At 44.4% G+C, this 62,896-nt stretch overlaps 1 protein-coding gene and 1 long non-coding RNA gene across 2 annotated transcripts; one reads left to right on the forward strand and one right to left on the reverse strand.

Moving 5' to 3' along the window:
* Positions 1 to 2,022: 2,022 nt before the first annotated feature.
* LOC120298118 (cartilage oligomeric matrix protein) lies at positions 2,023 to 42,570 on the reverse strand. The gene is made up of 19 exons (XM_039321531.1): positions 42,441 to 42,570; positions 36,199 to 36,284; positions 30,691 to 30,742; positions 29,717 to 29,889; positions 28,599 to 28,736; positions 26,343 to 26,420; positions 23,320 to 23,478; positions 22,250 to 22,354; positions 18,741 to 18,848; positions 18,075 to 18,234; positions 16,389 to 16,507; positions 13,507 to 13,559; positions 11,986 to 12,179; positions 8,906 to 9,084; positions 7,590 to 7,638; positions 5,431 to 5,627; positions 5,058 to 5,230; positions 3,673 to 3,812; positions 2,023 to 3,376 (listed from the first exon to the last, which is right to left on the reverse strand). The coding sequence occupies exons 1-19, from the start codon at positions 42,517 to 42,519 to the stop codon at positions 3,327 to 3,329; spliced, it is 2,292 nt and encodes a 763-aa protein (XP_039177465.1). The 5' UTR covers positions 42,520 to 42,570; the 3' UTR covers positions 2,023 to 3,326.
* Positions 13,172 to 18,305, forward strand: LOC120298165. Its single transcript, XR_005553992.1, has 2 exons — positions 13,172 to 13,547; positions 18,103 to 18,305. It is a non-coding gene; the product is annotated as an uncharacterized LOC120298165 (long non-coding RNA).
* Positions 42,571 to 62,896: the final 20,326 nt, after the last annotated feature.

Here is a 62,896-nt window from a genome sequence, read left to right on the forward strand (position 1 = left end):
TTTATGAGATTATATTGCCTTTGGTTTCTGAAAGGTCATGTCTAATCAAGGAGAAAAGCAACCTAGAACTAAGGAGAAACTTCCTGACAGTGAGAACAATTAACCAGTGGAACAACTTGCCTCCAGAAGCAGTGAATGCTCCAACACTGGGAGTTTTTAAGAAGAGACGGACAGCCATTTGTCTGAAACGGTATAGGGTTTCCTGCCTGAGCAGGGGGTTGGATTAGATGACCTCCAAGGTCCCTTCCAACTTTATTATTATTATTATTATTATTATTATTATTATTATTATTATTATTAAATTTCTTCAGCTGCTGAGAATTGTAAGCAAAAGAACTTTGCAATTCTGCTCATGTAATTCCTTTTCTTTCTTTTTTGGGAAGTTTTTTTTTTTTTTTTTTTTTTTTTTTGCTGTGAAAAGAAGGTTATTTATTATTCTGTAGGACCTTTGCAGTAAAAGGCTAAACAAAACAAGGGACTTGACTAAGGGGTGTGACTTTCAGAGATATTATCTCTTGGTTATGGTGGAGCTGGGCGTGGAAGAGAGTGAAAATAAGGACATGCAGAGGGGACTGGGCCACTGCAGACCTTCCCAGCACATCCAGGACAAAAAAATTGAGATGTGAAACTGCTTGAAGTGGCCACCCAATCCAAAACAATTTATTTTGAATTGGGGGTGAAGTGAGAAGCCATCACAGTTTAGATCATCAGTATTTATTCTATAGGCTTTGCATTTCTTTCTTGGGGAATGCAATATTTTCCACCTTAAGTAGTTCCTAACTGTGGACATAAGCAGTTGCACATTTAACATTATCTGTGTTTATAGTACAACTTTTAACTGTATTACTGGAAACATCCAGACATTTGACTAAAGTTAGCAAATTAAAGTCTAATTAATTCTAGCTAGTAGCATGGTAGCTATTAAGACATGGCTTTCTTTGGGGGAAGAAATTCACGTCTTTTTAAATTCTTTTTCCAAATTTCTTACGGAGTATCTGAAAGCACGAAAAAAAAAGAAGTTTTATCTGAATAATATAAATTCAGCTGCCCAGAGCAGCTTCTCTTATTGACAAGGCAGCTAAAACAATGTACACACTTCATATTTGGGGGTGAACTGAAGGGGGAAGGGAACAGTCTGTTTTTTGTTTTGTTTTTTGTATTTGAACTGTGTAACATCCTGTTTACAGAGGTTTTATTTTTTATCCATGAGGACTAGCAGAATGACTTTATCGATATATGCAAATCCTACCATTGAACTACAGGTTTTTCTGGGGTGGGGGGTGGGGGGAGGACTTGGGCAGGAGTAAACGAACTCTGGAGCATTGAGGCTTAATTTATTGTGGCTTTTTCTCTCTTGGCAAAAAAAAAAGCCTTGAAGATGGCTTTCTAAGCGTGCGTGTGTGTATGTATGTGTGTGCGTGTGTGTTCTTCCTTTTGCAAACTAAGAACATGACGATGTGAAAAAATAAAGCAAAATCCTGTGCACATTCTTTTAAAACCTCTTTTTTTTGTTCGTTTGTTTCCCTTTTTTTCTGTGAAGGCTTTTTTTTTGTCTTTGTAACTTTGCATTATTTGTAAATGAAATGTAATAAAGTTCAGCTGTTTTTCTCTCTGGCTGTTCAGCTCTGCTTTTCTGAAGAATATTTATAATCGATGTGTTTTGTGTCACCAATTGAGGGTCTTGTCATTTTAAAGTGCATTTCCTCCACTGAATGCCCGGCTAGCTTTTTATTTTTTCCTTTTCCAAACCTCTTCCGGAGCGGCAGATAACAAATACTCCTTAACTTTTGGTAGACAAACAGTTATTTTATTAACCAAACAGTCCGTATTTGTACAAATGGCTCTCCGAGTTTCTCCTAAACTAATGCAGTGTTTCTCAACCTTGGCCACTTGAAGATGGGTGGACTTCATCTCCCAGAATCCCCCAGTCATCTTCAAGCGGCCAAGGTTGAGAAATATTGCTCTAGTCCAGGGGTAGGCAACCTTGGCTCTTTTATGACTCGTGGACTTCAACTCCCAGAATTCCTGAGCCAGCATAGCCAGCTTGGAAACCTCTCCCTTTCCCCTCAGCATGGCTGACTCAGGAATTCTGGGAGTTGAAGTCCACGCGTCATAAAAGAGCCAAGGTTGCCTACCCCTGCTCTAGTGGAACGAGCCAAGCATCCTGGATTATTGGGTAAAGGGTATTACTTTAGGAAACTGTCTTATCCGAGATCACCTCTAGCCCAAAAACCACTGAATGTAAGTAGCACTTGCTCTCCAGGACTTAAGCCAAGAGTGACTTGCTCATCCCTTGCTGTCTGGTCCTCTTAACTGGAGGTGTGACCCAGGGCCTTCTCTGTGCAGAGCTGGCATTCTACTACTAAGCTTTGCTCCCTGCTTGGACGTTTCGAAGGCCGCCTGTGTGGCTTCCAAACCAGACAGATTCCCATCGAAGGCTGGAGTGGTGGTGAAGTGTATTCCCGAATCAAACAGAAGCCTCAGCTTGTACAGGTAGTCCTCGACTTACAACCATTTGTTCAGTGACCGTTCATAGTTGCCACGGCACCGAGAAAAGCGACTTATGACCACTTTTCACACTTAACAACTGTTGCCGCATCCCCACGGGCATGAGATCAGAATTTAGATGCTTTGCAGTCAGTGGGGAAGCCAGATTCACTTCACAGCTGTGATCCTAACTTAACAAGTGCAGTGACTCAGTTAACAACTGTGGCAAGAAATGTCGTAAAATGGGGCAAATGTCACTGAACAAATGTCTCGCTTAGCCACTGAAACTTCTGGTCGTAAATCGAAGACTACCATATATATATAATATGGAAGGCTCCATGGAGTGAGACCCCCAAAGGACACCTTCCCTTCTTTTGCAGAGGGCATGGAGCAAAATCCAGGAGACCATGACAGGTCACTGTCCATGTCCCACCTCAGCGTCAGCAGTGGCTGACCCAAGAAGAGGCAGGAGGCAACCGAGTGGGAGGATGCCCAAGAAAGCCCCGTCTCTGATGGTGACGCTTCAGCCTTCCAGGAGGCTCCCCTGGTTATGTCCAGCCTTGTGGACTTGTTAGCAGCTGCCACAGAGCGTGAGCGGCTCTTCTGCACTGTGTCGAGCAGTGAGGGCTCTCGGGGTGCATGTGGAAGAAGGTCTCGGGTGAGGTGGAGGCTGGTTCCAGGAGAGGGGGGACAGTGGGGATGCCATGGGGGCTGGCGGACACGGTGCTTGCCACATTATTAGGGGACAGTTTGGCATTTGCTATATCTTGAAGGGAGCAGAAGGAGTGTGTGTGTGGCGCGGGCGCAACAAGTCTCTTTTCAGCCAGCAGCGGTAGCATTTAGTAGTCGTGTTGGTTCCGGTAAGCCTCGTAGTCTTCAGGAATCGTGTCTGAGAAGAAGGGGAAGAGAGAGCACATGAACCAGAAGAGAAGATCAGCAGCTGAACACAGGTCCAGATGCTCTGATGGGGGGGGCACTTGATGGGGGCTACCAGGGGGAACCCCTCAGAGGGATGCTAAAGGCCTCCGCAGAGAATCCTGAGCGAGGCCGCTCTGGATCGTGAATGTTCTCCAGATCCCCCAGCTGAGGAACATGCTTGTTCCAGTGATGCTTCAAGACCACCCTCCAGTGACATCGGAGCGGCTTTGTGGACCACAGGACAGGATTGGATCGTGCCTCACTCACCATTGCAACGATACCGCAGGTTGGACCAGATGATGTTTTCCTGGGAGAAGCAGAAGACCCCCAGACGGCCCCCCCTCATGGTTGTGTCGAGGACAACGCCAGTGTCAGCCACCACCTCAGATCCCTCATAGAACCGAGTCCTGAAGTACAAATCCAGAGAAGGATTTAACTTATTTCTGGCAGTCACAATGTTTATCCTGAGTCCCACGGCCCCTTGCCTTGAATGTTGTTACGTTCTAGGGCAGAGGTGGGGAACGATGGCCTCTTTATGACTTGTGGACTTCAATTCCCAGAATTCCTGAGCCAGCCATGCTGGCTCAGGAATTCTGAGAATTGAAGTCCACAAATCATAAAGGGGTCATCGTTCCCCACCCCTGTTCTAAGGCACCCAACGTGGATCTATTTTAAAAAGTCAAGATGATAGATGCGATGTGCAATAAAGCTTCACCTATTTTGTGTGCGTTGTGATGCACATAAAAAATAGGTGGAACTTCAGTTGCGCTATCATTGGCCACCATCCTGTTCTGTTTGACACTTATCCTGTAAGACTCCTGGTGTCCAATCTCTAAAACAACAGCTAAACCTTGGATCAGTTTGTAAGTTTGTGTTGGAACTGAAAAAGGGATAAACTAAGGCTGATTGTCCACTGTTTCTGTAAATAATTCAGACCCTTCTGATACAGATAAATATCTTTCAATGAAGGGGAATGGCCTTCTGTATGTCCTGCTGAAGACTCTCTGTGCACTACTTAAGGCGTTTTCCCCCACCTCACAAATGAATTTATAGGACATTACATTGCTTCAGCTGACAAAATGGAGTTATAAACCCTGGTAGGAAATCTTGACAGATTTCAGGCAGTTTTTGAAGAGTGGTATATATCTGCATCTTTCAAATGCCTCATACAAACTCTTAAATATAAGTGCTCTCTTGAAAGTCAGCTTGGAAATCTTAAAATGATATAACATTCCCTTTAAAAAAGTAATTAAGCATTGACTACAGGTAGTCCTGCAGTTACAACCCACGTTATAACGCTTGTAAAAAGGATCAATACAGACCCAATTTTACGGCTTTTTTTTTTTTTTGCACCAGTTGTTAAACAGTGCAGTCATTAAACAAACCCATTGTTTGCTCTGGTGCAGTTTTGCTGAAAACCGGAAGTGCTGGTTTTCAGCGAAATTGTCATAAAACACAATAGGTGGCCACGGGATGCTGCAAACAGCACTCAATGCAGTCTACTTCCGAATGCCCAAAGTGCAGCGAAGTGCACTGATGATGTTACCTAGTTGGGTCATGAAACGTCTGCAAGAAAACAACCAAGCTCCGAGAGCACCAAGGACCCCACAGTTCAGCCCTGAGCTACAGAGATTTTTTCAGTGTTTCTTTACCGGATGTAGCCCACCTGGGGCCGGTGCTGTAAGAACCAGCGGTAGGAAGTCTTATCTTTCCAGCCGACGTTCCGGGGGTCTTTCCACAACAACTTGACCTGGTCAGCTGTGTCCCCTGTGTGCCACAGTGAGTTACGTAGATATTCTCCAGGCCCGGTCTTGGATTTCACTGCCTGAAAGGGGAAAGCAGGAGGAATAACGACCCTCTTTCCCACTCCTGCTACAGTGTCGGGGTAGAGGAGATGGAACACACTATCGTTGCTCCTTCTGAAATTTTAGATTCAGCGGCGTCCTGACATGCTTTTTCTCCTGTTCCTCTTCCCTGGCTCTGAGCCATGATGAGAAGGGAGCCCGATGGCAGCTCTGCCCTTACCTTGAGTTGGATGCCAGGTTCTGCCACAGCCCGGAAAGGATTGGCCTGCCAGTAGGTTTGTTCCATCTGCTTCCACATCACCACATAGAAGCTGGCGCTATCCTGGTAGCCAAAGATGAACCCTGCATAGTCGTCATCCGTGACCGTGTTCACATGGAAGGTGCCTTCGAAGTCCACCCCATTGAACGCAGTGTACCCTGAGCCCAAGTGAGGAGAAGACAAAGGCCATCGCATAAATACATTGCATTTTTATTTCTTGCTGTTCATGTCAAAAGACTCAGAATAGCAATACGGGAGAATATTTGTACCTCGGGGGTGAAATGTGGGGTCCTTGGTGTTCTCTGAGCTTGGTGGTTTTCCTGCAGACGTTCCATTACCCAACTAGGTAGTATCATCAGTAGGAGTAAGGAGTGAGGTTTGCTTTCTCTCTCTCTCTTTAAACTGAGAGGAAACCCCACTCCTTAACTAGGACTGATGGCGTTACCTAGTGTTGGGTAATGAAACATCTGCAAGAAAATAATCAACCTCAGAGCACACCAAGGACCCCTGACAGAAGGCAGGACAAGAAGCAACGGGTGGAAACTAATCAAGGAGAGAAGCAACCTAGAACTAAGGAGAAACTTCGTGACAGTGAGAACAATTAATCAGTGGAACAACCTGCCTCCAGAAGCAGTAAATGCTCCAACACTGGAAGTTTTTAAGAAGAGACTGGACAGCCATTTGTCCGAAATGGTGTAGGGTTTCCTGCCCGAGCAGGGGGTTGGACTAGATGACCTCCAAGGTCCCTTCCAACTTCACTACTATTACCTAAAAGCCTTGAGGAACAGGAAGAAAGGCCCAAAACCAAGACAAGGGTCAGAGAAGAAAAATCTTAGTCTAAAGCAGAGTTCTCAACCTTTTTAATGCTGCGACCCCCCAACCGGTCATAAGTCGAGGACTACTCAACTGGTGCAGCACCATTTGCAGAATGGGACTTTTGGCGGGCTCAGCAGGGCAGAGACAGCCTGGACAATTCTATTGGCTTTTGAAAGCCAATAGAATTAGACTCTATTCAAGAGAGTCTATTCTATTGGCTTTCAAAAGCCAATAGAATAAAAGGGAGTAGCACAGCTAAGGAAAAGGGGGAGAAAATGGCGGACTGCGTTGTTTGGCGACCCCCATGAAATGGTTGTTCGACCCCAAATGGGGTCCCGACCCACAGGTTGAGAACCACTGATCTAAAGCAAGCATGTCAAACTGCCGGCCCAAAACCGCGCCCACCCCATTGCCGGGAAGGGGGGAAAAGATGCGATACGTCATGCAACATCATGTGACGTCACGAGTTTGACATGCCTGGTCTAAAGCAAGAATATAATTTGGGAAAGTGAGCCTCCCTGATTCTCTTGAAGGCAAAGGCAGGGAAAGGAAAGACACATTCAGAAGCCCACAATTTGTTACTGTAACCTTACAATAAAGTACAGGTAGTCCTCAACTTAACAACAGTTTGTTTAATGACCAAATCAAAATTGGCAGTGGCATTGAAAAATGTGACAATGACCATTTTTCACAGTTAACAACCTTTGCAGCATCCTCACAATTGTGTGATCAAATTTGACAGGCCGCTTCGTATTTATTTGCTTTGTCCCAAGGTCAAGTGATTCAACTTTTGTGACCTCACAAGCAACGTCAGTGGGAAAACCAGATTCACTTAACAACCCGGCTACTAACTTATCAACTGCAGTGATTCACTTAACAACTGTGGCAAGAAAGGTCATCAGATGGGGCAAAACTCACTTAGCAAACGTTTCACTTAACAAGAGAAGTTTTGGGCTCCATTGTGGTCGTAAATCAAGGACTACCTGTACAGGTAGTCTTCAATTTACAACCATTTCTTTAGCAACAATTCAAAGTTAACAGAGACACTAAAAAAGGTGACTCACAACAGGTCCTCACACTTAGAACCACTGAATTGTTAATACCACTTTACAACGCCTTGGTAAGGCCACACTTGGAATACTGCATCTAGTTTTGGTCGCCACAATGTAAAAAAGATGTTGAGAAGCAGTTCCTAATAAGTCAATTGCCGTTGTAAGTTGAGGACGATCTGTATAATTGGAGTGAGTGTGTTGCAAATATTTTTAAAGTGTTTGCTTTCTTTCAGAGCTTAAACTATAACTTACCCACAGCCAAACCTGGGTCACTGTTCATGGTCTGCACAATTTCCATGCCCTGCAAAAAATAAGAAGTTTCTTTTTTAATGCTATGGATCAGGGGATTCCAACCCTCCATCTGAAATTTTGAGGTGGGTATTTTCAGAAAACAACAAAGAGCAAAATGGGATTTTTGCTGTTCGACAAAGCGACTGTTGGAGAGAGGTTACAAAAATATTTTTATTCACCGAATGTTACCTGTAGTTTTTCAACAAGACATCCTCTGTTATCCCACTACTTGTGGCCTTTTTCTAGACCAGTGTTTCTCAACCGTGGCATCTTTAAGATGTGTGGACTTCAACTCCCAGAATTCCCCAGCCAGTTGCTGGGGAATTCTGGGAGTTGAAGTCCACATATCTTAAAGTAGCCATGGTTGAGAAACACTGCTTTAGCTGGATGAGGCTACAAATTTCTTCTGTTACTCCCCAACTTGATTTACTTGGAGAAGAGTAGAGCAGTTGGAAAAGGAGGAAGTTGTCCCAAAATTGTTGGGAACAGAACTGCCCTGGACCAGACCCTGGCTTTGTCCTGGACCATTAACTGGATGAAGAACAGACCAGTGTTCTTGCAGCCAAGACTTCACCCCAGCAGCCTTGAATCATCTTCACCCAGGAAGGTAAGTGATATCCCAGACCAGAGCAGGATATAAAGCTCCTCCAATCAAAGTCTTTTCCATTACAGAAATCTATCCTTTCCCTATCTGAAGCTGCTCCAGACAAATTAGACTTCAGTTCCTGGAATTCCCAGTCATATATATTTATTTATTTATGAGACTTATATACCGCTTTAAGTGCAAGCACTCTCTAAGCTGTGTACACCAGTAAGCAATGTATATATATATTTACATTGCCCCCAACAATCTGGGTTCTCATTTTACCTACCTCGGAAGGATGGAAGGCTGAGTCAACCTTGAGCCAGTGAGATTTGAACCGCTGACCTGCTGAACACAGTCAGCTAAAGTGGCCTGCAGTACTGCACTCTTAACTGCTGCGCCACCTCGGCTGGCAGTACTCCCATCATGCCTTGTCAACCTCTCCATTGGCTGTGCTGGCTGGAAAGTACACCTGTGAATATCTCGGTACCGCTTCTCGTGAGGTCTTCGCTGGAGGGAGATGCCTCCAGTATGTGTAAGACTAGAAGAATTGGACTCGCCTTTGATCCGAACATTTGAGAGCAATGCAATCGTTTTTCAGGACTGGAAGTGTTTTCAATCATGCAAAGCATAAAGGAGGGCAAGAACAAGCATATCAAGAAATCGCTAAGCAACCTCAAAGCTGATAGCTAACCTGGTTGAGGACAATCCAGTTGGGGTCTATCTGGGCATCACCTTCGGGATCCAACACAACGGTCTGAAAGGCCCGGAAGTCAGTCAGCGTCACCTGAGCATTTTCAGGGCAAACGTCAATCTGGTCAATTACCTTGTCCTTATCAAAGTCATCCTGACAAGCATCTCCAACACCATCTCCTACAGAAAAGAGAGTGGGGAATCAGCTTCCTCCAATTGCCCTGGGTTCAAAGGCAGAATTAGGGTCATAAGCATCATACACCAGCCTAACACTGCATTTTTACAGTTCATGCAGCGCATTAAGTCCAGATCAAAGTCTTTTTGGGGGGAGATTTGCTCTCAGCTCTCATTACACAAATCTTAGAAATTTCCCTCCTTACTCAAAATAGAACTGGTGCAAATCATATGCTCCATCTATGTTGCATCTCATTTTTCTGTGTGTGTGTGTGTGTGTGTGTGTGTGAAGATAGAAGAAATGAAAATGGAGAGTTACATATGCTACCTTGGGATGCAACAGGAAATAAAGTCCAGTTTGTGGAAAACAATTGTTCCCCTGTGTTGTGGCTTGGCTGGACCTCATTTGGAGAACAACATCCAGTTCTGGCACCAGAATTAAAAAAGGGCTGACGAATTTTTCAAAGGAGACCTAAGATGCTGAAGGGTCTGGAAATAAAGTCCTATGTAGAAAGGTTAAAGATTAGTATTTGATCTACAGAAAAGTCAATTAGAGGTAGAATAGCAGGCTTCAAATATCTAAAAGGCTGTCGGGAAGAAGAGGGTTAATGCAGCCAACACAGTGCTAGGCTCCATTAACGGATAGAATCAAGATCACGTGAAGTAATGCCTTGGTATGGCCACACTTGGAATACTGCATCCAGTTTTCATCACGATGTAAAAAAGATGTTGAGACTGTATAAACTAGAGTACAGAGAAGAGCAACAAAGATGATTAGGGGACTGGAGGCTAAAACATATAAGGAACAGTTGCTGGAATTGGTATGTCTAGTTTAATGAAGAGAAGGACGAGGGGGGACATAACAGTCTTCCAATATGTCGGGCTGCCCCAAAGAAGAGGGAGTCAAGCTATTCTCCAAAGCACCTGAAGGCAGGACAAGAAGCAATGGATGGAAACTATCAAGGAGAGAAGCAACCAAGAACTAAGGAGAAACTTCCTGACAAAACAATTAATCAGTGGAACAACCTGCCTCCAGAAGCGGTGAATGCTCCAACACTGGAAGTTTTTAAGAAGAGACTGGATAGCCATTTGTCTGAAATGGTATAGGATTTCCTGCCTGAGCAGAGGGTTTGACTAGATGACCTCCAAGGTCCCTTCCAACTTTATTATTATATGGTGTAGACTTAGTCTCTATGGCCCCAGGGGGTGGGGTTAAAAGCAGAAGATGACAAAGAAGTTTGAGTTAGATGTCAGGAGAAACTTCCTGTTTTTGACCTGACGGCCTGCTACATAAACTGGTGGATTCTTCATCTTTGCTTTTCCAACAACTGGTTGACCATCTATCGGAGATGCCCTTGGGAAATGTTTCCCAACTTCAGCATCCTCTATTCCTCTCTGTTTCCCTTCCATATTAGTTTTACCTCTTCCTCTACTTGCTTCTACCTGACAAACATCTTCAGCTATATTTCTTAAGGTAATCTGCCAACACAGGCTGTTTTTTTAGAAAACCTTTCCTTTAGACTAACCCATTGTTTCCAAACTTGGCAACTTTTAAGACGTATGGACTTCCAACTCCCAGAATCCTTAAAGCTACCAGGTTTGAAAAACATGGACTGACCTTACCAGTATGATTAACTTTTCCTGGAAGTGGCTTTAGCTTCTCTCCCTAATGTCCATGTTGCTGATCTACAAGATTTCAATAACAGCCCTTTTGGAAGAAAAGGAAAAGAACCTTTTCCAGTCACATTCAGACATACTTTGTTTCTTTGGTCAAGTTAACTGACTGGGTAATTCTGGGAGTTGAAGTCCACAGAACTTAAAAATTGCTAAGGTTGAGAAACTCAAGTACTTTGGCCACCTAATGAGAAGGAAGGACTCACTGGAGAAGAGCCTAATGCTGGGAAAGATTGAGGGCCATAGAAGAAGGGGACGACAGAGAATGAGGTGGCTGGATGGAGTCACTGAAGCAGGAGGCGTGAGCTTAAAGGGACTCCAGAAGATGGTAGAGGATAGGTAGGCCTAGAGGAATGTTGTCCATGGGGTCATGATGGGTCGGACACGACTTCACAACTAATAATAAGAAGAAGAAGATTGAGAAACATCTTTTTAGTGCAGGGGGTCTCCAAACTTGGCAATTTTAAGACTTGTGGACTTCAACTCCCAGAATATATACTATATGTTTATTTAAGTTTATATTAGCTTTCTGTCCTGTGGTGACTAAAGTCTTAAAGTTAACAAGTATGGAGACCCCTGTTCTAGGGGATCCTGCACTGGACAATGGCCTCTTTCCAAATCCAGTATATGCAGTAGTGGGATTCAAATATGTGAACAACCGGTTCTCTGTGTGGATGCTACTTCCGGAGGTCCATTCTGGGCCCGGGCAACAAAAAATTAGCTACTGATTCTGCCAAAGTGGTGCAAACTGGCTGAATCCCACCACTGAGTATATGTTATTTTATTTTATTATATTATATTATATTGGTTGTTGACACTAAGGGACACCTGTTTCATGTTTGTGCTTTTGCAAAGGCTTCACAAAGGAACAAAGGTGCCTTTTCAAGAGGCAATTGGACTTTCTTGATTTTCTTTGAAGGCATTTTGCTTCTGTCCAAGAAGCTTCTTCAGCTCTGATTGGATGGTGGGAATGGAAGGATTTATATTCGTTGCAGACAGCTGGTCCTTTGCATTCTTTCGGAGAGTCATTGAGGCCACTTGGAGGTTTGCTTGTGTCCAGCTGAAGAAGCTTCTTGGGTGAGAAGTGAAACGTCTTCAAAGACAAACAAAGAAAGTCCAATTGCCTCTTGAAAAAGCACCTTTGACCATGACCTGGATGACTGAGAATCTCCATAGACATTTATCTATCCCTCACAAAGGAAGAGAAAGAGAGAGAATGCATGGTGTCCTCACGATTTGTGTCCTGCTGGCCAGGATTGGGGACCAAACGGCAGTTGTCAGGCCCTGGGGGTTTGTGATCTGGGATGCCATCGTCATCATCATCATCATCACACTCATCGCCAAGCCCATCCTTGTCGGAGTCCAGCTGGGAGCTGTTGGGCACTGAAGGACAATTGTCACGGGAATCCTGGTGTCCATCTCCATCTCTGCCAACGAGAAAAAAAGAAAGAAAAGAAAACTTAAGAGTTGGGTGATGAGTGAAATAAGAGAATGATAGAAAAGGGAGATCTTTATCCAAGCTCACTATCCCCTAAATCAGGGGTGTCAAACTTCCGGCTGGCAGGCCAGATGCATCATAGCAAAACCACGCTCACCCCACTGCCGGCAATGGGGAAAAAATTGTGATACGTTGCGACACGTCACATGACGCGAGTGACACGTCACATGGCATGAGTTTGACATCCCTGCCCTAAATTGCTCCCAACAACTACTGTTGGCGCACCTGTTTGAGTTCTTTTCAGATGCCCAAGACTTAAGCCATTTGCCCATCAAAAAGCTGCCAACTGCACCTCTGTAGGAGTCACTCTTCCCCAATCAGCTTAGCTTACCGCTTTGCTAGATTTTGACATTGGGAGAACACTAAATGGTCTCATTGCCCATGACATAGCAGTGCAATTATTTGCACGGATACTCTATTACTCCACCTCTTTGGAGAAAAAGAAGGTCATTATCCCAAAGGTGCTTTTTCAAAAGGCAACTGGACTTTATTTTTCCTTGAAGATGTTTTGCTTCCCATCCAACAAGATTCTTCGGTTCAGTTCACTGAACCGAAGAAGCTTCTTGGATGGGAAGCAAAATATCTTAAAGCAGTGGTTCTCAACCTATGGGTCGGGACCCCATTTGGGGTCGAACGACCATTTCACGGGGGTCGCCAAACAACGCAGTCCGCCATTTTTTCCCCCTTTTCCTTAGCTGTGCTATTCCCTTTTATTCTATTGGCTTTTGAAAGCCAATAGAATAGACTCTCTTGAATAGAGTCTAATTCTATTGGCTTTCAAAAGCCAATAGGACTTGTCCAGGCTGTCTCTGCCCTGCTGAGCCCGCCAAAAGTCCCATTCTGCAAACGGTGCTGCACCAGTTGAGTAGTCCTCGACTTACGACCGGTTGGGGGTCGTGGCATTAAAAAGGTTGAGAACCACTGTCTTAAAGGAAAAACAGTCCAGTTGCTTTTTGAAATGGCATCTTTGGGACCACCCTGACCTGGATGATTGAGAATTTCCATAGACAAAAGGTCCTTATATCAGCTTTCTGTCCTACGTGGTGACCAAAGCTGTCAAGGCCTTCGCAACACAGTAGAACATGTGTTGCCAAAAGAGTCAAAATAATTGCAGCACCTCTATGTAACTTAACTACTCTTAGGTTTGTCTCCTTCCAGCTAGAAGGGATTCATAGAGCAATTATTCTTGCAAGGACGCAGACGGAAACTCAAACCTTGCTGTATGTGAAATGAAGGCAGATATTCTTCAAACTCACTTGTCCTGGTTGGTGTCACACGGATCCCCAACAAGATCGTGGTCAGTATCTTTCTAAGTAATGAAAAGTAGAAAACAGTTTTACTTGTTTTTCGACTTCACTTCCTTTAGAACAGTGGCTCTCAACCTGTGGGTCGGGACCCCAGTTGGGGTCGAACGACCATTTCACGGGGGTCGCCAAACAACGCAGTCCGCCATTTTTTTCCCCCTTTTCCTTAGCTGTGCTACTCCCTTTTATTCTATTGGCTTTTGAAAGCCAATAGAATAGACTCTCTTGAATGAGTCTAATTCTATTGGCTTTCAAAAGCCAATAGGAATTGTCCAGGCTGTCTCTGCCCTGCTGAGCCCGCCAAAAGTCCCATTCTGCAAACGGTGCTGCACCAGTTGAGTAGTCCTCGACTTACGACCGGTTGAGTAGTCCTCGACTTAACGACCAGTTGGGGGTCACGGCATTAAAAAGGTTGAGAACCACTGCTTTAAAAACCTCCCTAAGATGCTTTTATCAAATGCAGACTTGAAATTCTTGAATGTTTTGTGTAAAACATTTTCCACTTCTATCAACACCTCTACCTCCAAAATTTTTCCCATAAAGTCTCAAATTCATAAACCTACCCTCGCTCTCAACTGACATTTCTATTGAATTGTTTAAGCTATAGTTGTTTACAAAAAGATTTGAAGCAGGTGGCTTCCCACAATCAAAAGTTACAAAGGTTTTATCCTGTACTGGATTTTCCAGGCTTATTTACCCAGGAGAATGAAAAACCCAGGGCACCATCCCAAATTATGACTAATGACATTCCAATTAAAGCAGGGAAAGTTTGATTGGAAGGATTTGCAAGGACAAGACAGGTCTTGGAATCAATCTGTTAGCTGGACATTGTGTAATTCCAGGAACTACTGCAGAATTCACCTTTCTGCAACTTTTCTCAAACTCCAATTTAATTTGGGATGGGCCTCAGCTTAGCCGTAAACCTTTTATCATGCATCAAATCTAGTACCTCTGTTCCAAAACATTCTTAGGAAAAAAAAGCTGGGAAAAAAATTGCTGTCTGTTCAAGATCTTGGACAATGCTTATTGCTCGGTGGTCTTCGACTTATATAACAACCATTTGTTTAGTGACCACTCAATGTTACAACAAATTTAAAATGTGACAGATGTATCCATGCCACGATACATATAATTTGGCAAGTGTGATGTTGGGGTGCCCTCCCAAATTTCCTAGCTTTGTCACAGCAGAGCAGAGACCCCATTTCACCCTCTGGATCAAGTGGTCACTAAACAAATGGTTGTAAGTCAAAAATCATCTGTATTGGGTGTCCCGAGCAACAAGCAACAATAAAAAAAGTGACTTATGACACGTTGCAGCAACCTCATGGTCACATGATCAAAATTCAGACACTCGGCAACTGGCTCATATTTATGACGGTTGCGGCATCCCAGGGTCATGTGATCCCTTTTTGTGACTGACAAGCAAAGTCAATGGGGAAGCCAGATTCACTTAATCACCATGTCACTAATGTAACAGCTGCAGTGATTCACAACAACTGTGGCAAGAATGGTCATAAAATGGGGCAAAACTCACTTAACAACTGTCTCACTTAGTAACAAATTTGGGGCTCAATTATAATCATTAGTTGAGGACTACCTTTAATGAACTAGATCAGGGGTCTTCAAACTTGGTGTTGCTGGCTGAGGAATTCTGGGAGTTGAAGTCCACAAGTCATAAAAGGGCCAAGTTTGAAGACCCGTGAGCTAGATTAACAAATAATCCAGGGCAGAGCTAAAAGAGGTAGTATTCAGAGACCAGGAGAGATCTCTCTAAAGCAGACCTGTCAAACACAAGGCCCGGGGGCTGGATACGGCCGCGAAGTGGTTTCATGTGGCCTGCAAAGCCATCCTGGAAATAGTGAGGAAACGGCCCCCACTGCCTTGGCCCTGGCCCAGGCCCACCAGCCGGGAGCCAATGTACAATTTTGTGGGGGCCATCTATGCTGAAACGCATTCAGTCTCCCTCTGACTTTGCCCTGGTACCCATCATGAACAACATGGCTAAGGAGAGCAGCACAGCAGCAGCAGCCTTGAGGAGGAGGTAAGTGCAGCTGGGCACCCTCTTGGGGAAGTGGGGCTGGGCTTGGTGCCATGGGTGCTTGAGGGCCAGGCTGGGCATTTGACCTCTGCTGCCCAGGGCTCCAGGCAGCCCGCACAACCATCCAGCCCCCCCACACACACACATGGCCTGAGAGGAACAGTGAGGTTCCTCCAGTGGACCATGCCTTGGCACTCGCCCCAGTCCCACCCCTTCTGCCAGAGACCCTCAGATCTGTCCCACTCCTGCCCAGGCCCCCACAGGCACCCTTGACGCGAACAATGTAGAGCTGGCCATGCCCACCCAGTAGGTCACACCCATTCCCTCCATGCCCACCAGTAGGCTGCATCCACCCTGGCCATACCCACCCGACCCCCCAAGGGCAACTGCAATGTTGATGCGGCCCTCAGTGAAATTGAGTTTGACACCCCTGCTCTAAAGAGTGCAATTTAATAGGTCACAGAGTTTTACCCTTTTCTGACACCATTTCCTATGCACAAAAAATGCAAATATTGTAAACCGCCCAGGAACTGCTGCAAAGCACTATGGGGCAGCATGACAGTCTAAATCAGGGGTTTTCAAACTTGGCCCTTTTATGACTTGTAGACTTCAACTCCCAGAATTCCTCAGCCAGGCACGCTAGCTGAGGAATTCTGGGAGTTGAAGTCCACAAATCATAAAAGGGCCCAGTTTGAAGACCCCTGGTCTAAATGTTATTGCTATTATCCTTAGCAATTGCAGTCTTTTGGGCCATTCATACAGTAGCATACTGTATGAATCCAAGCCAACGTCTCACCTGATCTGGATTACTGATGAAGGGGCAGCTGTCACAGACATCTCCAACTCCATCCCCATCGGTGTCCTTTTGGTCTTTGTTAGGGATCCTCACACAGTTGTCCAGGATATTTTTGATTTCTGGAGAAAAGAGTGAAACAGCAACCATAAGAAGCAAAGAATGTGGCAGTTGCTGGGCCCACAGGGCACAAATATAATCTCTGCTCCTAAGCCTCAGTTGTGACAAAGCTGGGAAATTTGGGGGGGGTGTCACCCCAGCATCACACTTGTCAGATTATAGGGATCATGAAATGGTTATATTTGAGAGGTTTCTTTTAATAAAGAGCAAAGTAAAAAATATTATACATACTATTTTTAGTTTGTTGTTGTTAGTTGTGAAGTCGTGTCTGACCCATCACGACCCCATGGACCAGACATGTCAAACACAAGGCCCGGGGGGCCGGATGTGGCCCGCGAAGTGGTTTCATGTGGCCCGTGAAGCCATCCTGGAAACAGTGAGGGAACAGCCGCCCCCTCAGCCTTGGCCCTGGCCCACTCCAGCTAGGAGCCAATGTACAATTTTGTGGTGGCCATCTATGGTGAAATGCATTCAGTCTTAGCTCCATAAGCCCCCCCCCCCCCCCGCATGACCTGAGAGGAATAGTGAGGCTCCTCCAGTGGACCATGCCTTGGCAATTGCCCCAGTCCCACCCCTTCTGCCAGAGATCCTCAGATCTGTCCCACTCCTGCCCAGGACCCCACAGGCCCCCTTGAAGCAAACGATGTAGAGCTGGCCACACCCACCCAGTAGGCCACACCCACTCCATCCATGCCCACCTGGTAGGCCACACCTACCCTGGCCACACCCACCTGACCCCCTGAGGGCAGCTGCAATACTGATGCGGCCCTCAATGAAATTGAGTTTGACACCCCTGCCATGGACAATGTTCCTTCAGGCCTTCCTGTCCCCTACCATCTTCTGGAGTCCATCTAAGCTCACGCCTCCTGCTTCAGTGACTCCATCCAGCCACCTCATTCTCTGTCGTCCCCTTCTATTGCCCTCAATCTTTCCCAGCATGAGGCTCTTCTCCAGTGAATCCTTCCTTCTCATTAGGTGGCCAAAGTACTTGAGTTTCAACTTCAGGATCTGGCCTTCTAAAGAGCAGTCAGGGTTGATCTCCTCTAGGACTGACCGGTTTGATCGCCTTGCAGTCCAGGGGACTCGCAGTTTGCTCTTCATTAAAAGAAACTTCTAGTGGTCATTCAAAGTGCTGATGGACCCCCTCCCCAAAAGTTACTGATGATCTGGTTCTGAAATTCCAATGTTCATTTCCCCCCCCCCTCCCCATAGTCATATTGCTGCATCGGTGTGCTCAGTAACCATTCCGCATTTACCAGTCACAGTGATTTGTGACATTTTTTTTCCTGGAAACCAGAGTTTCAGGGGGGAAATGCTCCATAATAAACAATGGGTTTGCTTAATGACTGTAAGGTTCACAACAACTGCCATAAAAAAGGTCCTAAAATCGGGTCCAGTCATGTGGCGATCCACTTTACGACCATAGTTGCCAGGTTCCATTATGGCCGTACGTTGAGGACTACCTGTATCTTCAACAAAGCGTGAAGAATTGGTGATCTTGCTCTGTGAAACTGGAGAAAATATTTATTTTTTTAAATCACCCACTTTCTGAGCCCAGCCCAAACTCACGGTCCCCATCCATGTCGTTGTCACACAGATCTCCCCATCCGTCGCCATCACTGTCCCATTGGTCGTTGTTCTTGATATTTCGGCAGTTGTCGCAAGCATCCCCGAAGTTGTCTTGGTCTGCGTTTTGCTGGTTCGCATTGGGCACAAACACACAGTTGTCCTGCAGGGGGAAGGATTCGCACGTCAAAGAAAGAAATGAGAAAAACAGCACAGCTTTGCAAAAATAAAAAATAAAAAAAATGGAGCGACTGACAAAAAACCTGCTTGTTGAGATATTGGTTTTTCCCTGCAAATAAACAGGGAGATGTTTCAAGGAAAGCTGGCAAGCAGGATAAGTTGGAGAAATCTCAAGTTGAAGTAGTGGACATCATGTTCCCAAACTGCGGATGTTCTCTTTAGGCATCATACAAGCTACAATGCAGGGGTGTCCAACCGTGGCAACTTTAAGACGTGTGGACTTCCACTCCCAGAATTCCCCAGCCAGCTATGCTGGCTGGGGAATTCTGGGAGTGAAGTCCACACGTCTTAAAGTCACCAAAATTGGACAGCCCTGATATAATGTTTGAATGGGTCTCCTTGAAGTTAGAACAAGGATTCTTTGGTCTTAGGAAATACGGGAGGGAAACAGGCTGAAGACCACTGGTCCCTGTTAGGAGGAGTTCTAACCTCTGAGTTGTTTATCCCATCTCCATCAGCATCATCGTCGCAGGCATCGCCGATCCCGTCCCTGTCAGCATCTTCTTGGCCGGAGTTGGGAACCGTCACACAGTTATCCTGAAGGACCAAAAAAGAGGAAATGTCACTTTAAAAAAAAATTGTATCCCACCTTTATTTTGTTTATAATTAACTCAAGGCTGTGAACAAACTCAATGCTGTTTCTCCTCTTATTTTCCTCACAACAACCCTGTGAGGTGGATTGGACTGAGAGAGAGTCATCCAGCCAGCTTTCATGCCTAAGGCAGGACTAGAACTCACCATCTGGTGATTGGCTGAAGTCACCCAGATAGCTTTCATGATTAGGGATTAGAACTCACCATCTCCTGGTGATTAGCCTCAAGTTACCCAGTCAACTTTCATGATTAGGGAGGGATTAGAACTCACCATCTCCTGGTGATTGGCCTCAAGTCATCGAGCCAGCTTTCATGATTAGGGAGGGACTAGAACTCACCATCTCCTGGTGAGATTAGCCTCAAGTTACCCAGAGAGTTTTCGTAATTAGGGAGGGACTAGAACTCACAATCTCCTGACTTCTGTTGCCTTAACCGCTAGACCAAATTTTTGGGGAGAGATTTCCTCTCAGTCTAAGAGTGCCAGCCGTCATGCAAGATACAATTTTCGTGACGCTGGCTTTGAACTACTTGGCAAAATAGTTTCTCAGTTATTAGATTTGAACTATGTTGGTCTGTGTGTGCCAAGAAAATTAAGTTATTTATTTTTTGAATTAGTATTCATTTGTTCCTGTGACTTCTGCACCACAACAGTCGGATCTCAGAGGTTTACTGTCCAATAATTTCATTTTTTTTAAAAAAAACCCCAATTCCCCCAAATACATCAAAAGAAGTGCAGTTCTAGGAGTATCTTTAAGATGTGGTCAAAAGAGTCAAGATGGTGGGCACAACAGTGTAATCAAATCCCTGTCTTTTGCGGGGGGAGGGGCAGAGGTGGGATTCAAATATGTGAACAACTGGTTCTGCTTCCGGAAGTCCATTCTGGGCCTCAAAAAATTAGCTACTGGTTCTGCTGAAGTGATGCAAACCGGCTGAATCCCACCACTGGGATGGGGGCATCACAGAGCCTCAATCTCACTGACATGGCCTCCATCCTGATTTTGCTGATTGGGAGTTGAAGTCCACACATCTTAAAGTTGCCAAGTTTGAAAAAAACTGATTTATAATGGTGTCTTAGAATTCTTGGAGTATTTGGTTTAGGAGAAATGAAGTTAAGGTAAATTCAGCTCAATCGCTGTTACGGATTAATCTTTCCATCGTATTAATTTTAACAAATGTATAGGATATTGAGTGCATTTAATTGTCAAAGACATCCTGCAAAATTTTCATTTCCAATTACAAGTATGAATTGAGAAAGGTGGATTTAATTTTCCACACTTTCAGTAATCATGAAGTTTATCCCAGCTTCACTTGCTGGCTGAAATAACAATTTCACAACTCAGCTCTGTTTTCAACTCAAGGCTTCTGACCCCACTTAAATGCTAATAAATATTGGGATGCCTTGATTGCATGGAAATTATTGGGTCATAGTTATAACTGTAACCTGTTTATTTGTGAACAGTTATATCCCAAGACAATTTCAGTTTTAAAATGGTGTTTACCTCTGTGGGAAGCAGTAAACAGGGCCTCTTGGAGTTTTATTATTTTGAATTAACTCACTTTCAAAGAAAGGCCTGTGCAGAATTAAAAAAGAGGTTGATTTACCTCAGAATATTTTCTTGGCAGTTTATTGAACATTTGTCATTTGGTCTATTTGCTCCAGATGTTATTGCTGCAGTTAGAGGTGTTGGCGGAATTAATTATAGCCAGAAATTTTTCATATAAAAAGATCAAAGAAGCTGAAGACAAGTCTATGAGTTATTTACATGATCTCCAGAATGGGGATTTGGATATCTTGGTAAAACAGACAGAGTGTTGCTTAAGCCATGTGAAATTAATTTCCGGGGGGGCTTACACAATAAATCATTTTGTTTTATGCACACTGAATTCCTCTGAGAACGTTTAAGAAGGACTGAATAAAATTGCTTTGTTGTTCGAACTGGGTCATTAATGTATACAGGTAGTTCTTGACCTACAACCATTCATTTAGTGACCATCAGAATTACAACAGCACTGAAAAAAGGGACTTACAACCAGTCCTCACACTTACAACCATTTGCAACATTCCCCCAATTCACATGAACAAAATTGACGTGCTCGGCAACCAGCCTGAATTTACAATGATTGCAGCATCCCGAAGAATCATGTGATTGCCATTTGCCAATTCCCAGCTGGCATCTAACAAGCAAAAGTCAATGGGGGAGGATCAGATTTGCGTAATTATTATGTGATTCGCTTAAAAATTGCAGCAATTCACTTAACAACTATGGCAAAAAGAGGGTGTAAAATTGAGCGTGGCTAACATAACAATTGCTTTGGTCGGTAATGGGAAATTCTGATCACAAATGTGGTCGTAAGTCAAAACTACCAGGACAGAAAAATGTTAGGCTGATGCTTCTATGTCTGTGTTTCTCTCCATAATGTCAGTTTTTCTGTGACTTTTCTCCCCTCCACCCCAAAATAGCAGAGATTACACTACTGAAATAGCACACACACTCCCACACTTATTTCCCTGCCTCTTACTCCCCTGCCTTGGATAGAACATAGAATTATAGGACTGGAAGGGATCTTGGAAGTATTCTAGTGACTAGTCCAACCAGTGCTGGGATTCAACTATGTGAACAACCAGTTCTCTGTGTGGATGCCGCTTCCATTCTGGGCCTGGGCAATAAAAAATTAGCTACTGGTTCTGCTGAACTGGTGCAAACCGGCTGAATCCCACTATTGAATCCAACCATCTGTTCAAGTAAGGAGGCTTTATATAACATCCTGGTCAAATTCAAATATTTTTGAAAATCTCCAGTGATGGAGCACCCACAGTTCTGGCGGCAAGGTATTCCACTGATTAATTGCTATCACTGTTGGAAAATTTCTCCTTACTTCTAAGTCTGGTCTCTCTTTAACAAGCTTCCACCCATTTCTTCTTGTCCTGCCCTCTGGCTCTTTGGAGAATAAATCAATCCTCTCTTCTTTGTGATAACCTCTCAAGTATTGGAAGACAGCTATCATGCCCCGCTGATTCTTCTCTTACATAGGTTAGGGCAGTGTTTCTCAACCGTGTCAGCTTGAAGATGGGTAGACTTCAACTCCCAGGATTCCCCCAGCCAGCATCTTCCAAGTTGCCAAGGTTGAGAGACACTTGAGTTAGACGTACTTAGCTCCCTCCACCATTCATGATACGATTTGGCCTCCAGATCCTTTATCTCCATTATTGCGCATCTCTGCACTCTTTCTAGGATCTCGGCATCTTTTTTTTTTTTTGACTCCCACCATAGCAGGAGAAGCAGATGAAACCAGCAGTGGTTCAGCCCATGGGCTGAGGACCCTAACTCAAAGGAGGTCTCTTACCTTCTGACACTTTTCATCATTGCAATGAAGCTTCTCATCTGGAAACCCATCAATGTCTGTATCTCTTCCACAGATGTAGCCATTTCCAGCCCACCCGACGATGCACTAGAAGCAGAAGGAATTGTGAATGCCCATCCTTGCCACCATCTCCCAATAGGAAAAAAAAAAATGGCTCTAAATTGAGACAGGCCCAGATACGGGACATTCCTGACAGGGAAGGGGAGCCAAATTCAAATCCTCATCACTCTCACCATCACCTGGGAACAATAACTCAATCAAGTCCTGAATTATCAATAGAATATTTGTAGTTCAGGGCTGAACTGTAGAGTCCTTGGTGCTCTCTGAGCTTGGTTGTTTTTGTCCAGAAAATATTGGATTTCATTGCTCAATAGGTAATGGGCAGCACTGGTGGGTAATGAAACGTCTGCAAGAAAACAACCAAGCTCAACGAGTGCCAAGGGCTCCAGTGCCCTGGATTGTTGTTAGTTGCGAAGTCATGTCCGACCCATTACAACCCCATGGACAACGTTCCTCCAGGCCTTCCTGTCTTCTACCATCTTCTGGAGTCCATTTAAGCTCAATGCCTACTGCTTCAGTGACTCCATTCAGCCACCTCCTTCTCTGTCGTCCCCTTCTTCTATTGCCCTCAATCTTTCCCAGCATTAGACTCTTCTCCAGTGAGTCCTTCCTTCTCATGTCCTGGATTAGCCTCTACTTCTAACAGAGTCCAGGAATATGTATGTCACCTTACGATCTGCCTTGGTCAACGGTTTTGTCCTTCCTTTGCTAGCAGCTTTAACATTCTTCTTTTCCTAAAATAAATTACTTACGCAGCCCTTTCCCGCTCTACAGATGGAATCTGACTGGAATTTGACAGCTTCTCCACCCAAAGGCACTCTGTACTGGGGAGGCTGAGTGTGCCTCGGTGTTGAGCCTAAAACAGGTTCTGAGCAGTTCAGCAAACACAGGGCCTTTCCACCGTTGGTGAACGAGAAACTTCAAAATCCCTTTCCCAAATCGTGGGACTGTTTGGGAAGCCGGTGAGGAACCAGGGAAAGCCTCCAACTCACCTTGCAGAGGAGAGCCCCATCCCGTTCGACAGTGCACTCTGCTTTCTCGTGACAAGGGCTGGGTTGACCGTTGGGGCAACGGCGCTTGGTCTTGATCCGGCAGCCAGAAATCTGATTGCCTTCAAAGCCACTCTTGCACGCCCCACATTTGTAGGAGCCCTGCAGGAGGAAATGTGGCAGTCAACCCACTGGATTGGCATTTGTCTCCCAACCGATGGGTGAAACCAGCTCAATTACTCTTGTGAGACCTTCTCTCCACTTTCACTTTCTCTCCACCTTTTCTATCCTTTACAGAAAGTCCCTTGCAGAAATAACAGAGCTGGAAGGGACCTTGGAGATCTTCTAGTCCTCTCCCTACTCGAGCAGGAAACCTTATACCGCAGGGATCTTCAGACTTGGCCCTTTTATGACTTGTGGACTTCAACTCCCAGAGTTCCTCAGCCAGGCACGCTGGCTGAGGAATTCTGGGAGTTGAAGTCCACAAGTCATAAAAGGGCCATGTTTGAAGACCCCTGCTATACCACTACAGACAAGTGGTTGTCCAATCTCTTCTTAAAAACCTGCACTGTTGGAGCAGCCACAACTTCTGGAGGCGAGTCATTCCACTGGTTATTTCAGACATGTCAAACACAAGGCCTGGGGGCCAGATGCGGCCTGTGAAGTGGTTTCATGTGGCCCGCAAAGCCATCCTGGAAATAGTGAGGGAATGGCCCCCACAGCCTTGGCCCTGGCCCAGGCCAGCCGGGAGCCAATATACAATTTTGTGGTGGCCATCTTGGCACTTGCCCCAGTGGACCATGCCTTGGCACTCGCCCCGGTCCCACCCCTTTCTGCCAGAGACCCTCAGATCTGTCCCACTCCTGCCCAGACCCCCATAGGCAACCTTGACGCGAACAATGTAGAACTGGCCATGCCCACCAAGTAGGCCACACCCACTCCATCCATGCCCACCCAGTAGGCTGCACCTACTCTGGCCACACCCACCCAGCCCGCCCAGGGCAACTGCAATGCTGATGCGGCCCTCAGTGAAACTGAGTTTGACACCCCTGGATTATTTGTTCTCACGGTCAGGAAATTTCTCCTTAGTTCTAGGTTGCTTCTCCCTCCTTCTCGCATTCTTTCTTATCTTCCCGTCTGGTGCTTTGGAAAATAGGTTGACACCACCACCACTACCCCTTCTTTGTGGCAGTCCCTCAAATATTGGAAGATGGCTATCATGTCACCTCTACTTCTTTTCACTAGACTAGACAAACCCAATTCCTGCAGCCGAGATGGCGCAGCAGTTAGAGTGCAGTACTGCAGGCCACTTTAGCTGACTGTGGTCAGCAGGTCAGCGGTTCAAATCTCACCTGCTCAAGGTTGACTCAGCCTTCCATCCTTCCGGGGTAGGTAAAATGAGGACCCAGATTGTTGGGGGCAATGTAAATATATATATATACATTGCTTACTGGTGTACACTGCTTAGAGAGTGCTTGTACTTAAGCGGTATATAAGTCAAATAAATAAATAAACCGTTCTTTGTATGTTTTAGCTTCCAGTCCCCTAATCATCTTTATTGCTCTTTCCAGAGTTTTAACATCTTTTTTATAATATGGTGACCAAAACTGGCTGCAGTATTCTAAGTGGAGTCTTACACTTAAATCCTGCTGCCTCTGATGATGTAATGCAGGGGGTCTTCAAACTTGGCCCTTTTATGACTTGTGGACTTCAACTCCCAGAATTCCTCAGCCAGGCATGCTGGCTGAGGAATTCTGGGAGTTGAAGTCCACAAGTCATAAAAGGGCCAAGTTTGAAGACCCCTGATGTAGTGACTCCTGTTAAGTCTGAAGCGCACCCATTGCTTTCAATGGGAGATGCTGCTCACCCAATTGAAAACTCTTTGGCCATTCTGACCAATCAGCACACATAAAACAGCCGCCTAGTTAAGCCCCACCCACTGACCATTTAAAAGACATAATAACCAAAAGTCTAGAAAGGGAGGAAACGGCCCAGAGCACATCTTCCCCAGCAGAGATGCAGGAAATGGCACCAGGTGAATAATCAGGCAAAAAATAATGCCTTAATTAAGGAACTAAGGTAGAAGAAAATTGACATGACAAGCTAATGTATAAATAGGCAGCAAAGCCCACTCTCCCTTGCACAGATGTTATCTAGCCTGATAATGAAAAATGCACAAAAAACAACCATGCTTTAGAGAACACCAACAAACCTCAAAATGCTTTTTTTCTGCTTTTCATTTAAACCAGGGGCGACCCACCGTGGCAACTTGTGGACTTCAACTCCCAGAATTCCCCAGCCAGCTTGGCTGGCTGAGGAATTCTGGGAGTTGAAGTCCACAAATCTTAAAGTTGCCACGGTTGGTCGCCCCTGATTTAAAGCCTCCAAATGGGTGGTAATGCTCTGAGATTGACAGAATCCCACTGGCTCCAGAGCAGCACATGCTCAAATGGAACTTCCAAACTTAGATTCTTTCCCCGGTTTTCGGTGAACGCATGTCCAATTCCGGAAGCCATTCACAGCTTACGATGGGACATGCATTCTGATGCTCATCCAAACCCAGACACAACAGGAAGTTTAGGCCAGTATGGCTGTCTGGACACCAGCCCTTCTCTTCTGAAACATCAGTGGCATGGAAGCAATGAGTCAAAAGAATGGCCTGCAGCTGGTGGCTCTTAATGAGATTCACTAATCTTGGAAAAGCTAAGCAACCCATGAAGATCAAATTGCAAAGAGAAGGAAGGAGAGAAGAAGGGAGCACCAAGTTGGAGAAGGTTGGTCCAATTTTTCCCCTCCCACTCTGGAGGTAATAAAGTCCAGTTAATAATAATAATAATAATAATAATAATAATAATAATAATAATAATAATAGTAATAATAATAATAATAATAATAATAATAGTAAAGTTGGAAGGGACCTTGGAGGTCATCTAGTCCAACCCCCTGCTCAGGCAGGAAACCCTACACCATTTCTGACAAATGGTCTTCTGAGAAGGCAATGAGACAAAGTGGTGAAGAACAGTTACCAGGGTGTTAATGCAGACGGACTTTGGCACGCAGAGTCTGGCAGTTCCTTCCTCGCATTCGTTGACATCAGTACAGACCTGTTTAGAATAGAAGAACAGAGTTGGAAGGGACCTTGGAGGTCTTCTAGTCCAACCCCTGCTCAGGCAGGAAACCCTATACCATTTCTGACAAATGGCTGTCCAGTCTCTTCTTAAAAACTTCCAGTGTTGGAGCATTCACTGCTTTTGGAGACAGGTTGTTCCACTGGTTAATTGTTCTAACTGTCAGGAAGTTTCTCCTTAGTTCTAGGTTGCTTCTCTCCTTGGTTAGTTTCCACCCTTCAGGCGCTTTGGAGAAATAGCTTGACTCCCTCTTCTTTGGGGCAGCCCCTGAGATACTGGAAGACTGTTAACCTGTCCCCTCTCGTCCTTCTCTTCATTAAACTAGACACACCCAATTCCAGCAACTGTTTGGTAAACCAAACACACAGAAATCGGGAGGAAGGGTGGGATTCCAATGATGGGAACATTATATGATTTACAAGCATTCATTTAGTGACCGTTCGAAGTTACAACAGCACTGAAATAAGTGACTTATGACCATTTGTCATACTTATGGCTGTTGCAGCATCACCATGGTCATGTGTTCAGAATTGTGACACCTGGCAACTGACTCATATTTATGATAGTTGTAGTGTTATGTGATCCTCTTTTGCGATCTTCTAACACAGCGGTTCTCAACCTGTGGGTCGCGACCCCATTTGGGGTCGAACGACCATTTCACGGAAGTCGCCAAACAACGCGATCCGCCATTTATTTCCTCAGCTGGCGGCACCGCGCATGTGTGCGGTGCCGTGCATGCACGCCGCGCATGAGTGGCACATGGGGGCAGCACTGCACATGCGCGTCGTGCATGGGGTGCCACCGTGCATATGCGCCTGCGTGGGGGTGCCACCGCACATATGCGGTGTGCATGGGGGTGCCGCCGTGCATGCGCGTCACGCATGGGGTGCCACTACGCATGCGGGTGTGCATGGGGGTGCCACCAGGCATGCGGGGCATGCATGGGGGTGCTGCCAGGCATGCGTGCCGCACCGCGCATGCGCAGCGCGTCCTTATGACCAGGGTCGCTGGTATAAAATGTTTGAGAACCACTGTTCTAACAAGCAAAGTCAATGGGGGAGCCAGATTCACTTAATAACCGTGTTACTAATTTAACAACTGCAGTGATTCACTTAACAACTGTGGCAAGAAAGGAGATAACATGGGGCAAAACTCACTTAACAACTGTCTCCCTTAGCAACAAAATGTCTAGCTCAATTGCAGTTGTAACTCAAGGACTATTTCTACAGGTCGCCCTTGATCTATGACTGGGCACTTAGCAATTGTTCAACATTAAAATGGACTCCCCCCCCCCAAAAGTACTTAGGATCCGAATTTTGAAGTTTTGATAGCCAGGCCAACCCCCTCCCCGTGGTCACGTGATCACATTTAGTGCACTTGGCAACCAGCTGGCATTGCCTTCGGCAGCATCCCACGGTGATGTGATTGTGATTCACGACATTTTTTCTGGAAATCGGCATTCCTTCCCAGTTTCTGGCAAGAAACACCCATAGCAAACAAAGAGTACGCTTAACGACTTTATGACTGCCTCATGTGTTTAACGATTGCCAGAAAAGATTATAAAATTATGACCGTTTGTTTAATGACTATTAGGTTATGACAGACCTCCCCAGGGCTCCTCCTGACCCAGATTTGAAGTTTGGGCAGCTGGCCCCCACCCCACCCCAAGGGCACATGATTGCATTTGGGCCACTCGGCCACTGGCCCACATTTGTGGCCGTCTGTAGAATCCCACAGTCATGTGACCACAGTCTATTTTTGGGGGGGCAGAAACCTTGCAATCAATGGATTCATTTAATGACCCCTGCAAAAATGGTAATAAAATCAGCCATGTGCTGACCCGCTTAATGACCGACGTGACTTACGGTCGTAAGTCGAGGATTACCTCTATGCCAGTGGTTCTCAACCTGTGGGTCGGGACCCCATTTGGGGTCGAATGACCATTTCACGGGGGTCGCCAAACCACGCTGTCCACCATTTTTTCCCCTTTTCCCTAGCTGTCCTACTCCCTCTTATTGGTGGCCACACCCACTTGGGGGTCACCACAACATGGGGAACTGTATTATGGGGTCACGGCATTAGAAAGGTTGAGAACCACTGCTCTATGCGCTGCCCATGTTAAAAATTTGCCTCAGTGGAGAAAATCCTCCTTACCTGTTTCTTGGCCCTGGCAGAGGCCAAACCGACTCCTCTGAGGCCTGGCCCTCTGAAGCCAGGAGGACAGGATTCGCAGTGGAAACCAGGGGCCGTATTGACGCAGCGGACTCTGGGGAAGCAGGGGTTGGCTGTGCACTGCAGAGAGAAGAAGCGCCCGTTGGGGACCAAGAGGGAAACCGAGGCTTTGCTGCCCACCCATCCAGATGCCCTGTTAGGAGTGGGCATTTCTGAGATGGGTAGAGGCTGCCCCCACCAGTGCCTTGGACCCCAGTGACCTGAAAGAACTATAAAATAGCTTAAAGCCATCTTGTATCTCTTCGGTCCACAAATGGGGTGGGATGCTATGAAGATAAGATAACCTTTATTCTCATTTTTTTTTTTTCTGTGAGCACACTGGCACACATTAAAAAGGAAATTTTGTTGCTGGCTCTCTAAAGAAAGTCTATATCAGGGGTAGGCAACCTGGGCTCTTTTATGACTCGTGGACTTCAACTCCCAGAATTCCTGAGCCAGCCATGCTAAGGGGAAAGGGAGTTTCCAAGTTGAGCCATGCTGGCTCAGGAATTCTGGGAGTTGAAGTCCACAAGTCATGAAGGGACCCCATGCTGGCTCAGGAATTCTGGGAGTTGAAGTCCACAAGTCATAAAAGAGCTAAGGTTGCCTACCCCTGGTCTATATCAACCCATACACATACATAACACACATATACACATGCTGTATACATGCATACATACATATATAGATATAGATACACACACACACACACACACACACACACACACACACACACATATATTAATCACTGATTCTCTGGAATCAGGTGGCTTTCATGCCTAAGGCAAGACTAGAACTCTCCGTTCCCTTGTGATTGGCCCAAAGTCACCCAGCAGGCTTTCATTGTCTAAGGAGGGACTAGAACTCACAATCTCCTGGTTTAAGGGACAGTCAGAAATTTCCTATTTTTCTTCCAGAGGAAAAATCTGGTTTGGATCCAAGAAAGGCTCTTGGAGTCTGACCCTTCAAAGCAGCCAGGCCCTGCCCGATCCTCAGCCCTTCCTTCTGGAAGTGCCTGGTTGGCGACAAGGTCCCTGTTCGGAGCAGCAGCCGACTCTGACCTCATTAATGTCGGTGCAGTGAGTCCCATTGCCTGTGTAACCCAGAGGGCAAGACCCACAATGGAAGCTGGTCAGTGTGGTGGTGCAGGTGACCCCCGGGAAGCATGGATTCGGTGAACAGTAGTTAAATAGGGTCACATTGATTGGAGGGCCCCTCACTCTGGTGTCCAAGCCTGGGGAGAGAGAGAGAGAGAGAGAGAGAGAGAGAGAGAGAGAGAGAGAGAGAGAGAGAGAGAGAGAGAGAGAGAGAGAGAGAGAGAGATTTGACCATTAATATCATTGTTGTGGCTGGTTGCGCAGTCACCCAGACCTTCCTCTTGCTCTTTCTTTTCCTTCTCCTTCCCTTCCTGCTCCCCCCCTTCTTCTTTTCCTTCTCCTTCTCTGCTTTCCTCTCGCATGCCACTGATGTTCTTTTCCCTTCTGCAATAATTTTTGTGGACAACAATAATACCCCTTTAAATCAAGGAATTGGCAGTGTGCAGCCCACAGACCCTTAATAGATGTTTAAAAAATTATAAACCCTGTAATGCAGAAACAAAAGCCCCGTGTTCTAACTCTATCACCTAAGCCAGGGGTAGGCAACCTTGGCTCTTTTATGACTGAGGAATTCTGGGAATTGAAGTCCACAGGTCATAAAAGGGCCAAGTTTGAAGATCTCTGGCGTAGGACATTATTTAACTTCAAAAACATTGATTGTGCTGCCAAAGCAAAGTTTAGGAGAGATACGCAAGATCTCACTCAGGAAAAAAAAAAAACAATTAAAAATGTTTCAATCTGAAACTGGCTTTGCCAGCTTTTAATAGTTTTTTAATATTTCTGGTTCTCAGTCATCTAATTCCTGCAGGAAACATCCAAGTGATGGTGGTCAAGACTGAAGGCTTGGCCAAGAGAACCTTTTTTTCCTCCTTTCGTTTTTACAAAACTCAAAACATGAGTGTTAAAACCAACACCAGCCACTTTTCAACTGGACTCACCACAAGCATCACACTCCATCACGGTGTTCTTCAAAAAGGTGATCTCTTTGATCTGCAGAAAATCGTAATTGGAAAAAGTTCATCATCTTTAGTAACAGCAAAACTTGGTAACACTTAAAATAAAGTTTGTCCGAGTTTGTTGCTTCACATAATTAGTGTTAATCCTGCTTGATTGTTGTCTAATGTTACTCCAAGACAAGCAGAAAACATTTTATCAAGCTACCATCAGAAGAAAACCAACACCCCACCAATGCTGTATATAAGCAGGAAACAAACCCCACATTCCCTGACACTAATGATGTTACCTAGTTGGGTGATGAAATGTCTGGAAGCAAACAACCGAGCTCAGAGTGCACCAAAGTCTCCACGGTTCAGCTCTGAACTATAGATATTCTGTTCTATTGCAACCTTGCAGGGTTTTGAACATTTAAGCAGGACTATACCTCGTCAGTTGTTGGACATTTCCCATCTAACAACCCACCAGGTCTAACCCTGCTTAAATGTTCAAAACCCCTCCAAGGTTGCACCTGGAAGAGCGGTTGCTTAAACCAGGGCTTTTCAATCAGTAGTATGCGTGCCACCGGTGGTATATTGGCACCTGGCAGGTGGTATGCGACCCTGTCTAGCCTAGACAAGAGTAGCGGGGGAGGGAACGAGCGGTGCAGTGCAGGACTGGCTGTAAGAGAGTCCTCAGGAGCTGCAGGGCTGCTGGGCCAAGACAAAAGCCCCAAGATCGGCACTTCCGGCATACCCAGGAGAGAAAAGAGGAGGGGGAGGGGGACGGAGACAGGAGAGGCTATAAAACAGTGGTTCTTAACCTTTTTAATGCCGCAACCCCCAACCAGTTGTAAGTCGAGGACTACTCAACCGGTCGTAAGTCGAGGACTACTCAACTGGTGCAGCACCGTTTGCAGAATGGGACTTTTGGCGGGCTCAGCAGGGCAGAGACAGCCTGGACAATTCCTATTGGCTTTTGAAAGCCAATAGAATTAGACTCTATTCAAGAGAGTCTATTCTATTGGCTTTCAAAAGCAATAGAATAAAAGGGAGTAGCACAGCTAAGGAAAAGGGGGAAAAAATGGCGGACTGCGTTGTTTGGCGACCCCTGTGAAATGGTCGTTCGACCCCAAATGGGGTCCCGACCCACAGGTTGAGAACCACTGCTATAAAAGGAGGCAGTTTTGGCTGGAGAGGTAGAGAAAAAAAAACTCCAGAGAAAGAGACAGAAGAGAAAAGGCTTTTGTTAGAGAAGCGGTGATGAGAAAGAGAGGGGGGGAAATGCTTTCTGGGAGAAGTGTGTGTGTGAGAGAGAGAGTAAGGGGCTTTTGCGAGTGAAGGGTGAAAGAAAAAAGGAAAAAAGTGTGGGGGAAGAAGAGCAAAAGAAAAGGCATTGACTTCTGACTTTCTCTGTTGCAGTTGAAGGAAGCACTAATATTGAACCTCAACTTTGTACTTTTCCATATTATAAACTAGCCGTTTCTATAACAAAAAATGAATGTAAGAATAAAACCCAAAATCCCCCCCCCCTTTTTTAAGTCATCAAGTTGACCCCTTGCTAAGCACTGGTGGTACTTGAATATTGTCATGTCCTAAAAATGGTATAATCTCTGAAAAGTTGAAAAGCCCTGGCTTAGACAAGCTAGCATTTCCTGTTTCCTCTTGCAAGCTGTGAAGTAACAAGCCGAGGTGGCGCAGCAGTTAGAGTGCAGTACTGCAGGCCACTTTAGCTGACTGTGTTCAGCAGATCAGCGGTTCAAATCTCACCAGCTCAAGGTTGACTCAGCCTTCCATCCTTCGGGGGTAGGTAAAATGAGGACCCAGATTGTTGGGGGCAATGTAAATATATATACATTGCTTACTGGTGTATACCGCTTAGAGAGTGCTTGCACTTAAAGCGGTATATAAGTCTCATAAATAAATAAATAAATAAATAAATAAATAAATAAATAACTTCCAGCTCTAACCCCCAACCTGATCATTACTGCTTGTTGTAGCAAACAATCATAAATACATGCCAGTTGCCAAGCCCTCAAATGTTGATCGCATGACCATGGGGATGCTGCAAATGGTCGTAAGTCTGAAAACTGGTCATAAGTGACTTTTTTCAGTGCCCTTATAACTTCAAAAAGTTATTATAAATTGAGGTTCTTCAAACCTGGCCCTTTTATGACTTGTGGACTTCAACTCCCAGAATTCCTCAGCCAGCGTGCCTGGCTGAGGAATTCTGGGAGTTGAAGTCCACAAGTCATAAAAGAGCCAAGTTTGAAGATCCCTGTTATAAATGGTCATAAGTCAAGGATTGTGGATGATCTCTTTGCTCAGTCCAACTGAAACGTTGGGACACAGGGGAATGAAGGTGCCTTTGTGAGCAAACCGTCTGGTGAAAATGCAGACAGTTAACTCTAGCAAAATAAACAATTTCCATACAATTTGGGCTTTTTTTTCAATTCCTTAATCAAATCCAGACCTTGCTGGAGAATGGGACAGAACAGAACTGAGTTAGCCTACTTGCCCCAGTCCCTGTAGGGAAGCCGGAGATGACAGAAGTGTCCTTTCCCAGGGCAAAAAAAGGGCCCTTACCTCCCTCCATGCCAAATGCATGTTAAAAAACTTAATTTATTTTAAAGACAGGAGGTTACAGAATGAGTATGGTTAGAAGGGAAGGTGGGACCTGACCGTGAGCTTCCTTCTGTTGAAAAGGGATTATGTAATGAAAAAAGATCAGAAGACATGGAGAGGCCTGGTCCATAAGAATCGCCAAGAGTTGGACACGACTGAATGAATAACGTCATCGTCATCAATGGGATGGAACGGGGAACAAGAACTGCCTTGTTGGATCTTGATGAAGGTCCAGCAGGGTAGGCAACCTCGGCTCTTTTATGACTTGTGAACTTCAACTCCCAGAATTCCTGAGCCAGCGTGGCTCAGCTTGGAAACCTCTCCCTTTCCCCTCAGCATGGCTGGCTCAGGAATTCTGGGAGTTGAAGTCCATGAGTCATAAAAGAGCCAAAGTTGCCTACCCCTGGTCCAGCCAGTTCAACATTCGGCTATCTACAGAAATCCTCCCAACCTCAGGTAGACTGTTTCTGCACATGGAGGTACTACCATGCTAGACTTCCGTAAGATGACTCGAAGCTCATAGTGTTTCTCCATCTCAGTGTCAAGATGTATGGACTTCAATTTCCAGAATTCCTCAGCTAGCATACTAGCTGGAGAATTCTGGGAGTTGAAGTCCATACGTCTTAAAGTTGAATTCGCTCATCTAATGGCAATTCCTATCTGGTGTATCACACGAGGCTGACAGAAATGGCCTGGGTCCTGGGAATTGCAGTATGTGTGTGTGACTAGACACACACAACTCCCACTAATCCTTTCTCCAGCGCTGCCTCTGGAGTTCTCCCCAACTGCTACCCAGGGCTGCTGCAGAGGCTGATTATTTAGGACAAAGCAGGAGTGGAAAGCCAAAATGGCAGCCACATCCCCACATCCACCCTCCCATACCCCCGCCAGCCCTTGTGCTGCTGCCCGGAGTTTGTCCTGGCACGGGGTCTGCCCGTCTGTTTTTCCAGTTAGCTGGCAGGAGGAGGCCACAGCCAACAGCGGGAGGAAAAGAGAATGAGGAATGTGGTGTTGCATAAGAGGCAGGCAGACAGAGCAGGACCAGAAAAGGTCAGCAGCGGCCATATGAGTCCTTCAGGCAAATCGGTGAGTAGGCCCCAAAGGCCAACAGTTGAATTTTCATAGTCAAAGATAAACTGCTCCTGCCTGCGGAGGTTCCATTTAGTACATACAGTTAAGAGATTTTACTTTTTGTTGTTATTGTTGTTGTTGTTTAGCCAGTTTCCGGAAGCCCAAGGGAGGGATTGTCTCCAGATACCCTCTTTTTCAGGAGCCTTTTTTGTGTTCCCAGAGACTAAGCTTTTGATTTTTTTCAGCTTCCAACTGTCCTCTATCGCGGTTGGGTACTCCATAGCCTTGAGAAAAGGATGCCTATTTGCACCCTAAACATTATAGGTAGTCCTTGATTTATGACCACAGTTGAGCCCAAAATTTCTGTTGCTCAGCGAGACAGTTGTCAACTGAATTATGCCCCATTTCTTACCACGGTGGTTAAATGAATCACTGCAATTGTTAAGTTAATAACACAGTTGTTAAGTGAATTTGGGTTCCCCATTGACTTTGCTTGTCAGAAGGTCGCAAAAGGGACGCTGCAACCGTCATAAACACGAGTCAGTTGCCAAGGGTCTGAATTTTGATCATGTGACCCTGAGGATGCTGCAACAGTCGTTAAGTGTGAAAAACTTTTTTCAGTGCCATTGTAACTTTGAACAGTCACTAAATGAATGGGTTCTCAGTCAAGGACTATCTTTATTCTGTGGAAAAATTTGGCGGGGGGAGCAGCTTTCGTTTGCTTTGCATAAGGACGAACAAGTGAAATTGCCACTCCACGTAAAATCCTTTGCTTGGTTGTTACTATCCCATTTTCTGGGCCTCAGCTATGCGGGGTAGAGTAAAAAAAAAGTCAAGATGGCAGCTCAATCATGCAAGAAACACCCCCTCCCCTTTTTTTAATGTCTGCCATAATGCACATATAATAGGGTGGGGCTTCAGTCAAATGGCTGGGGCCGCCATCTTGATTTTTTTTTAAAACCTCTCTAGTTGCATACTTACCTTGAAGCATAAACCTCCCTAAAGGACTAGCATTTATGCAACCCTCTCAGCCCCAAAATGGTATGAGCCAAAGTAAAATCTTTAGATGACGATATTTGTGTTTGGGAAACATGCTACACTGGGTTAGGCCGCAGTGCTTCTCAACCTTGGCAACTTTAAGCGGTGTGGGAGTTCTGGGAGTTGCAGTTCACATCGCTTAAAGTTGCCAAGGTTGAGAAAGGTTTGAAAATGGGGCTAATTTTTTTTCTTTTAGCAGCATAGTTAATGTGGAATAATGAACAATCATTAGAATAATGATGTGTCTGCATAATTACTGGAATAGTGCTGTGTTAGTAGTATGTGATTAACCTAATGCACATTGCACTTGGATACAATGTATGTAGCAAACTCTCCATTGTATACTGTGAGAAACGAATCTAATGTATTACAATGTGTATTTCTTTGTTCCTGAGAAAAAAGGAAAGTATAAAACTGAAGTCTGAACCCGCCCTCGGGGTTCAGAATTGCTTGTTGCTATTGCTTCTGAACCTGAGCAATAAATCTCTCTGCTAAAAACCTCTGGAATTTGTAAGAGTCCTTTCGTTTTCCACAAGATAGTGAATCATGGGAATTCAGCTTATTTCATGTGTTAAATCACTCCCTCTTTTTTGTGAGTTCTGCAAACAACTCATTTCACACACCCCCCCAGGTTCAACATTTCCCCCAATTAAACTTCCAGCAAGCAAGTTAATTTCTTAACTGCGCAGCTGATAAATGCAGCAGATTTCTGTTTCGTTTCCGTTACAAAGAAACATCAAGGTAATTGGCAAAGAAAAGACTCATCTTCTTCCTTCTTACCTGTTGTTTTAACAGTTCTCTGATTTCTCTCAGTGCTTTGTTGGTTTCCTTCATCTCTGTTAGCATCTGGGGCGAAAGATCCCCTCCTAGAACATATGAGAAACGCTGAGTGAGTAAAACAAAAAAACAAAAAACACAGCTTCCAAAGACATCCCGTCTCATCTCTGCATATTTTCTGCATATTTTCATAGCCTGAAGGGTGGAATTATATCTGCTGCAACCAATGTGGGCACCAGTTGGGGAAAGCTGAAATTTGTGCTTGGGTTCTTTCTGAAAACTTGCAGGACTTGATTCACAGCTGTGACTTTGACTTATGACAATTGGGACCAGAATTTCCATGGCTAATGGTTGCTAAGTGAGTCACATTCAATTTTACAACCTTTTTGCCCTGGTTGTTAAGTGAATCACTGCCGTTATTAACTGAATCATACGATCATTAAGTGAATCCGATTTCCTCCATTGAAGTGAAGTAAAGTAAAGTGAGATGAGGTGAGGTGAGGTGAGGTAAATGTAAATGTAAATGTAAATGTAAATGTAAATGTAAATAGTAAAGTAAAGTAAAGTTAAAATAAAGTTAAAGTAAAATGTAAAATGTTTAAAAACTCTGTTTCTCACATTTTTTTATTCCTCTTTGAGGAGAGGAAAACATCTGAAAGGCCTTGGGTTGGGAAAATATCTCTATTTGCCAATCATAATAATAATTTGCACTCCATCTCACCAATGTACCTTGGCTTCTGGTTTTATGTGATTTAATTATCTGGGATTGAATGTGTAGCCCACCTTTCTCTGCAGAGCAAATACTCAATGCAGTTTACAAAGATTTTAAAATCAACTGAAATATGCAGTTATGATTAATTAACCAAACTAGAAGTCAGAGATGAGACTGTATTGAACAACTCTATTTAACTGAGTTTATTTATTTAACTCAGATGAAAGCGATAACAATAATCACAACTGTGTTGTTCCCATAATAAATCAGTAAATAATTTGTCTAGCATCTTAGTTCTTGCATCGGTCGAGCAAATAGAATGGGGTGTTAAACTAATAGTCTTCTTCTGCCATAACCTCTGATAAATTAGTAGACTGCTACGTAATATGGAAGTTCCATTAGCTGTCTTGATAAGTGATTTCTAGACTTTTTTTTTTCTCTTTTCTCTGTCTAGTTAATCTCTTTCCAAAGCCATTTCAAGCTCACCCAGATGGCTTTAATGCCTAGGGCAGGGCTAGAACTCACTGTCTCCTGGTTTCTAGCCTGATGCCTTAACCATTGGATCATATTGGTTGTCAACTAGCCATTATTTTGGCTCTTCCCTTCTGCCTCTTTTCTGGTGCCATAATAGCCTTTTTAAGATGCTCTGCCTTCAGTGATCTTGTGTGGTTTCTAGTTGCAATTCAGGGGTTCAGAGGTATGAGAGAGAGGTCTGAATGGACACAACTACTTGCCCTATAAAAGCAATTTCAGCCCCAGTTAGGTTTGGCAGCTTTGATCCTCCTGGTTTGCAAAGAAAATGGCTCAGGAATATCTTTCTCTTACATGTATATAAACATATAAGGAACGGTTGCTGGAATTGGGTATTTCTAGTTTAATGAAGAGAAGGACGAGGGGGGACATGATAGCAGTGTTCCAATATCTCAGGGACTGCCACAAAGAAGAGGGAGTCCAGTTATTCTCCAAAGCATCTGAAGGCAGGACAAGAAGCAACGGGTGGAAACTAAGCAAGGAGAGAAGCAACCTAGAACTAAGGAGAAACATCCTGACAGTGAGAACAATTAACCAGTGGAACGACCTGCCTCCAAAAGCGGTGAATATTCCAACACTGGAAATTTTTAAGAGATTGGACAGCCATTTGTCTGAAATGGTACAGGGCAGTGGTGGCAAACCTATGGCACGGGTGCCAGAGGCGGCACTCGGAGCCCTCTCTGTGGGCACACGTGCTGTTGCCCCAGTCTTGCCTCCCCCCATGACCCCCTCTTCTCCAGCAGCCCCCCCAGGAGGAGAGTCGCCCCCCAAGCGTGGCCCACATGGAGCAGTGCAGCCAAGGACATGGCAGCCAGGCAGCATAGACAAGACTCTGCCTTCACACCCCATCATGCAGTTGATGCTGCAGGGCGCAGGCAGAGGGTGTGGCCGCCATAGCGCTGCAGCAGGCCCTGGAGGCGGTGAGTGGTCCTGTGGGCAGGTGGGGCGGGGGATGGGGGGTGGAGTGGGGGCGGGGCGGGGCAGGGGATGGAGCGGGGCGGGACCAGTTTTGGGTCACTTGGTCTCTAAAAGGTTCACCATCACTGGTATAGGGTTTCCTGCCTGAGCAGGGGGTTGGAGTAGAAGACTTCCAACTCTGTTATTCTAATATTCTAATGCAGGTTCCTTTTAAGAAGAACACCTCCCTGTAAAAGCTGTAAAACTCATCTTTGCCCTTCTGCTCCAAAGCTCCTGAAAAAAGCTGAATCTTTCAGCCTAGAAATGCCCAGTGCCTCTTCCGGGTTAGAAGGAGGCTCCATTAAGGCAGGGGTCCCCAACCCCCGGGTCCGTGGACTGGTACCGGGCCGCATGGCATGCCGCACAAAGAAGCAAAGCCCCATCCGCGAGATGCAGGCAGCACACAAAACCACGCCCCCTCCAGTCCGTGGAAAAAACCCTCTCTCCACGGATCCAGACCCTGGTGCCCGAAAGGTTGGGGACCTCTGCATGAAGGTATTTATATCCTGTCATTTCTCTGAAAGCAAAAGGCTGCTGTGGACACTGGGCTGCTCCTAATTTTATTCCCACAGCAACCCTGTGAGGAAGGCTGGGCTGAGAGAGAAGGTGTAGACCCCCCCCCCAAAGCAGCTAATAAAGTGAAAAAAACAGTTGCTGCATTTACATACAGGCAGTGGTGGGATTCAGCCTGTTTGCACCATTTTGGCAAAACCGGTAGCTAATTTTTTGTTGACTGGGCCCAGAATGGACTTGCGGAAGTGGCATCCACACAGAACTGGTTGTTCACATATTTGAATCCCACCACTGCATACAGGGCTCAGTGGGTTCAGGTTCCCCATTATTCTGCTCCTTTGGTTAAAATAGCAACTTGGAACCATTTTCCATCCTGCAATGATACCTTTAACATCACCAAACAATAACATCTGCCTGTCCCACGTCCTTGGGAAGGACTCAAAAAATGGATAAAAATGTCAAATCCAGTCCAAACATCTGGCTGACTGTGCGATGAACCACAGCAATAACAGTAAAGAAAAATTAGTGGGAACATAGAGTTGAAAAAGTACTCAAACATGATCAAGTTGAAATATTAAGGGATTTCCAAATACAAGCCCATAAAGTTTGATCTCATAACACACCAGATTTAACTGAGGTCGAAAGGAAGAAAGTGTGGATAATTAATGTGCCATTAGCAGGAGATAGTAGAATAAAAGATAAAGAATTGGAGAGGATTGCCAAGTATTAAGCTCTGAAAATCAAAATTGAAAGAATTTATGACATAAACCAGCCCCGTAGTTATCGGCACATTGGGTGCTAAGCCAAAATTTAGAAAATATTTAGAATATATGCACACTGACAAAATTCTCATTAGTAATTACCAAAAACCACGCTGCCTGGATCCTCACATAAACTACGCCAAGATACTACAAAATACTAATTGTATGGGAAGAAGTGAATGAGTATGAAGGCCAAAGCCAGCTGAAGGACTGGTTGTGGATTTACACTGTTGTTAACAGAGAATAATAAGGTTATTTTGCTTGCGACTGCAGAAAATGTATTAATTCAGGAACATGTGGTATACATGTTATCCAGAGAGATGACAGAGCAGGGGTAGGCAACCTTGGCTCTTTTATGACTCGAGGACTTCAACTCCCAGAATTCCTGAGCCAGCATGGCTCAGCTTGGAAACCTCTCCCTTTCCCCTCAGCATGGCTGTCTCAGGAATTCTGGGAGTTGAAGTCCACGAGTCATAAAAGAGCCAAGGTTGCCTACTCCTGATCTAGAGAGACTGGTCCATGGACACTTGGGGAGTTTTCCTCAGGAATAAATTAGATCTGATGCTAAAAGGCATCCTTAGAAAGAGGATTTTTTTTTTTTACAGGATCTTTATTTGCACAATATGTTTCATCTGGTTTTAAACTAACCCACTTTGTCTGGGTTTGGGCCTGCATAAGTGCTAACATCTGAGGAAACTCAGGTTAGCAACAGGTAAAATGAACACTGTAATGGTGCCTTGCTTTTACTAGTCTGGTGTTTCTCAACTTGGGAACATGAAGAGGTGCAATTTTTTTCAACTCCAGCCACTTCTGGGACTTGACGTCCACAAGTCTTAAAGTTGCCAAGTTTGAGGACGCCTGGTATAGATAGCCCTCACTTAAAACTTACAACCATTCTTTTAGCAACTGTTCAAAGTCACAACAGCACTGAAAAAAGTGACTTATGACCAAGTCCTTGCACTTACGTCCATAGCAGCATCCCCATTGACACATGATCAAAATCTGGATGCTTGGCAATCAGCATACATTTACAACAGTTGCAGCATCGTGTGATCGCCATTTGCGACCTTCCCAGCCAGTGTCCGACAAGCAAAGTCAACGGGGGAAGCCGGATTCTCTTAATGACCACAGGATTCACTTAACAACTGCAGAGATTCGCTTCACAGCTCTGGCAAAAAAGGTCATAAAATGGGGTGTGGCTCATACAACGACCATGTTGCTTAGCAATGGAAATTCTGATCCCAGTTATGGCTTTAAGGCAAGGACAATTGTTCCAACATCAGTGGAACAATTTGCCTCCAGAAGACGTGGGTGCTCCATCACTGGAGATTTTTAAGAAGAAACTGAACAGCCATTTGTCTGAAATGGTATAGTGTTTACTGCCTGAGCAGGGGGTTGGACTAGATGACCTCCAAGGTCCCTTCCAACATCATCATCATCATTATTTCCAAGGTCCCTTCCAACATTATTATTATTATTATTATTATTATTATTATTATTATTATTATTATTGATCATCGCACAGTCAGCCAGATGTTCAAACTGGATTTGGCATTTTTGTCTACCTATCGAGTCATCATCATCATCATCATCATTATTATTACTATTATTACTACTACTACTAATAGGTACAAGATCATTAGTTTGCCTGGTTGCATGAAGACAGCAGTTAGCAAGGGAGATGATACCCATTGAGCATCCAACCTTTGCTCTTTTCTCAATTTGCAAGAAACATTAGCACCAAACCTTGTAGCAAGGAGTTCCATGCTACATGGAATAAGATAAGGAAGACAGGAACAATCTTTTTTTCTTTGCTTTCCATTTCTAAATTTCATTCAATTCTTATTTTTGCCCAAATCTGGATTAATTTCCTAAATTTTTGTGGGTGGGTGAGTTGTAAAGAGAGACAAAATTGCTACAATATGTAGTTACATATAATTATTAATGATACTTCCATTGTAGCACATAAGTTGTTCATTAGGTATATACAATTAAATATTGTGTGACCATAAAGGGTAACAAAAATACATGATTGAAATTAAACTTAACTTCAGAACACAACTCTCTGCATAAGACTTCTGCCAGAGTTTGAAGAGCCAAATCATAAACTTAGATATCAGGGAGAGAAGCTACAGCATAATCCTTTAAATATATTTGCTTGCCAGCTTAAAGCATGTCTGTAAAACTCAGTGTCAATAAGACGGCAACAGAATTTAATAAGAAAACAAGCAAATAGGTAGAGGAAAAAAACACCAGCAGCCAGAAAGGAAAGATCTATATATTCTCAGCCTGGAAATTTGAAATTGATTTCTAAAATTAAGCTCTGGAAGGGACCCTGGAGGTCTTCTAGTCCGACTCCTTGCTCAAGGCAGGAGACCTTATACCATCCTGATCAAATGGTGGTCCCATCTATTTTTGAAAACCTCCAGTGAGGGAGCAATCACAACTCTCAGAAGCAAGCTATTCCATTGATTAATTGTCCCCACTGTGAGAAAATTTCTTCTTAGTTCCAGGTTGGTTCTCTCCTTAACAAACTTCTATCCATTATTTCTTGTCCTGTCCTCGGTGATCTGCAGAATAATTCGATCGCCGTTCGTCTAAATTACTGGAAATTATCAGCTCCCTCAAAACACTGGACGATTATCATGTCTCTCTTATCCTCCTTTTTCATATCTAGGAGCTAGGCATCCTTAGCAGGAGACTGGACTAAAAGACCTCCAAGATCCCTTCCAGCAGTATGATTCTATGTTCCATAATTTTATTCTACTTACCTCTCCCACCAGGCATTTGACCTGATGTACAAGAGACGAAGGCCAGCACGCAAAGAAAAACTCCGATGATGGTCCTCATTTTCAGAGCCTATGAATCTTAAGGGTGGCCCTGTACCTTTTTAAACCTTCTCTCCACCCCCACCTCCCTTGTGCACTTTAAAAAAAAAAAGATTTGGAATTAGTTAACCTGAATAGTTCACCTCTGCTGCCCCCTTCAAGCATTTGTGGTTTGCTATTTATGAAGCCGCATTCCGCTCAACTGAAGTTTTCTCTCTTCTGATGCAGAAGACGTCATTTCTGGCTCTTGGGGTTTTTTCCTGGGGGTTGAGGGAGGGGGGGAGAAAAAGAGAGACAGAGAATTTGTTAGAAAAATAAACAGAATGAGAAAAGCATTAGGAAAACGGCCTGCATTGATTATACAGAGCATGTACAGGGAAGAGGTGGGAGAGAATGATGTATTGCACTGCCTTTCGACTCCAGACAAACATCAAGAAAAACTCTTTCTGAATTACAGCAGATATATATACATATATATATGTCCTTAATGGTTATAAAAATACATATATATATATTATATATAAAATAAAGTTTTTCCTCCATAGCAACTCTCAGGACAATCTTTAGCATTTTCCTCCAGAAATAACCTCGCTCGCTCACTGTTCTTCGTCTGCTGTTTTGAGATGGGCTGAACAGAACAGAATAGCAGAGTTGGAAGGGACCTTGGAGGTCCTCTAGTCCAACCCTCTGCTCAGGCTGTGGCTGTGTATTTGTGTCCCATGTTCTGAGAAAGACAAAAATGTCTCCTTACCCAATTTCTCCAAATGGTGGATATCATATGTAATCAGAATAGAATAGAATAGAATAGAATAGAACAGAACAGAACAGAACAGAACAGAACAGAATAGAATAGAAATTGGAATGATAGAATAGAATAGAATAGAATAGAATAGAATAGAATAGAATAGAATAGAATAGAATAGAATAGAATAGAACAGAACAGAACAGAATAGAATAGAAATTGGAATGATAGAATAGAATAGAATAGAATAGAATAGAATAGAATAGAATAGAATAGAAGCTGAAAGGGACCTTGGAGGTCATCTAGTCCAACTCCCTGCTTAGGCAGGAAACCCTATACAATTTCAGGCAAATGACTGTCTAATCTCTTCTTAAAAATTTCCAGTGTTGGAGCATCCACAACTTCTGGAGGCAGCTTGTTCCACTGATTAATTGCTCTAACTGTCAGGAAATTTCTCCTTAGTTCTAGATGGCTTCTCTCCTTGATAAGTTTCCATCCGTTGCTTCTTGTCCTGCCTTTGGGTGCTTTGAAGGGTAGGCTGACTCCCTCTTCCTTGTGGCAACCCCTGAGATATTGGAACACTGCTATCATGTCATGCCTAGTCTTTCTTTTCATTTCTACCAGTTCAGGGTCAAGAATCATAGGATGTTGGAGTGGAAAGGAACACCCAAGATCATCTAGTGCATAGGTGTCAAACTCGACATGTCACGTGACATGTCACGATATATTACAATGTTTTTTGCATTGCCGGAGCTGGGGTCGGCGCGGTCTCCATTTGATGCAACCAGCACGGGCTGGTAGTTTGACACCCTTGATCCTAGTGCAACCCTCTGCAAAGTGAAGGAGAATCAACTCAACCACCTAAGAGGTGGCTGTCCAGTCTCTTAAAGACTTTCAGAAATGGAGAACCCACCGTTCTTAAGGGTCTAGGACAGAGGTAGGCAACCTTGGCTCTTTTATGACTTGTGGACTTCAATTCCTAGAATTCCTGAGCCAGCCATGCATTTCATTTTCCACTAAGTCAGTGGTTCTCAATCTTTTTAATGCCGTGACCCCCAACCGGTCGTAAGTCGAGGACTAAACTGGTCGTAAGTCAAGGACTACCAACCGGTCGTAAGTCAAGGACTTTCCTTGCCCGGGAGCGCCGTGCATGCGTGGTGCTGCCCCCTGCACCGGCCAAGGCGTAGCTGGCAAGTGGCAGAGACAGAGCAGGCTGACCACCGGCTGGGCCACCAGCTAGCCCAGCCCAAGGGAGGTAAGGCACCTGCCGGAAAAGGGGAAAAAAATGGTGGATGGCCTTGCTTGGCGACCCCCATGAAATGGTCGATCGACCCCAAATGAGGTTGCGACCCATAGGTTGAGAACCGCTGCACTAAGTGGTTTAACAAAAGCAAATGGTATTATCAAGAAGATGCTAAGATACCACTGTTTTATTTGTTAAATGCCAGTGAATTTGTTACTTTTGAGGACTATGTGTTGCTTTGGATTCAACCCCCAAAATGTCAGCCCTTTAAATTAAAGCAGGTCAGGAAATAGACACCCACAAAAAATATTGCAACTCTATTGGTATAGGGCAGGGGTAGGCAACCTTGGCACTTTTATGACTGGTGGACTTCAACTCCCAGAATTCCTCAGCCAGCCATGCTGAGGGGAAAGGGAGAGGTTTCCAAGCTGAGCCATGCTGGCTCAGGAATTCTGGGAGTTGAAGTCCACGAGTCAAAAAAGAGCCAAGCTTGCCTACCCCTGATCTAGGATAAGTCGCCACGGGAAAATTCAGTGCAGGATTAGTTCCTTTTATTGTCTATGGAGATGTTCAGTCATCCAGGCATTACAATTACTCAGGGAATGTGCTTTTCAAGAGGCAACTGGACTTCCTTGTTTTCCCTTGAAGACGTTTCGCTTCTCATCCAAGAAGCTTCTTCAGGTCTGACTGAATGGTGGGGAATGGAAGGATTTATATTCCTTGCAGTCACCTGGTCATTAGCACTCTTTCTGAGAGCCGTTGAGGTCACTTAGAGGTTTGTCTGTGTCCTCAGGGTCACCTGAGTAGGGCAAATGGGTGTGGAGACTTCTTGGATGCAGGATGTTTTCTGCCCTGGGTCTCTACACCGTTGAAGACAGGTGCAGGCTGTTGGGGATGAGTCTGTGTTGTCTGCATCTCAAACTGAAGAAATGGTTCCTGTGGTCTGCAGTGTTTTCTAGAAATCCATTCATATTCCTGCACCATTTGAAGGATGTTCATCCCAAAGGGCATATTTAAATGTTTGTGGAGATTCTCAGTTGTCCACGTAATGGTTGTCCCAAAGGTGTTTTTTCAGGTGGCAACTGGAACATTTCCACTATTCAGGTGACCCTGAGGACGCAGAAAAAAAAAACTCCAAGTGGCCTCAATGACTCTCTAAAGCAGGGGTAGGCAACCTTGGCTCTTTTATGACTTTTATGACTCATGGACTTCAACTCTCAGAATTCCTGAGCCAGCTATGCTGAGCTATGCTGACTCAGGAATTCTGGGAGTTGAAGTCCATGAGTCATAAAAGAGGCAAGGTTGCCTACCCCTGCTCTAAAGGAATGCAAATGACCAGCTGTCTGCAAGGAGTATATAAATCTTTCCATTCCCCACCATCCAGGCAGAACTGAAGAAGCTTTTTGGATGAGAAGTGAAACGTCTTCAAAGAGAAACAAGAAAGTCCAGTTGCCTAGTGAAAAAAAGCACCCTCGGGACAGTTCCTTTTCTTATTCATCAAAGCATTACGAAAGCTGGTAGTCGTGGCATTGATTTCCTTTGATACAGGAGATAAGCTAATTTTGACAAAAATAAAAGGAACTAAATGAATCCTGCAGCGAGTTGTCCCGTTCCGCTCCTTAGTGTGATATAGATCCCACCACGATAATTTAAGTTTTTCCTTAAATTATACCTGGTTACAAATGATTATAGACCAGCGGTTCTCAACCTGTGGGTCGGGACCCCATTTGGGGTCAAACGACCATTTCACGGGGGTCGCCAAACAACGCAGTCCGCCATTTTTTCCCCCTTTTCCTTAGCTGTGCTACTCCCTTTTATTCTATTGGCTTTTGAAAGCCAATAGAATAGACTCTCTTGAATAGAGTCTAATTCTATTGGCTTTCAAAAGCCAATAGGAATTGTCCAGGCTGTCTCTGCCCTGCTGAGCCCGCCAAAAGTCCCATTCTGCAAACGGTGCTGCACCGGTTGAGTAGTCCTCGACTTACGACGGGTTGGGGGTCACGGCATTAAAAAGGTTGAGAACCATTGTTATAGAGTCACTTACTTTGGGATGAGAGCAGCGGTATAAATTTGAAAAATATAATAAATAAAAATACTGTCATATTTTCAAGGTTCCTTACAATGCCACTTATTAGATTATTAGATCCTGACCTTCCTTCTGAGACCTGTTTGAAATCCTTATGCATGACTGCAAATGGAATTTCTGCCACAAATTCCAGCCAGCTCCCACTCTTTCTCCAGAATTAGCAGGTGACCATTCTGGATCGTTTCTCTTTGGCGACCGTTTTGGCAAGACTTAAACCCCGACAGTTTTCTCAATGATTTTACTGTCCTTCAGCTTCCAAGACCTCATGAGATACAACGTATGCTGAACAGAATGCTCTGTTTTCACCCAAGGATATAAAAGAAATCAACCACTGATTCATCTTAGCTGAAATGCCTGGAATTTGCTGGTGCCTCTTCTTAACCCTAACATTTTAGGCTGCACCAAAACACAATCATTAATGGAGGTTCCATTTAATGGCAGTGCAGAGCTGATATACAGGTGGTCCTAGATCAGGGGTAGGCAACCTTGGCTCTTTTATGACTCGTGGACTTCAACTCCCAGAATTCCTGAGCCAGCCATGCTGAGGAGAAAGGGAGAGGTTTCCATGCTGAGCTATGTTGGCTCAGGAATTCTGGGAGTTGAAGTCCACGAGTCATAAAAGAACCAAGGTTGCTTATCCCTGTCCTAGACTTACGACCACAATTGAAATCAAAATTTCTGTGGCTAAGCAAGACAGTGGTTAAGTGAGTTTTGCACCATTTTATGACGTTCTTCACCACAGTTGTTACGGTTGTAAATTGAATCTGGCTTCCCCATTAACTTTGCTTGTCAGAAGATCACAAAAGGGGATCACATGACCCCGGGACACTGCAACCGTCATCAATACGAGTCAGTTGCCAAGCATCTGAATTTTGATCACGTGACCATGGGGAGGCTGCAGCAGTCGTAAGTGTGAAAAAACAACCATAAATAACTTTTTCAGCGCCATTGTAACTTTGAATGTTCACTAAACAAACGGTTGTAACTTGAGGACTACCTGTAATGGTCTGGTTAAACTTTGGGGCTTGGCCTAGGGAGACTTGGGTTCAAGTCCTCCCTTGATTGTGGAGTTCCTGAGCTGATTCCGGGCCAGTCTCTTACCTTATATGGATGTTGTTTTGAGGAAGGAAATGATGAGGGCATCCCTTTTGAGATTTCACGGATCCATACTATAATAAGTCCTGTAATGGAGAAGGCAGGCAAGGGATAACAAAATTGTGCTTCCCCCCACCCCCAGCCAAATGTCTTGTGGGAACAGTTCCAAAAGTCTGTTTCTCCATATTGCGTATTTTTTTAATTACGCTTTTTAAAAACAAGTTTTTACATATTTTAATAAACTCTTGAGACGTTTATTATCCTGGGAGTCAGGAAATGAATAATGTGCAATAAATTGAAACAACTCAGTGAGATAGTAGGGTATGCTACTGAGTTTTGGATGTGTTTCATTCACAACTGCTATCTAAAAGGGCATCTTCATGAAAACATTGAATCATCAAAGTGGAAGAACCATAGAGGTCTTTTAACCCAACCCCAAGCCCAGGTGGGAACTTGCAGACCCTCCCAGGTAAATGGCTTTGTTTAATATCTCCAGTAATGGACCCCCCCCACAATACCCCGAGGCAGGTTACACCGCTTCATAGCATTCATAGTCAGAAAATTCCTCCTTAATTTGAGGTTAAATCCACATCTCTGCAGCCCAGGGGCAACACTTTGACAGTTATAATAATAACAATAAAGTTGGAAGGGACCTTGGAGGTCATCAAGTCCAACCCCTTGCTCAGGCAGGAAACCCTATACCAGTGGTGGCGAACTTATGGCATGGGTACCAGAGGTGGCACTTGGAGCCCTCTCTGTGGGCACACATGCTGTTGCCCCAGTTTGCTTCCCCCCATGACCCCCCTCCTCTGCAGCAGCCCCCCTGAAGGAGAGTCGCCCCCGAGCGTAGCCCACACAGAGCAGCGCAGCCAAGGACATGGCAGCCAGGCAGCGTAGACAAGACTCTACCCTCACGCCCCATCGTGCAGTTGATGCTGCAGGGCGCTGGCAGAGGGCGTGACCGCCATAGCGCTGCTGGGCTGCCTGGGCGATCTGTGGCGGGCCCTGGAGGCGGTGAGTGGCCCTGTGGGCAGGCAGGGCAGGGGATGGGGGTGGAGCAGGGGCGGGGCGGTGGGTGGAGCAGGGGCGGGGCCAGTTTTGGGGCACTTGGTCTCTAAAAGGTTCGCCATCACTGCCCTATACCATTTCAGACAAATGGCTGTCCAGTCTTTTCTTAAAAACTTCCAGTGTTGGAGCATTTACAACTTCTGGAGGTAGCTTGTTCCACTGATTAATTGTTCTAACTGTCAGGAAGTTTCTCCTTAGTTCTAGGTTGCTTCTCTCCTTGGTTAGTTTCCATCCGTTGCTTCTTGTCCTGCCTTCAGGGGCTTTGGAGAATAGCTTGACTCCCTCTTCTTTGGGGCAGCCCCTGAGATACTGGAAGGCTGCCATCATCTCCCCCCTCGTCCTTCTCTTCATTAAACTAGACATACCCAATTCCAGCAACCGTTCCTTATATGTTTTAGCCTCCAGTCCCCTAATCATCTTTGTTGCTCTTCTCTGGACTCTTTCTAGAGTCTCAACATCTTTTTTACATTGTGGTGACCAAAACTGGATGCAGTATTCCAAGTGTGGCCTTCCCAAGGCGTTGTAAGAAGAAGACTGTGATCCTATTTTGCCTGCACCTTCTCTTCTTTAGGCCAAAGAGACCATATTTAAGAAACCAGGAGATAGTTCTAGCCTTGCCTCAGGCATGAATGTTGGCTGGGTGAATTTGAGCCAATCACTTGGAGATTGTGAGTTCTAGTTCCATCCTAGACATAAAAGCCAGCTGGGTGACTTTGGTCCAATCCCATGGAGACTGTGAGTTCTAGTCCTGCCTTAGGCGTGAAAGCTGTTCCAGTCCCCCTCTCTCAGCCCAACTCACCTCATAGGATTTTTGTTGTTGTGAGGACAAATAGGAGGAGGAAGGAATATTAGGCATGTTCAATATTAGGAATATTGAGTTATTTATAAAAATAATCAAAACTGGATAGCCCCTCACTATCTTCATTGCTCTTCTCAGCACTCTTAAATTCCTCAGCACCTCTCCTGCATTGGGGGTGCCCCAAACTGGACACAGTGTTCCAGGGACAGACTGATCAGTGCAACAGAGAGCAGGACCATCCCTTCCCATGACTCAAGCCTATGGTATGGGTGCAGCCTGGAATTGCATTGGCTGTTTTGGCAGCTGCAGCACACTGCTGGCCTCACGCTTAATTTGTAGCCCACCAGGACATCTCGTCTGAGATAAAAAAAAATTGCCAATTTGCTTCTCCATACAAGAACCTGGAGACCAAAGTAGCAGAGTTGACCGTTCTTGTTTTCCAGAAGCATCTGACTGGCTCCTGATGAAAGAAACACCCAGTTCAGGTCACTGAGGTTCCCCATGTGCCCTGTGTGTGGTCTCCTTTGAGGGATCTGACTTGGCTGCTGTTGAAAACAGGACTTTGCTTAAAGTGGACATTTGGCTCAGCTTAACAAGGCATCTCCAAAACTTCTGAAATGGTTACGTTCAACATGCAAAAATAGATGGAGAATGGGAACTAGTGGGAGAGGTTGAAGACGTGGGTTGTTCTGCAGAGGAGGAAGGAAAATAGGACGGTTGTATAGTCGCCTTGTCTTTTGTAGCATCAGCATGTCAGTTTGAAAAAGGTCTTCCTGGTGCTATAAAATGGTCCAGCTGCCAGCAGGAGCAACTGTTCAAAGAACCTCTGTATAGCTCTTAAAGAGATGCTTGTTGTGTGTGTTTGGAGAAGGAAAGCCGTGACTATCAAGGTGACAAGAATAGTAGGAATGTAAGACAAGCTGTTTTTACGTGCACCTTTCCAGCTAGGTGTCCTGGGAATGCAACTCCCAGAACACGGGGCTGGAGGGCATCTGGTTGGAGAAGATGCTAAAACATTACAGAGAATAACAGAATAGCAGAGTTGGAAGGGACCTTGGAGGTCATCTAGTCCAACCCCCTGCTGAAACAGGAAACCCTATACCATTTCAGACAGACATTTCAGACAAATGGTTGTCTAATTTCTTCTTAAAAGCCTCCAGTGTTGGAGCATCCAACCTCTGAAGCATTAACCACCATTTATACAGGGCATCATGAAGAAACTTTAAAAATTGGAAACATTCGGTGCCATGCCAAAAAAACAAACAAAAATGAGGCCTGGTGGAAAAAGTGGAATGTTATTTGTTTTTTCTCCAAGGATTGCTGGAAAGCCTTCTCTCTTTAAATCTTGAAAGTCAGACTTTTTGTAAAAGGGAGGAAATGTTGCGGCTGCATTCTGTTATAGTCCTTAGTCGGAGACAGGAAGATGCAATATTGCTGCTGGAGTTGCCAAATGCTGGCTCCATCTTTGCTTCTGTTCTTTGAGACATATTTTGGAGAAAAAAGACCACTCCAGATTAAAGTGTACTTTGCATAGGTTCTAAATTTAATCTGCTGAATATCTATGGGCCAAGCTGAGGATATAAAACCTTGTGGAAATGGTTAAACCTTATCCTCTAAGATGTTCCAAGTTCTTTTCCTTAGAAAATTACTTTGATGATTTAACTCCAGTGGACACCCACAATTTCGAGAATTTTTTTTGCAATTCTCAGAATTGCCTTGTATCAGGTTGCTGAAAATCGGTGACAAAGTTTCCTGTCACTTTGAGGCAGGAAGTACATAGTTGTAATGTAAGCCCTAAAATGGTTTGAGGTAATTAAAAACACACACAGACAGACATCATTCTCATATCCAGAGAATAAAATCTGGAGCTGGTGTTATGCATAAAATGGCCCACTCAATTTTATACCATGGAAGAATGTTGTCCATGGGGTCACGATGGGTCGGACACGACTTCGCAACTAACAACAACAATTACATGTCATGTTTCCACACACATACACACAAAAATGTTAAGGATGGCTTCCAGCCACCAACTGTTCACCTGTGAATGACATCTCTATTTTATTTATTTTTTATCTTACCTTTATTAGTTTTATAAAGAACCTAAGGTGGCGAATATGCCTAGAACTCCTTCGTCTTCCTATTTTCCCTACAACCACAACCCTGTGAGGTGGGTTGTGTGACTGGCCCAAAGTCACCCAGACGGCTTTCGTGGCTAAGGCAGGACTAGAACTCTCAGTCTCCTGGTGATTGGCCCAAAGCTACCCAGCCAGCTTTCAAGTCTCAGGCGGGACTAGAACTCACAGTCTCCTAGTTTCTAGCCTGGTACCTTAACCACTAGCTCGAACTAGCTGTCCGTGTGACTTTTTTCTAGGTGAGGGCCTTGGTGCTGGATTCAAGAAAATGATTATTTATTTGTTTGTTTGTTTGTTTAATAATAATAATAATAAAGTTGGAAGGGACCTTGGAGGTCATCTAGTCCAACCCCCTGCTCAGGCAGGAAACCCTATACCATTTCATTTGCATCTTGCTTTTATTGTTTTTATAAATAACTCAAAGTGGTCAAGATATCCAACATACCTTCCTCCTCTTATTTACTCACAACAGTAACCCTCCAGGTGTCCTGCTTGAGGCCTTAACCACTAGACTGGGAGTTGAAATCCATGAGTCATAAAAGAGCCAAGGTTGCCTACCCCTGCACTAGACAAAAGTGGGTCTCTAGTTCATGACACTACATATACAAAGGAGCTATGATTTAATCATACAGTCAGGGCGTTTTTTTATTTATTTGTTTTACCTCCCCAGATGCCTTTTCCAAAATTCTGCATGATATCAAATTTATGCAATACAACATAATAGAAGCTTTTGCTACATGCAACAACACTTTGACCTGCATGCCTACAATTTATTTAACCACAGTTTGCTGAATGTTTCTTGAGAATTCAAATGTAACTTTAAACCACGGTTCGTTTAAAATCAGTTAGCTAAATGGTTTCAAATATTAGACCAAGCTATAAATAACAGTTTACAAATTACAGTTGGCCAGGCACATACTCAACACACAAAACTGAAACCAAACCACCACAGAATGCTTAAGCCTTATGTCGAAACCCAACCAGCAACGACACAATATGATTTTGCATCCAATGTTTTAGATCAGTGTTTCTCAAACCTGGCAACTTTCAGTTGTGTGGACTTCAACTCCCAGATTTTCTGGCTGGCTGGAGAATTCTGGGAATTGAAGTCCACGTATCTGAAAGTTGCCAAGTCTGACAAGACTGGCCGGGGAATTCTGGGGAATTGAAGTCCACACATCTTAAGGTTGCCAAGGCTGATAAGGCTAACTGGGGGGAGGGGGATTCTGGGAATTGAAGTCCACATACCTTCAAGTTGCCAAGTTTGAAAAACATTGTTTTAGAATTAGACTAAACATTTTAAAAACTGAATTAGTTTTGCTTCTGTTTATATTCATGCTTGATCTTGGTGAGCTTCTGGACCACAAGCTGGAAAGTACTGTATTTTAAAGACTTTTGTGGACTAACACACTATCTTGAGGTGTCCTGCTCTGCCTTCTTAACTACAGTTGGGATGGGAAATTTGCCACTCAGCAGACCCCAGTGAGGGCGGAGAGGCTAAAGTTCGTCTTACGTTCAGACCCTCACAGAACAGATCAAATAATCAGGAGTGAAGTTTCAAGTCTAGGTAATGGAGTGGTGCTTCCTCTCCTGCCTCTAAGAATGAATCTGGAAGTTATTTTCTACTCCTGAATTTGTGGTATGAGGTTCGGCAACGAGCAAGCCGGGCCCAGTAGCTAATGCTTAGCCTCTGGTCATGTTTTTGCTGAGCACACAGCGTCCCTACAGTGTGAGATCACTTACTTCCTTTATTTTCCTTGGAAAAAGGAATGCATCGTTCTCCTGTTGGGTCAGGGAATTAATTTGCTGATCCCTCTCCTGTGTTGCTATTTGAAAACTGGCCTATCCATACAGAAGCTAGAACAAGCAGACTGTTTGGGAGTCCGTGGTGACTCTGTCCTGATCCAAAAACAGAGCAAAACACGCAGAGTGAAAAAAAAAAAGAAAAGAAAAGTAGTGGGTGGCTAGGGAATTCTGGGAGTTGAAGTCCACCCCTCTTAAAGTTGCCAAGTTTGAAAAACACGGCTGGAAAGGATTGTTTTTAATTTTCTACACTGCCCAGGCTCACGGCCATGAGATAGACAGCCCTATAAATCTCATAAACCAACAGACAAATGAGAAACCCAAATGCCAGCCCACATTTAAAGTCAGGATCAGATGGCTGGAAAGAAAGAACAGACTGAATCTGTTGGAAAATGGGCAGAAAGGGATCTCTGCCATTGTTGGAGGGGAAACAAAAAAAAACTTGGCTTCTGGTAAGAGAGACAGGGGGTCCCAAAGGGGCAAAAGTCTGTTTTGCAACCCGGTCAGACGTCCAGCAGTCTGGGGGGTGGGTGGGAGGGCTGGATGAGGCATCGACCGCAACAGAAGTGGGCGATGCTGTTTGGATCATTCCTTCCAGTCCGAATTCCTCCCCACCTGTTCCCGCTCAGCCTTTCTGTTCCTACCATTTTTTTCCTTCTTCTTCTTTTAAACAGCCCTTGAGTGTCACCGGGACTTGAGCCAGTGTTTTTAAGAAAAAAAAGCAATTGTCCTTTTGTTGAAACTGAAGTGAGTCGCAAAGAAAAAAAATTGTCTGATGTTTCCTGCTAGGCCTTTCCACCAAGTCCTCTGGGTGGACAGTTACGCCTTGGAGCAGCCTTGCTGGTGGTAAGAACGGCAAGTCCTGGCAGATCTGCGCTCTGCCAGCTGCAAATTTCATTACAAGGAGTCATTAGGAAAGTGGACCTGGAGAGAAGGCAGAGAACCACCCGCCAAAACAATCCAGCCGCGCCGCCAGGAAGTGTCCCCATCGGCTCCAAAAATCTTCCAAAATGTTACCCAGATTGCGGGCTTCCTGGAAGCCCCCTGTTTTGACAACACAAGAGATTTTGGTCCTTGGAGATTGGCAACCATAACAGAGGCCTGCTGTCTTGACTGGAAATCCAAGGTTGCATCCATCAAAAAGAATCATAGAGTCATAGATCTGGAAGGGACCCTGGAGGTCTTCTAGTCCAACCCCTGCCCAAGGTAGGAGTCTTATATCACTGGTGGGATTCAGCCAGTTCGCACCAGTTCGGCAGTTTTTTCTTGCCCAGGCCCAGAATGGATTTCTGGAGGCGGCATCCACACAGAGAACCGATTGTTCACATATTTGAATTCCACCTCTGCCTTATATCATCCCGGACAAATGGTTATCTAATCTTTTCTTGAAAATTTCCAGCCATGGAGCATTTACAACTCCAGGAGGCAAGCTACTGTATGCTATACCACTGATTGATTGTTCTCACTGTCAGAAAATTTCTCCTTATTCTCAAGTTGGATCTCCCTCTGACTAGCTTCCATCCATTACTTCTTGTCCTTTCCTCTGGTGTTTTGGAGAATAAATCAGAACCCTCTTCCCTATGACAGGCCTTCAAGTTTTAGAAGACGGCTATCAGATCTCTCCTAAGCCTTCTTTTCATTAGATTAAACATACCTAGTTCCCTTCACTGTTCGTCCTATGAATTAGCTCCCAGACCACTAATTATCTTTGCTGCTCTTCTCTGCACTCGGCATTCTTATTTTTATTTTTTTGTATTGTGGCGACCAGAACCAGATGCAGTACTCTGAGTGTGGCCTCACTAGTGCAGTGTAAAATGATATTATCGCTTCTCACGATTTTGGTGCTAATTAAAAAAACAAGGGCATCGTGTTTTGTTTTGATTTATTTAAATAGGTTGAAAGAACGGCCGTTTTCCAATGACTCTGGGCACTTTTGATTATGAAAAAACTGGAACAATTTAAAAAAAAAAAAGAAAACAAGGAGAGGTGCATCCGTAGAAAAAAGAAGCAATCAAAACCTAACCATTTCTTACAGGGATCATACACCCGCACACCCATTCCAAGACCTGAGAAAACAATCAAGTTTTCAGCGGCTGTTGGGAAAATCGTGTTTGATCACTTGAAAGCCTAGCAAGCTACCATCAGAATGAACACCAGGATTGGGGATTCTCCCACTTGGTGGCAAAAATTGGGGCAAACCAGCATTTTCTTTTATACTTGAATACTGAGAGTGATAATGTCTTTATTGTGACTGCAGCCTCATTCTCATTCCTGAGACCAACTTTGAACGTTAATTGTTGTAGCACTACAATCAAGCTTCCTCCTCCTCCTCTTCTTCTTCTTCTTCTTCCTCCTCCTCCTCCTCCTTTTTCTTCCTCCTCCCTCCTCCTCCTCCTCTTCTTCTTCTTCTTCTTCCTCTTCCTCCTTTTTCTTCCTCCTCCTCCTCCTCTTCTTCTTCTTCCTCCCTCCTCCTCCTCCTCTTCTTGTTCTTCCTCCTCCTCCTCCTCCTTTTTCTTCCTCCTCCTCCTCTTCTTCTTCTTCCTCCTCCTCCTCCTCCTTCCTCCTCCTCCTCTTCTTCTTCTTCCTCCTCCTCCTCCTTTTTCTTCCTCCTCCTCCTCCTTCCTCCTCCTCTTCCTCTCCTCCTTCTTCTTCTTCTTCTTCCTCTTCTTCTTCTTCCTCTTCTTCCTCCTCTTCCTCTTCCTCTTCTTCCTCTTTTTCTTCTTCTTCTTCCTCCTCTTCTTCTCCTTCTTCCTCCTCCTCCTCCTCTTCTTCTTCCTCCTCCTCCTCCTCCTCCTTTTTCTTCCTCCTCCTCCTTCTCCTCCTCTTCCTCTCCTCCTTCTTCTTCTTCCTCTTCCTCTTCTTCTTCTTCTTCCTCTTCTTCCTCCTCTTCCTCTTCCTCTTCTTCCTTTTTCTTCCTCTTCTTCCTCTTTTTCTTCTTCCTCTTCTTCTCCTTCTTCTTCCTCTTCCTCCTCCTCCTCTTCTTCTTCCTCTTCTTCCTCTTCCTCTTCTTCCTCTTCTCCTTCTTCCTCTTCTTCCTCTTCCTCTTCTTCTTCTTCTTCCTCCTCCTCCTCCTCTGACTTTTTCTCCTTCTTTCTTTTTGTCTGTTGAAGAATTCTGAGAACCTTGGAAAGTTGTGTGCTCTTCTCCCTTATTTTGGTTGATCTTTAAAAAAAGGTATTATTGTACCCATTAAGGGAATATTTGATCTTAAAATCAAACTGTTACCAATAAGGCAATATTTCTCAGTCTTAAGAGCTTTAAGATGTGTGGACTTCAATTCCCAGAATTCCCCAGCCAGCTAGGAACTGAAGTCCACACATCTTAATGTTCCCGAGATGAAACGTTGTGGTAAGGATTCTTGGATTTCTGAGGCTTTCTAGGGCTCTACAGTAGCTGCATTTAGCAACAGGGCCTCAGCAAGTCTTTTATGTGTGCCCAGGCAATAATTCAGACTTTCTACAGACAAATTCAGCACCTCATAATCCAGGTTTAACTCTGCGGCACAACAATCATTCTACAGTATCGTTCGGTTTAGACGGATGCGAAGATTGGGGGTCTCTCTGAATTTTGCTAGCTTTTCTGTAGATCATCTCGTATCCAGAGAGTCATCTTATACAAGGCAGGTCTTGTATAACTGTCTGCGGGAACGGGATGGTGCCCAGCTTAATTTTCCATCCCTCCTTACCTCCTGGCTGGGATTTTTTTTCCTTTCCAGAATTTGCACTGGTTGGCTTTGTTACTATGGAAGAAAATCCGGACCGGGTTAGTGCCAAACCGTTGCATTCCAGCTGATGCTGTGATCTTCCCGTAGCTTTCTATTCCTGTCCAGATCTGGTTAGTGACAATTTTGCAATGTAAGCCATCAAAGTGTGTCAAAACTCTGTTGATGATCTGGGGAAATTCCGGGACGTTAATTGGGGGGAAATAATGCCTCCCCCCCTTCCCCAGGACTAATCCAGATGACCAAGAGGATGGAGCAATTTCTGTAGGAGGAAAGATTTAAATATTAATGGATTTAACAGAAGAGACTGTTTGTACCTGAGGGGTCCTTGGTGTTCTCTGAGCTGGATTGTTTGTCTGCAGACATTTCATTTCCTCAACTAGATGTCCGTGGAGATTCTCAGTCATCCAGGCCATGTTGGTCCCAAAGGTGCTTTTTCAAAAGGCAGCTGGACTTTCTTTGTTTTTTCTTGAAGACATTTCACTTTTCATCCAAGAAGCGAACTGAACTGAACAGGCCCCAATATGTGCGAGTTGGAGCAAATACCTCTAATACCATTTTCTTGAGCACAGGTTCTCCTCAGGGCTGCGTCTTAAGTCCGCTGCTGTTCACCCTGTTGACCCATGACTGTTGTGCTAGGTTTGCCACCAATCATATTGTGAAGTTCGCAGATGATACAACAGTAGTGGGCCTTATTCAGGATGACAAGGTGGAAGCTTACCGCAAGGAGGTTGAGGGGTTGGTGAACTGATGAAAGAAAAACAGCTTAGTTTTAAATACCGGAAAAACCAAAGAGATCATTGTCAATTTCAGAAAAGGGAGGCATAGCCACACTTCTCTGTGCATCAATGATTCACCTGTGGTTACCAGCATCAAATTCCTAGGTGTGCAGCTAACGAGTAGGCTGGCTTGGTCGCTCAACAGTGAGAAACTGGTGAAATGTGCACAGCAGCGCCTGCATTTTCTGCGTTGCATGAGAAAAGCACATCTTCCTTCCCCTGTCCTGACCACTTTCTACAGGGGGACGATGGAGAGCATCCTGTCACACAGCATCACAGTCTGGTTTGGAAGCATCCCTGCTTCAGACAGGAAGGCGGTGCAGAGAGTGGTGAGGACGGCCAAAAAGATCATTGGCAGTTCCCTCCCTCCCATCCAGGACATAGCACAGAAGCGCTGCTTGAGCAGGGTCCGTAAGATTATCTGGGACACTACACATCCTCTTCACAACCTGTTTTCCTTGTTACCTTCTGGGAGGAGGGGGCTTTGTGGTATCTGCAGCAGAACATCCAGATTCAGCCATAGTTTCATTCCATACAGCATTAACCTTGTGAACTCTCAAGCTTCCTCCTTCCGTTATATATTCAAGATGGACAGTGTTTAATATTTATTGGTTATGTATGTGTAGGGGTGTGAGTCTATACATATGTTGTATATAGTATGTTTAAGAGTGTGTCATGTGTTTCACTTTGAGAGCGGGCAACTAAATTTCATTTTTGATATGTGCTGTTGTGCCCACAGTAAAAATGACAATAAAGGTTATCTTATCTTATCTTGTCTTGTCTTGTCTTGTCTTGTCTTACCTTACCTTACCTTATCTTATCTCACCTCACCTCACCTCACCTCATCATCTTATCTTATCTTATCTTATCTTATCTTATCTTAGTCATTGACTTATAAACATTTGTTTAGTGACTGTTCAAACTTACAGTGGCACTGAAAAAAAAGTGACTTACAACTTGCCAACACAGTGCTAGGCTACATTAATAGAGGGATAGAATCAAGATCACATGAAGTATTAATACCACTTTACAATGCCTTTGTAAGGCCACGCTTGGAATACTGCATCCAGTTTTGGTCACCACGATGTAAAAAAGATGCTAAGACTCTAGAAAGAGTACAGAGAAGAGCAACAAAGATGATTAGGGGACTGGAGGCTAAAGCATATAAGGAACGGTTGCTGGAATTGGATATGTCTAGTTTAATGAAGAGAAGGACGAGGGGGGACATGACAGCAGCCTTCCAATATCTCAGGGGCTGTCCCAAAGAGAAAGTCAAGCTATTCTCCAAAGCACCTGAAGGCAGGACAAGAAGCAATGGATGGAAACTAACCAAAGAGAGAAGCAACCTAGAACTAAGGAGGAACTTCCTGACAGCTAGAACAATTAACCAGTGGAACAACATGCCTCCAGAAGCGGTGAATGCTCCAACACTGGAAGTTTTTAAAAAGAAACTGGACAACCATTTGTCCAAATGGTATAGGGTTTCCTGCCTGAGCAGGGGGTTGGACTAGATGACCTCCATGGTCCCTTCCATTATCATCATCATCATCATCATCGACCATCATAGCATCCTCACAATCATGTGACCAGAGTTTGGGTGCTTGGAAACCAGTATGTATTTACAAAGGTTGCAATATCCCAAGATCATGTGATTGCTATTTGCGATCTTCCCAATTGGCTTCTGAAAGCAAAGTCAGTGGGGGAAGCTGGATTTGCTTAACAATCATGTGATTCATTTAAATACATTGATTCACTTAACAACTATGACAAAAAAGAGGCTCTAGAAGGAGTGCAGAGAAGAGCAACAAGGATGATTAGGGGACTGGAGGCTAAAACATAGAAGGAACGGTTGGTGGAATTGTTTAATGAAGTTTAATGAAGAGAAGGACGAGGGGGGACAGGATAGCAGTGTTCCAACATCTCAGGGGCTGCCCGAAAGAAGAGGGAGTCAAGCTCTTCTCCAAAGCACCTGAAGGCAGGACAAGAAGCAACGGATGGAAACTAACCACGGAGAGAAGCAACCTAGAACTAAGGAGAAATTCCCTGACAGCAAGAATAATTAACCAGTGAAATGGCCTCCAGAAGTTGTGGTGCTCCAATACTGGAGGTTTTCTAGAAAAGATTGGACAGTCATTTATTGGAAATGATATAGGGTTCCAGCCTACTCTACTCTACTCTACTCTACTCTACTCTACTCTACTCTATAATTTTAAATATCTATTCCTACTCATTAGACATTTATATTATTAATAGTTAAGTCAGCTTATGTAACAATAGGCAAACTGCAAAATTAAACATGTAAATGAACACATGGAGTCCAGATTTTGAGATATCTTGCCAACTGGGGCTCTTCACAGTAAAATGCTATTATGAATATTAAAAAAAGGTTGTTCAAACACGATAGAAGGCATTTCCAACCTGGCTTATCACTTCCTTGCCATTATAAAAGGCATAAAAACCATTTCTGTTATTTTCCTAAGCCGCCAAGCTGTTAGATGGACATGTAGTCCTCAGCTTATAACCACAATTGGGACCAGCATTTCCATTGCTAAGCAAGGCGATTGTTACCCGAGTCACGCCTAATTTTATGACCTTTTTTGGCCACTGTTCTTAAGCAAATCACTTGTTAAGTGAATTATGTGATTGTTCAATGGATCCGGCTTCCCCCATTGACTTTTCTTTTTGGGAAGGTTGCTATGGAAATTACGTGATGCTGTAACTGTCACAAAGGGACAGCCCAAAGTTACCTTATAGGAGAAATAGTCAACATAGAAATTTAATGAATAAAATAATAAAAACATAAAATAAAACAACTAAATTCTAAAAATAATACCCCCCTTTCTATTCTGCAAAGTGCCAATTGCTGACCCTCCCAGGCAATGATTTATGATGGAATGTGTATTAGTAGAGATCTAATTAACATTCCTTCTTCACGGATCCTTCGGGTAAACGGGTTAACATCTGGAACAGGCATTGCTTTGCTATGTCAGCCCTTCTGTAACAGGGTTTAAAGTTTCCTGCAAAGCGAAATTGCTTTGCTGCTTCCTACCAAAGGGAAGGGGAGGGGAGAGTGATAGAAAAGGTTGGAGGACAGTCAGAAACTTCTCTTATTGAATTTTTTTTGCCCCTTGTTGATTTTGAATGTGGTGCGGTGAGGAAAAAAAGGAAAGTACACGGAGAAGAGAACAAAATGATGGTCTGTTTATGGTCCTTCCAGGCATCTGGGCAGAAAAATTCTGCTTACAATATTGTTTCAGGGCGCCCTCTAGTGGAAAAAAGATGAAGGTTGTTGCCTCAACATCCCTGAAAATGTTCGCAGGTGCATGATCTGATACACACACACACACACACACACACACACACACACACACACACACACATTATATACACACATATATATACACATACATATGCTAAAACATTGGATTGCTAACAAAGTAAAGTTAAAGGGGGACTGGGATAACTATTTCGAGCTAATTAGCTCTCATCAGCCAGCCATACCCTTCTGAGATTCGAACCTGGGCTGCTTGCACATTAGGCAGCTGTGTTGACCCCTAGGCCACAGGCTCTTTCTCACTTTGTCAGCTGTATCAGCGAGGGAAGAGACAGGGGAGGAGATATGTCTTGAGTGGTTTTTTTTTTTTTTGATGCACCCTGTCGGCCCATCAAAAAAAAACCCCACTCAAGACACACACATACACACACATAACACACACACACACACACACACAAGGTAGTCCTCAGTTTACAACCACAATTGCTCAAAAATAATGTTTCTTCCTAAGCACCTCACAATTGAGGTAGCCGAGGGCATTTAAACTTCAAAAAACCCATGAAATATCTAAGTCAGCATTCTCTATAATGGCATACTCTAGATGTAATGTTAGTGGAAGCATTGGGGGGGGGGGGTGTCAAAAAAAGTCAAGATGCAGCCTCGTATTGTGTGGTCACAGCCAACATCTTGACTTTTGTTGTCCCATGCTGTGGATGCCACTGAATGCTGAAGTCCATTTTTCACAGGACATGCAGCTGATCCTGCTCCCATTGGGCAAGGAAGACATCAATTAGTCTTGTGAACGACCAACTCCTTGCTGTGACCAACTGGAAGCCTTTCTATCAGGCTACAGCAAAAACATCTGGGAAGCAGCTTGATTGAAAAATCATGTCTGATACAGCTCTCCAAAATGTGTCTGTTCCAGCTTTTTAGAACAATTACTTATAGTCAGAAATTAAACAGTGGACTAAAATTGTAGGAAGGGTATTCCCAGATAAATGTTAGGAATATTTCCTAAATCCTGATGCTGAGACTCTGCAAAGAGTGTAGAAGAGAGTAACAAAGATGATTAGGGGACTGGAGGCTAAAACACAGGAAGAACATTTGCAGGAATTGGGTATGTCTACTTTAAGGAAAGGAAGTACTTAGGATGACATGATAGCAGTCTTCCAATATTTGAGGGGTTGCCACAAAGAAGGTGTGTGGGGGGGTCAAGCTATTCTCCAAAGCGCCTAAAGGCAGGATGGAAACTAATCAAGGAGAGAAGCAACCTAGAACTAAGAAGAAACTTCCTAACAGTGAGGACAATTAACCAGAGGAACGACTTGCCACCAGAATTTGTGGGTGCTCCATCACTGGAGGCTTTTACAGTAAAAAGAAACGCGACTACCACTTGTCTGGAATGGTATAGGGCCTTCTGCTTGATCAGAGGGTTGGACTAGATGACCTCCAAGGTCGCTTCCAATTCTGTTGTTCTGTTCTGTTCTGGAACCAATTATTAAGAAAGGTGGTATGGTACTTTTTGCTGGATACAACCATGAAAACTGAAGTAATACAAAAAGATATAAACACAGTCTTGAAATAAATCAAGACTTTTAGTTAAAACAATGAGTGGAACTAAAACATTTTCCTGGAATGTTTTATTTATTGTTCT

Source organism: Crotalus tigris, unplaced genomic scaffold (genome assembly GCF_016545835.1).
Source record: "Crotalus tigris isolate CLP2741 ecotype Arizona unplaced genomic scaffold, ASM1654583v1 scf7180000017543.2237141, whole genome shotgun sequence".
NCBI classification, from domain to species: Eukaryota; Metazoa; Chordata; class Lepidosauria; order Squamata; family Viperidae; genus Crotalus; species Crotalus tigris.

What these genes read in the sequence shown, in the direction of transcription:
- LOC120298118 (XM_039321531.1), bottom strand. Translation starts at nt 42,519, where the DNA reads ATGAGGACCATCATCGGAGTTTTTCTTTGCGTGCTGGCCTTCGTCTCT. An exon ending in CTGCCAGGGCCAAGAAACAG is followed by an intron (nt 26,421 to 28,598) that starts GTAAGGAGGATT and finishes TATTCTAAACAG; the next exon opens with GTCTGTACTGATGTCAACGA. An exon ending in TGTGACACCAACCAGGACAA is followed by an intron (nt 12,180 to 13,506) that starts GTGAGTTTGAAG and finishes TCTCGTTGGCAG; the next exon opens with AGATGGAGATGGACACCAGG.